The 70411-nt window shown below is 43.9% G+C and overlaps 7 protein-coding genes, 1 long non-coding RNA gene and 2 pseudogenes across 9 annotated transcripts in view; 7 read left to right on the top strand and 3 right to left on the bottom strand.

Moving 5' to 3' along the window:
- LOC116915580 overlaps nt 1-2319 on the bottom strand; it is a 6006-nt gene extending 3687 nt beyond the window's left edge. The window contains exon 1 of the mRNA XM_045176258.1: nt 1996-2319. Within this exon, the coding sequence (XP_045032193.1) occupies nt 1996-2319 (324 nt within the window). The remainder of the gene's footprint in view (nt 1-1995) is intronic.
- Nucleotides 2320-20013: 17694 nt separating this feature from the next.
- LOC123474193 lies at nt 20014-21045 on the top strand (annotated as a pseudogene).
- A 4-nt stretch (nt 21046-21049) lies between these two features.
- On the top strand, nt 21050-24458 carry LOC123474155. The gene is made up of 4 exons (XM_045176089.1): nt 21050-21718; nt 21788-21913; nt 21971-23062; nt 23121-24458. The coding sequence occupies exons 1-4, from the start codon at nt 21050-21052 to the stop codon at nt 24456-24458; spliced, it is 3225 nt and encodes a 1074-aa protein (XP_045032024.1).
- Nucleotides 24459-24896: 438 nt separating this feature from the next.
- LOC116926330 (ATP-dependent DNA helicase pif1-like) lies at nt 24897-27340 on the top strand. Its single transcript, XM_045176032.1, has 2 exons — nt 24897-25384; nt 25951-27340. The coding sequence occupies exons 1-2, from the start codon at nt 24897-24899 to the stop codon at nt 27338-27340; spliced, it is 1878 nt and encodes a 625-aa protein (XP_045031967.1).
- A 2689-nt stretch (nt 27341-30029) lies between these two features.
- LOC123474100 lies at nt 30030-31526 on the top strand. Its single transcript, XM_045175973.1, has one exon. The coding sequence runs from the start codon at nt 30030-30032 to the stop codon at nt 31524-31526; it is 1497 nt and encodes a 498-aa protein (XP_045031908.1).
- Nucleotides 31527-31641: 115 nt separating this feature from the next.
- On the top strand, nt 31642-34179 carry LOC116918548. Its single transcript, XM_045175925.1, has 2 exons — nt 31642-32561; nt 32733-34179. Exons 1-2 carry the CDS (start codon nt 31642-31644, stop codon nt 34177-34179), a joined length of 2367 nt encoding a protein of 788 aa, XP_045031860.1.
- Nucleotides 34180-38064: 3885 nt separating this feature from the next.
- On the bottom strand, nt 38065-38542 carry LOC116934170. Its single transcript, XR_004400524.2, has 2 exons — nt 38269-38542; nt 38065-38211 (listed from the first exon to the last, which is right to left on the bottom strand). It is a non-coding gene; the product is annotated as an uncharacterized LOC116934170 (long non-coding RNA).
- A 669-nt stretch (nt 38543-39211) lies between these two features.
- On the top strand, nt 39212-41187 carry LOC116934159. Its single transcript, XM_032941757.2, has 4 exons — nt 39212-39360; nt 39420-39556; nt 39618-40564; nt 40642-41187. Exons 1-4 carry the CDS (start codon nt 39334-39336, stop codon nt 41133-41135), a joined length of 1605 nt encoding a protein of 534 aa, XP_032797648.1. The 5' UTR covers nt 39212-39333; the 3' UTR covers nt 41136-41187.
- Nucleotides 41121-44108, bottom strand: LOC116934150 (integrator complex subunit 10). 2 transcript variants are annotated; one of them, XM_032941747.2, is made up of 11 exons: nt 43869-44108; nt 43705-43772; nt 43515-43642; nt 43329-43444; nt 43045-43257; nt 42878-42990; nt 42624-42799; nt 42119-42552; nt 41908-42015; nt 41502-41839; nt 41121-41345 (listed from the first exon to the last, which is right to left on the bottom strand). In XM_032941747.2, exons 1-11 carry the CDS (start codon nt 44025-44027, stop codon nt 41183-41185), a joined length of 2016 nt encoding a protein of 671 aa, XP_032797638.1. In that variant the 5' UTR covers nt 44028-44108; the 3' UTR covers nt 41121-41182. The 2 variants fall into 2 exon arrangements, with proteins under 2 accessions (XP_032797638.1, XP_045024920.1); XM_045168985.1 differs by lacking the exons at nt 43705-43772; nt 43869-44108 and having other exon boundaries at nt 43329-43463; nt 43515-43648.
- A 1750-nt stretch (nt 44109-45858) lies between these two features.
- LOC116936665 lies at nt 45859-50105 on the top strand (annotated as a pseudogene).
- Nucleotides 50106-70411: the final 20306 nt, after the last annotated feature.

The following is a 70411-nucleotide window of genomic DNA, read 5'->3' as shown; positions in this document are numbered from 1 at the left end:
TTTGTTTTTAATATTTTATTTTGTAGCGCCAATGTACTACTACCAATGTACTATACTTGTCACTTAGCGACGGATGCTAAGAGATGCAAATGCGCGATGTCAATGGATTTTACTAGTCTGGCCGGATGTCAGAGGACTCAAAAGCCCGTCTATGGCCGGCCAGAGAGACAGTCCAATGTAGTGATTCAGACTAGTTGTTAGTGCTGTTATTGCTGTCACTGTGTAATGCTGTGTGTGTGTGTCGTGTAAGCTGTCTATGACTGAATATATCCCTTGACCCAGTGAATCTGTTACATGGTGGGGATGCTCCTGCGTTGTTCAATGATCAGATACACTTTTTAACTCGGGTAGGCGTTCGCTGTGAGGGTTGTCTGGAAAACGAACTCGGCAATTTATTGCCAGACACGAGGCCACAGCAACGGTCTGGGAGAGCGTGTATTTCACAGTGGGATCGCAGCGGATCCTCGTGTGAATGTCACACGGGAGAGGTGTGATAATAGACGCTGGGGAAAGGAGCCGTAGACGAGCAGCAGAGGAGGCCGCCAAGGAGATTCAGACCCATTACTTGGGTTTGAGGGTGGCGACACCTCTAGCACGTTCTTCAACAAGGATTGCAGGCAGCAAACGCTGCTTGAGCTCGGTCAAAGGGCCGTTCAAGAGGCCCTCCTGGAGAAGTGAGCAACCTCACTTTGGGACAGAAAGGTACGTGGTTGGCCAGGGAAGTGTCCCTACTCGACGACCGCAAGTCGCTTATCCTGTGTCAGTCTCAAGGGTCCAGAAAAAGATTGACGCACAGGACGTCTCAGTGGAAGCTAAGACGGTCGGAGGCGACCGGGTATCGCACTCGCAGCGGAGGAAGTCGTACGACCCAAATTCGCTCGGAATGCATGGGTTGGTGACCGGAAACCGAGAGGTGCGGAAGGGGTCGGCGCAGGCGAAAGGGGCTGCCGACAGAAGACGCACAGTTAGCATGGAAGCCGATACCACTGGGGTCATCAACCGATCGTCGGGTACCGACAGCGGACAGCTGTCGGATGCGAGGGGCGACAAGGAGTGAGGGCTTGGAAAGAAGACCCCCCGCGCGAAGGCCTACGGCCTAGAGCGTTTTGTACTCCGCAGGAAGTAGCAACGGTGAAACAGGGACGCGGTGGATTCAGCGTCGGAGGATCGCCAAGCCGACAGTCTCTGGAGGATTCTAAACCCGAGTGGGACCCGTTTTTGGAAGAGGAGGAAGACATGGCAGAACGCCAAATGTTCCATTAGAAGGAGCCGGAAAAGTTCCGAGGTACAGTATCCTGGACAAAAATCCGAACACCGATTTAATTTTTTAAAGCCACCTGTTGGCGGGGTAAAGGGTTTTTGTTTGTTTTTCTTTAAGAGGGAGGGTAGACGAGGTGATGTACACATAGTGCAGGGTTGGGTAAGTCTAGAATTTTTTTTTGTATGCCTTAAGGTATTACGCTTTAAGGCAAGTAACAAGTCGGGACATTTTTGCAACCCCCAGGGTGATGTGTTTTTTTAAAACGACAGTCGGAAATGTTGGATTTAGGCTGTGTAATATTCCTTACCCAAAATAAATTAGAGAGCTGCCTTTGCACAATTATGTCGATACCGATGGCATATGTGTAGAGCATCTGGATGCGACGCCGTAAATCAGTGATCGATTCCCGATAATGAATAGCGAAATATTTCGTATCTTTATAATATATTCTTCATTCGAATGTGCTGGGAATTAATTATTTTAGAACGAAGTGAATTATTATTTTTTAAGTTATTTAATAAACAAAAAAAGCACATATTGCTCCATGAAAGCTTGTTTTATATATGAAGGGGAATTTCTCGTAAGGTCACCACAATAATTCATCGCCTCATCTTGATTCGAACACCGACCTCCAGCATCACATTCAGAAAGGATACACCTACGCCACTGACAACGACGTAAACATTCACAGGCAGCTGGAACATAAGCTAAATTGTTTCGGTAAGCAACATTACCAAGCCCACCGTTTCGAAAGGATTGGTCGCCATAATCGTTGGTCCAATAACGATCTTGCAAGGGCTATTGATGTGTCTCTCGAGGATGCTGTCTACAAATGGATTGTAGGCCTTGATGCGAGAAACACCCGCCCGGAACACCGGTAAGACCAGACGGTCAAAGTAGCCGAAACGGACGACGATGCAACGCACTACAGAGAGGTGCGTGGGCTCAAGACGCTGTTCCTGAAGCGGTTCGTGGCGGTAAGCCTGAAGCGGCAGACGGAAAGGAAGCTGCGCATGCGGGTCCAAGTGAAGGAGGAAGACATCATGGAATACTACCATGATGTTATGGATATGTGTCGCATTCTTTAGCCAGACATGGCTGAAGAGGTGCGCATACATCAACTTTTCAGGGGACTGAGCCCGGCCCTCTACCAGAGGCTTTACGTGTTAGGCATTAAATCGTGTGAGGAATTCCTGGAGGAGGCGAGACTTCACGTGGATGCCGTAAAAATAGCCTATAAGAGAGGGTACGAGGATGCGCGAAGATAGCGCAAGAAGCCTGCGGTCGGGGCCGTAGGCCTTGACAAGGTGCAAGACCTACAGTGCCAGATTCAATAACTGAGGGACGAGCTAGCCCGGGCAGGAGATCCTTCGAAAAGGAAGGAGAAGGACGGGGGAAAAGCGAAAGGAAAAAGAAGCAGAAAAAGAAAAATCTGATTCGCTGTTTTAATTGCAATGAAGAAGGACACATTGCGAGAAGGTACCAGAAAGAAAAGAAGGAAAGGGCGACGAAATCTAAGAAACCCGAGGCGGAGACCAGACTACGGGAATGACCAATGGTGATCGTCAGCCGACCGAAGAAATTTTTATTGGTACACGACCAATCGACGCTTTTGTGGACACAATAGCAATAATTTCAGTTATTTCGCCATCATTGGCGAGTAAATTGAAGTTGAAAATAGTCCCGTGGGAAGGACCGATGGTCGAGACGGTTGATCGACAACCGATGAACCCGAGGGGAAAGGTTTCCTTAACGGTCACGAATATAAACGCGTCCGTGGAAGGGGAAGCCTTGGTCCTAAAGACGTTTGGACCAGAATTTATCATGGGGAGAAATCTACTGAAGCTGTTTCGAGAGCTAAAAATCTGTTTTAGCCATCCGCCAATAGTGGAACTCGGCGCCATCCACATGGAAGTGAGCAGTGGGAACCAAACAGTGAGGAAAGTGACAGTGATAGTGCGGGTGACGGTGCCGAAAAGAAGTGCGGTGCCAGTGAAAGTTACAATATCTGAATCGGGAGGAAATGACACGATTATGTTACTCAGACCATCTAAGAAACTGCTGCAGAATAGTGGACTGTTGGCGGGTCACGCACTGATCGACTGCTCGAAGACGGATGCAGTGGTTCACGTGATGAACGTCGATCATGCGGATCATGTGATCGTAGAGGGAACATGCATCGGTCACCTAGTGCCCATCGACCAGACCAGTAATCTCTCTCTGGAACTTGGTGAGGGGAGGGATGGAGCTAGGGAAGTAAGGAACCGGTCGAGAAAATCGCGGGAGCCAGCTGCATTCGATGAATGTATGGCGTCGATCTTAGCGGCGCAAGATCGAAACTACCTAATTGAGCTGCTGATAGAGTTCCAGGATGTGTTTGCTGACAGCGATGATTGTTTGGGCCAGTGCACTGTGCTTGAACCTGCTATCCCAACCGGAGGGGCGGTATCGATTAACAACTGCCAAGGAGACGTGCATGGAGGGAGCGAGAATTGATTAAGGATGAGGTCAACAAGATGCTTAAGCAGGGGGTTATAGAGCCTGCTCAAAGCCCGTGGTCATCGTTCATGGTCCTGGTGATAAAAAAGGACGGGAATCGGCGATTCTGCATTGACTACAGGCGGCTGAATGAAGTGACAACGAAAGATGTTTACCCACTCCCGCGCATAGACGATGCACTGTCCAAATTGGAGGGAGCAGCTCTGTTTGGTGTTGTAGACCTTCAGAGCGGGTACTGGCAGGTGCCAGTCGCGGAAGCTGATAAGCCGAAGACAGCTTTCGTTACACCGGATGGCCTGTACCAGTTCCGGGTAATGCCGTTTGGGCTATGCTCAGCTCCGAGCACATTCCAACGGCTAATGGATATGGTGTTGGGAGGATTGAAATGGACCGATTGCCTGGTCTACATGAATTACGTGGTCATCTTTGGCAAATGCCAAACAGCATTTGAAGATACTAGGAAAAGTCTAGTCGTGCTTCCGAAAGGTTAATTTAAAGCTGCAGATGGAAAAATGTGCCTTCGGGAACGAGCGTGTGCGGATGCTGGGTCACATGGTAAGCAAGGCCGGAATCGAACCTGATCCGGAGTACTGTAAGGCTATAGAAATGTTCCCGGGGCCTCACCAGTGCAGCTTACTCATCCGGATTATTCCAAGAATTTCGAAGTGCATCCTGATGCCTGTGATTACGGCATAGGGACGGCGCTGATGCAAGAAAGAAACGGGCACCCCATGCCAATTTGTTTCATCAGCAGAGTGTTGAACAAGTAGGAGAGAAATTACACGATAACGGAAAAAGAGTGCCTTGCTATTGTATGGGCTGTAAAGAAGTTTCGGCCATACATTTGGGGTACGAAAATTGTGGTAAAAACCGAACATCATGCCCCTTGTTGGCTGATGACCAAGCAGGAGCTAAGCGGACGGCTTGAGCGATAGAGTTTGTCGTTGCAAGAGTACATTTCCATCCACTAAAAGAAAGGAAGCTTGCACGAGGACGCAGATGCCCTATCGCGTTACCCTATACAAGAAAGGGGTGAGGAAGAGCAGGCGGTTGCCACCCCAGTCGCGGCCATAGGCTTGGACACGCGGTCTTGGGCGGATGGTCAAGACCGGGTGAAGCAGTGGCGATTGATCAGGCAAGTAATGATCAAGAATGGCTCCACCCAGTACGGAAACTTCATGCTGAAGGAATGCTTGCTATACCTGAGAACAATCAGGTTCGGGAAAGAATTTGATCGGCTTTGTGTGCCACCGGAACGTCGGAAGAAGGCATTTTCGTGGGTTCGTGATGAACCCCCGGCTGGGCACCTGGGGCAAACAAAGACTCTGGAGAGAGCTAGGCAGAGATTTTATTGGCCTAAAATGGACAAGGCGGTTACCCGTAATGTCCAAAACTGCAAGAGTTGCCAGACCCGGAAGCCGGATCAAGGGAAGAAGAAGGGGTTGATGGAGATAACGCAGATGGTGGGACCCTTCGAGCGTATCGGCACTCATGTCCTTGGCCCGTTCCCGCGATTATGAAACGGGTACACAAACATCTTTGTGGCGGTTGACTACCTTACGAAATGGGTAGAAGCCAGGGCCTACCCGGATGCCACAGACCGACAAATCGCTAAATTCTTCGTCGAGGACGTAGTGGTACGACATGGATTTCCACGGGAGTTGACCTCGGACCAGGGGAAGGGTTTTACGGCTGACGTCACCCTTGAAGTTTTGGCCCTGTTGTGACTGTCACATCGCATGAAAGTGCCTTGCGATCAACAAGCGAACGGCCTGGTTGAAAGACAGAACAAAACGCTAGCAACAATGATAGCGATGTACGTGGATGAAGGCACGAAGACTGGGATGAATTCCTCGGATTTTTGACATTTGTCTACAACACCGCGCGGCAAAAGAGTACCAACTACACACCTTTCTTGATGATGTATGGAAGGGAAGCATGATTTCAGCGGATCTGCTGGCGGCGACGGGGCCAAGCCAGCCGAAGATCGTCGGCACAGAAGACCTAATGAAGGCGATCATGAAGCTTAGAGAAGACGTAAAGGACCGGCTGGCCATGGTAAAGCAACGTCAGAAAACGCAGAACGATGCCAGAGTCAGTGCAGCACCAGTATACAAACCCAGAGACCTAGTGTTAATCTTTCGCCCGCAGCGGAAGAAGGGGCTTGCGGAAAAGTTCCTGCATCAATAGAGGTGAGCGGGGTCATACAGGACAAAAACTTTGTTTGGTCTGTAATTCAGTGTGTAACAATGTTATGCTAAAATAAAATAGATTAGTGTAAAGAGCGTTGTTTATATACCATTAGGGAATTTTTTCATTGCCATACGTTATATAGTTTATCAGTTATTGAATTTCAAAAAATAGGGGTAAAATTTTTGTTTAGGAAAAATGGGGGGTAAAACTGGACAGAGGGTGTCCCATACTGGACACGGTTAATTGCACTAAAAGTTTCTAGTTATTAATGTATAAAAAAATTTCCTTAAATACTTCATCAATAGAACATCTATTTTATCGTAGATTAAATTTCAAAAAAATAAATTAACATGAAAAAAATTAACGAATCTAGTTTGGGGGGGGGAGGACTGGAACCACCAGATGGAGAAGTGGGAGGGGCATCTTAGATAGTACGTGATCGATTCTTGATCGATTGTTAGTGAATCAAATTTTTTTTCAAGCATACAACACTTTTGGACCATGATTGGACCAACTTAGGCTCCTCCCATAAAAAATCGATTTCGTCCAATTGTACCCCCAAAACCGTGTTCAGTATCACCCCCAATGAGAGTCTATTTTTAATTAATTAACAACTCCTTAACCCTAATCCGTAAAAAAAATTTTATGCCGGCTCTGTATAAGTAAATGAATTAACTAGGTTCTTTAACTATTATATTATTTTTTGACGAATCATAGCGTGGGCAATATTGTAGCGTTCACGCATCATTCGTAAGAGAAGTCTCGCCATCCGTTATAGCTGTAACGGATAGATAAACGACCGACGGAAATGTCATTCGAGCGTCATCCGATTTCTGATACATCAGATTTGCCGACTGACCCTTTCCCACGCCTGGAAGACTATAAATAGGACTGTAGTGTAGACTTTCGAGGCCAGTAGTTTAATAGAACAGTTATGTTTACTTTGTGTAGTGCTTGAGTGTTGAAGAGATTGAGAAATACACCGAACCCATCGGCGATAACTCGTTACATGGTGGAGATGCAGGGTACACCTTCCTGGTAAAATAAGGAAAGATCATTGGGCTTGATTCTGAGTTGTGAGGGGACGAAGTGAGAGAGTAAGAAACTAGGAGGTAGGTTCTGTTGAGAGGTCCTTGGAAGATGTGACCAGCGGGTATTGGTACCTTAAATTGCTTGGGTATAGAACCACAGGCCTGACCGAGCTTCTTGTTCGTTTGAACGGCCACAACTCAAGTAAGAGAGCGGATCTTTTCTTGTTTTATGCGGGTTAAAATAGGTCTACCGCGGGGTTCGTCCATCCTGAATGGTCGGGTGTAGATGAATACTTGTCCACTTCGCGAAAGTAAACGGTTAAGAGGGATTGAAGCGTCGCCCGAGGGCGAAGTAAGGGAACGTAGGGGGACAAACGTAACGGAGGCTCAACCGGAAGTTGCGACCAAAGTTTGTGTTAGTACTTGGACGCAAACCTCTCTAGCGATTAGTCACCCCGTCCGGAGCCTCGGAGCTGAACCAGGGAATCTGGTCGGGAGTTTGGGAGAGAGGGCGAATCTGGGTGCAAATATCGGAAGTTGTTGCTACAGCGGAGGCCGAAGGATAGCGGTCTAGGGGAACGGACGGTTGTGGATCCAGACGACTCGGGAGAAGAGACGGGCGCAAGAGAGCGATCCGCTACCTATCCGCCCCTTCGAAGTAGTAGGGCCGAGAGTAGGCTTAACTTGGTGGAAGCGAGGATAGAAGGGGACTACTACACGGAGTCATTTCAGTGGGATTCCGGCGACCTACGAGAGGACGCGGAAGGGGCTCTGGGCGATTCCTGAGGCGGAAGAGGGCACCGGACGGGAAGCCTATCTGTCATAATTGTGCCAAAGCGGGCACATCGCTCGTTTCTGTGGGGCGGAGAAGGGCCCAGACCAGAAAAGTGCGGCCCCGAAAGAAGATGGGAAGGGCGGTCAGCGGAGTGATCGTCGAGACGAGGGAGAGAACAGATGGAGAAACGATAGGCGTAAGGAAGATGGAAAGGCCTGGCAGGCTAGGCGACGGGACTCCGAAGAAGATGACCGGAACACCGTTGGCATGATGTCGGCCGACGAAGACGACTCAGGACAGGCGGCCGTACTGCTTTCTGACTCTTCCCGCCTGATAACCAAAGAGGTAGAGTGCCTAGGAATAAGGATCAAGGCCGTGATTGACACCGGAGCGGTGGTGTCGGTGGCGTCTCCGAGATTGCAAGAGAAACTGGGAGCTCGTCGTATGGGATGGGACGGACCGTCTTTAGTCATGGTAAACGGCCAGAGAGCTCCCCCGCTAGGGGCCCTTGAGCTAGAAATCGAGCATAGAGGAATGAAGGCCAGTGGGAAAGTAATTCTAACGTCCCGAATGGTGCTGAATTATTGCTGGGGGAGTTACCCGTTAACGTAATCGAAGAACAAGAGGCCGTGAAAGCACCTAGATTGGTCACGAAGACGGGTAGAATGCTTCCGCCCAGAGCCATTGTTCCTGTGGAGATAGAGGCCACGACTCTCAAGGAGGCAACGTGGATGATTGAACCCTCGGAACATCTGGCTCGAGCCAAGGAGGTGACGGCGGGTAAAGTGCTGGTGTCTTCGGATTAGCCGTTAGGACAGGTGTTGATGGTTAACTTAACCAATCGGCGCGCCGATCTAAGGGAGGGGACCGTTTTGGGGCAGATGGAGGCTGTGGAACCCTCTATTGTCGCCGTGGATTAAGGGGGAACGCCAGATTTGCTAGGCGACAATGTTGGGGAGGACTCAGATGAGTCAATGAGCGGCTCGGATTCTACGCCGAGAGTGACCTCTATTCCTCATCAAGCTTTTCGGGCTCAAGTAGCATCGACGCTTCCCCCTGCTGATGTGGAGAAGATCGTTGAGCTATTCGAGGAATTTGACACTAGTTTTGCTTTGAAAGAGGGAGAGCTGGGGGTGTGCAAGATTGCAGAGCATCGTATAAATACTGGTACAGCCACGCCGGTACATCAGTCTCCCTACAAGAGTGCTTGGAAAGAGAGGGCTATTGGGCAGAAACAAGTGGACGAAATGCTGAGCCTAAGTTAGATTGAACGTTCAACGAACCCGTAGGCATCACCTGTGGTCTAAGTGAAGAAAAAGGATGGAAGTTGGCGTTTTTGTGTCGACTATCGCCGCCTCAACGCCATATCAATAAAGGATGTTTACCCGTTGCCGAGGATCGAAGAGACGTTGTCTCGGATGGGAACGCTAGCATCTTCTCGACGCTGGATCTAGACAGTGGGTACTGGCAAGTACCACTAAACGAAGAGGATAAGGTCAAGACGGCGTTTGTCGACCCCCGACGGCCTTTATCAATTTCTGGTTATGCCCTTCGGGTTGGCCTCCGCACCGGGGACGTTCCAACGCATGATGGATTTGGTTTTAACCGGTCTGAGATGGACGATTTGCCTCGTTTACCTGGACAACATCATCATTTACGCGTCTGATGCGGAGGAACACTTGGTGCGCGTACGACAAGTGTTGACCGCCCTGCGGAAGGCCGGGTTGAAAAATAAGCTGGTGAAGGGTCAGTTTGGGGCCAGCGAAGTCAAGGCCTTGGGTAACGTCATTAGTGGGGATGGGGTTAGGCCTGACCCAGAAAAGATTAATGCGGTCGCAAATTTTCCTTCTCCGTCGACCCTCTGTAAGACGAGTGAACAGTTGAAGTGCGTACGTAGTTTGTGGGGCTTTGCTCCTATGATCGCCGGTTCATTCCTCAGTTTGCACACACAGCCAAACCCCTGACGGACATGTTTAAAAAAGGTGGTTGCTTCGTGTGGGAAGAGTCGCAAGAAGTCAGCTTTGGGCTGATGAAGCAGGCTCTAGTGAGTGCGGCCACTTTGGCCTGTCCTGATTTTACAAGGCCTTTCGAGATACACCCTGACGCCTGCGATTACGGTTTAGAAGCAGTGTTACTACAACACGTAAACAACATCGAGAGGCCCCTGGCCGACGCCAGTCGCCTCTTGTCTCCAAGTGAGTCGAATTACTCGATCACGGAGAAAGATTGTCTCGCTCTAGTCTGGTCCGTCAAGAAATTTCGGAGTTACATATGGGGAATGGATACTTTGGTGGTGACCGATCACCACGCTCTCTGTTGGCTTCTAACCAAGAAGTATCTAGCCGGACGTCTAGCTTGCTGGAGCCTACAGATTCAGGAATTTCTGCTACGGATCATACACCGTAATGGAAGGCTACATACGGATGCAGATGCTATCAGCAGATGCTATCAACGCAGGTTTTCCCGTTATCCGGTCGACGCACCGGAGGAGTTCGACGAATAGCTGCATTGTACTCCAGCTGCCTTCAGTGTTGACACTGAAAGTAAGAGTGAGTTCAGCAAACGCAGCAAGTGGAGTGGGACCAGGTCTTCGCGGGGCTGGAGAAAGGAAGGAAATACAGCCAGTATCGCCTTAAGTACGGTCTGCTGTTCGAGGCCAAGGTCGTTGACGACGGTCTCCTGCTAACGCTATGTGTGCCTTATTCGTTTAAGAATGAGATAATGCGCTCTTGCCATCATGACATTACCACCGGACACCTATATGTCACTCGAACTCTTGATAAAGTTAGGGGTAGATACCACTGGTGGGAGTTGGCCGAGGACGTGCGTGATTTTGTTTTGGCGTGTCGGGAGTGCCAGTCCTGAAAACCAGGCTACCAGCGACCAGCGGGGTTTATGGAAATTCAAAGGAGTGAACGTCCATTTGAGAGAAGGAGGATGGATATTTTGGGACCTTTTCCGCTGTCCAAGAGTGGGAATAAAAGTATTGTTGTAGCCGTGGATTACGTCACCAAGTGGGTGGAGACTCGAGCTCTACCTTCAGCAGATGCGTCGGAAATGGCAGATTTTTTGGTGAAAGGTGTGCTGTTAAGACATGGAGTTCCACGCCAGCTGACGACCGACCAGGGGCGTTGCTTCACTGATGAGGTAACTCAAAAGGTGTTGCAGGCCCTGGAGACGAACCATCGTACGACAACGGCTTACCGTCCCCATCCAATGGTTTGGTGGAAAGGTTGAACCACACCCTAGCTGACATGCTGTCCATGTATGTCAGCTCCGACCATGAGGATTGGGACGAGTCGTTACCTTTCGTAACGTTTGCTTACAACACCAGCCGACACGAAAGCACGGTACGAACTCCATTCTATCTGGTGTACGGAAGAGAAGCTGTTCTCTCCATCGATGGCACTCTGAATGCGGATCCGAATTTGGTACCTCTACCTGACCGGGATCCGTCCGAGTGGGCGGTGGAACGCCTTCAACAGGCCCGATTGGAAGTACAGACTCGCGCTGCTGCTGTGCAGAAGAAGCAGAAAAAATTTAACGACGAGGCCCGGAGGGAGGCGACGACATATCTGCCTGGAGAAGAGGTACTCATCTACAAGCCTATGAGAAAGGTAGGAAAATCTGAGAAGCTTTTACATCGTTGGTTGAGACCGTACACGGTCATACGACAAACAACCCCTAGTAACTACGAGCTGCGGCTGGGACGAACGGTTAAAACAGAAATCGTTCATGTAGAACGTATGAAACCGTTCGTCGATTGCGTAAGTATTCTGACGCCGGAACGGGAAGCTGCCGTTGGGAGCTCATCGGGAGTCAATGGACCTGAACTAAGAGGAGTGAACCGGAACTCTCCGGCTGACACTCCCGCTGCACGTGATGGGCCGTCACATGCTACAGCCATCGCACCCGAAGGCGTCGGCATTCGACGTTCTACAAGAATACGGGCACCGAGAAAAACATTCTTATTGGCCTTTCCGTTGATGTTTTTACTTACCGTAATGTCAGGTCCGGGTCCGGTAGCTGCCAGCGAAATCCTCGCCTATCAAGGTGTGATCTTCAAGTCGGAAGGAGAATTAGCCTTCTCCGACTCGGAGTGGGTACTGGTGACGGATTTTCGTTTGATCCAGTGGACCAAGTGATACAATCGTTATACGAGCGGTTAGACATTCGAATGAAAGCCATGTCCGGTCACTACGACGGACCTAAGTCTCAGTTTAAATAGGAATTGCAACAACATGTGAAAGAACGGGCACAAGAAGAATTGTTGAAATTGCGGAAGATTTATCAACGCTGGAACGAACTAAAAACAGCCGTCGGTGTACAAGAGTCCAGAGTAAAACGTGGCCTAGTGGATGGAGGAGGTCGACTTCTTAACTGGCTTTTTGGGGTCTCTACCCAAGAAGATCTTGAACACGTGAACGGCCGGATCAACAAGCTTTCGACGGAGACAACATCCATTGTGCATGCCCTGGAAGTTCATGCCTCTCTCATTAACGAGACGCAGTGGGAAACTAAGGCAAGTGGCGACACCTTAGCCGAGCTACAGACAGCTTTTGCAAGAATCGAATGAGAGGCCTGGAAAATGGACAAAAAAATGGACGGGGTGATGAAAGAGATCGAAAGGCAATGGATTGCTACTACGAAAGTTGGAGAAGAGTTCCATCAAATTGGGTCCGCCGTGGGATGGATCGAAGAGGTGATGGATAATTTTGCCGTTGGATTGGCTGCTATGGCTATGGAACGTCTACCAGCTACCCTTTTTCCACCGCTGCAAGTTCAAGCCGCCCTGAAAGAAATTAAATCTGCCGTGCCGTCAGGATGGTCCTTGAGCCCATCCATTCAGAAGGGCGATGTCTGGAAGGTGTACACTGAAGCTAAAGTAGTCGTGGCCGCGGTTAATAATGGTTTTAGAATTCTTATTCATTTACCTGTTTTGGAGTTTCCTTTTCGTTTTACACTCTATAAAGTAATCAGTTTGCCACGTCCTATAGGCAATGCCACGCAAGAGGCACAATTTTATCCTCTTTCCTAGCGGTAGCAACTGATAGACAAGCCTTTGTAGAGTTATCAGCAGACGATGCATTTCGTTGTTTAGTGTCACCGACTTTAATTTGTCCAATAAGCAACGCCATTTATCGGAAACACAGGGAACCCGGGTGTGCAATGTCTTTGTTTGTAAAGGACGAGGCCCGTAGTCGCACCCAGTGTACGACTCATGTTTCACCTTGGCTTGGACAACAAACTGTATATCTGGGCCATAGGAGGTGGGGTTATTCAACTACTGAAGATACAACAATAACGATAACTTGCCCGCTAAGTCGTGAAAAGGTTAACACTTTAATTAGAAGAAAACGTTTTGATGTTTTTGAAGTTCCAATGTCGTGTACCGCACACACGGATAACTGGATTTTTCAAGCAAGCTTCAGGAAGAATGTCAAGCATGCACTGAACAACGCGTCACTGCCGTCGCTCACTGAACTGAAAAGGTAGGGCAAGTTTTGAAAGCGCCCGAAGCTAGTGAGACTATACTAGAAAGGGAGGGGGGCAAGAACCCAGAATAGCCAGCCGATACTGACGTGCCTTGCGATGATTCAAGGTCGCGTAGCCCTCATGGGGGAACATCTGCGTATCATTGAGGAAGAAGAGAAAGCTAGACGGGGCGCGGGGCAACCCGAAACAGTTCGGTACCCTTTCGAATTAATAGCAGTTATAGCGATTTTGTTCTTTGGTTTGGGAGCAATTCTATTCGTTCGTTTACGCCAAACCTGGGCAACCATAAAAGCCTTGACTCAACGCATAGTCGAAATGGAAGGTCGGTTGACTATTCATGAGGTGGAAGTCTTGGTGGAAGAGCATTTATAACTGTTACCCGACCCGTTGTATTTGTTTAGTTTTTTTTCTCTCTCTCTCTCTTCTATTCTGCTCGCTAAAATTATTTTGGTGTTTCATGTGTGCCTTGTCTCTCTCTTCTCAATAGGTATTTGTAGCAGTTATTTTTGTTTCATGCTTGTTTTATTTGTAATTTGGTTTTTTTTTGCAAGGGAAGGGTAACTGGTCAAGTCACCCTTCTAGAATTCTGTTGTGAAATTTGTTTACATTGAATTTTGCAAAAATTTTTTTTCATTTACTTTTGGCTGAAAATTGTTTCGTTGCATTTATTTTTGGCCGAAAATGGCTCGTGTCCTTCTGTTTTTGGGTTTTTCTTTTCTCCTTGTTCTTCGTCGTCATAGGGTGATCGGGACGAGTCGCTGGCTGAAGGGGGGGATGTAGTGTTCACGCATCATTCGTAAGAGAACTCTCGCAATCCGTTATAGCTGTAACGGATAGGCAAACGACCGACGGAAGTGTCATTCGAGCGCCATCCGATTTCTGATACATCGGATTTTCCGACTGACTCTTTCCCACGCCTGGAAGACTATAAATGGGACTGTAGTGTAGACCTTCGAGGCCAGTAGTTTAATAGAACAGTTATGTTTACTTTGTGTAGTGCTTGAGTGTTGGACAGTTTGAGAAATACACTGAACCCATCGGCGATATCTCGTTACAATATTTAAAAATGTGCTGTAAATAAATAAATAAAAATGCACTCTTTTTTTGTTTCCTCTATAACTCATGTATTTTTTAATATTTCATGATGATTTGTTTGTCTCCCCCCAGTTCATCATCACCAAGACCCGTAACTGCTTCTGTCTTGTTTGGTACGTGTCCTGTATGACCCCGCTCTCCCCTACGCTACCTACAAAGTGATCAGGCAGGTCACTAAGTTGAACTACGAACTTCGAAAACCAAGTGGGAAAAAAAACTCTTGTGGTGCATGTGTCGCAACTGAAGAAGTTTGTTGTAGCATCGGACGAGGAGTTCGATAGCGACGAAGAAGATGAGAAGATAGAGCATGCTGACACTGACTTGGATGTCGAGCGTGCCGACACCGGCTCGGAAGATGCACGGGCCGAAATTGAAAAGGGTATGGCGTGTACCGAAAACGACACTGTGAGACGCCTGAAGCCGACACTGGGGTGACACCCGACACCAGCACTGCTGCTGCAGCTGTGGAGCCGCCAGCCATGAGAGAAAAGAGGAGAATGACGCGCCGGCCCTTGGAGCCAATTGCCGAAATGGACGAAGGCCTACAAGACGGAAAGGATTCCGCGGTCCCAGCAGCAACGGAATCACCGGCGGCTCGTCCGACCAGGAAAAAACGGGCACCCGGTTGGATGAAGAATATGCTGTTCTTCACATTAGTCTGTGTCGTAGGCCAAATGGTTCAAGCAAATGAAATGAGGGGGAAGTACGTCGCAAGCAAAGGAGCGGTGTTTCATCCCGAAGGTACTTTGGCCCTGGGTGACTCGAAATGGGTAGTTATCTATGACGTGCCCACTAAGCGAGCGGAACAAGTAATTAAACTTGTCACCGCTTGGGTAGACAATATGGCGCGGGCGTTTGACAAAGCAATCACGGGGAATTTCCCTATGGAAGTCACCCCATTTTTGGAAGGTCCGGCACGTGACCTGGCGGAAATCAAGGCAAGAGTGGTGCGTTTGAGGCAGGAATTTCGGGAGTTGGAACGAGCTAGGAAAGGCGACGGAACCAGGCGGAAGCGCGGGCTGTTCGACGGAGGTGGCCAGCTGCTTAACTGGCTCTTCGGGACCGCTACGACAAAGGACCTGGAATCAGTGCACTCGAGGCTCGAATCATTTGACAAGAAAGGTCTGGAGGTGGTACACCTTCTCCAGGATCAGGCGACTCTGTTAAATATGACCATGGGGCAACTGGCAGAGCATGAATCCGAAATCAGTGCTCTCATGGCGGCGGCGGGTCAGATGCGGCGAGAGCAGGCGCAGCTGAGGAAGGCCTTCAATGACAGCTGGACCCAACTTGCCAGAGAATTACTCTTTCTACAGAAGATTTACAGTGTGTTTCCTATGCTGGTAGCCACCGCAAAGAGCAGTCGGTATCCCATTCGTACGCGGGATTGGCTCCATACCTGGGGGTATCGCCAGATCTGTGGCTGTTCGTCGAGTTCAACGTGGACGAAGTCCGGAAATACGCTCCATACATGGGCAGTGTGTGCCCCTTCTTGAAGCTGAGTGACCGAAAAAGAAGAATGAAGAGCTGCGCGGCGGCTGTCTTTCTGCGGGAGCCGGAAGGAATCTAGAGGAACTGACACCTAGACGGTAAGAAGTGGACTGGCATTGACCTGTTCTACATCGGAGGAAGGAAGTGGGGTTACGCTGGTAAAGACAACGTAACCACAGTGCTCCAGTGCCCTGGGAAAAAGATCGGTGGAATTGGCATACCACAAGTGCTGCAAGCAGCGGGGGTCATAAAAATCCCACGGTTGTGTTCGGCAACCTCGGACGAATGGGTTCTGCAAGCGAGCTTCTGACAGATGATGCCAGTGAATGTAACGAGCGTCATCGACGAGAAAGCTGCAGGGATGCTGAGCAAGCCAATGGCACCGGTGGTCGAGCAATCGCAACCGGTGACAAAGAGCCCAATCATGGAGGAAGCACCAGCCACCATAAGAACGCCTACGCGTATAGACCTAGCGGGGACGAGTTTACACCTGAGAGTGGTCGAACGACTACGACGCCAATGGGAAGAAGAGGGGAATGCCAAGAGTAAGCCTTTTGAATGGTTGATCGGATGCCTGTTCCCGTTGCCACTATTGGTATATCTGTGGATCGAGTATCGGAGGCTGAGTAGTCACGTGGACACCCTACTGTTGGCTAATTTTGTGGAGGTGCGAGAGTCAGGAAAAGAGGATCAAGGCCAGCCCGGCCCGAATGCAAGTCGCGTGAATATCGTCGTTTGACCCGGATTAGTTTTACCAAATGTTAAAGTAGAAAACATGGGGGACTCTGTTTGTTATGCCTTCTGGGGTTTGTTATCCAGTTTAAACTAAAAACGGCTCCATTGACTGCGTTCCAACACCCTTGAGAGACCTTTCCTTTTTTGCGTCCCACAAACAACCTGTTGCGGCGAAGAGTTAGATTTATTAGTTTATTATTTGTAGAAGCGGCCACTAGAGGCCTATTTACGTGTTCGCTTTATGAACCTCTTTTGTTTTACCTCCCCCCCTCTGTTCTGTGTCTTTGTTCCCTAACCCGCGTAAGAAGACGCTAGAATGTTCAGTAGACCCTAAGTTTAAGACACAGCCGGTCTCTTGCATTGTTGTAGCCTACCCCGACGGACGTGCCGTCAGTATTCTCTACACACATAAGGTGTGCCCCAACTCTATTCCGCAGTACGTACAACACTGCCGTTTTCGTTCCACACATAAGGTGTGACGCTATAGTCCTTACAACACTATAGCCAACTGTATCCTTAGCATCAATACACGTTTAAGGATATCCTATCTCGAATCCGCTCAACCTTTTACTACTAAACTGAAGAGCTCCCGAACACAACCACCATTGCATTTTTTTGTTGACAGCTCCTTTGACTGCGTTCCAACACCCTTCAGAGACCTTTCCCTTTTGCACCCCTCAAACAACCACCATTGCTTTATGTTCTCAACAGCTCCATTGACTTCGTTCCAACACCCTTCAGAGACTGTTCCCTTTTGCACCCTTCAAACAACCACCACTGCATTTTGTTCTCAGCAGCTCCTTTGACTGCGTTCCAACACCCTTAAGAGACCGTTCCCTTTAGCATCCCTCAAACAACCACCAATTCCTTGGCTTCTTAACAGCTCCATTGACTGCGTTCCAACAGCCTTCAGAGATTCTTCCCTTTTGCATCCCTCAAACAATCACTACTGCATTTTTTTCTCTACAGCTCCATTAACTGCGTTCCAACATCCATATGAGACTGTTCCCTTTTGCATCAATCAAACAACTAAATTTTTCCCTGATTTGAAACGGTCACACAGAAGTAGAAACTGTTCCAAATAAGGAATAAATGTTTGATACTATTACTTTGCAGCAGCAATATATACAGTAGGTGCCAAAAGTATCCGAACACTTTGCGTTTTCGGACCATTTTAGCATGGGTTCAAATGACGGAGCGCGCTTAGCGCGATTGAGAAAAAGAGGGTTAAAAAATCCACCTAAGTCAATGAAAATAATTTTGTGGCCTAATAATACATAAAGGTATCTATTAAGAAGACACGTAGTGCCATAAGGAAGCACGGCGAAAAACTCGCGTTCGGATACTTGTGCACTGATATGCCGGCCAGTGGCTACAAGTCATAAAAATAAAAAAAAATTTTTTTAGATACCTTTATCTATTATTAGGCCACAAAATTATTTTAATTGACTTAGGTGGATTTTTTAACAATAAATTCTGTTGCACTAATGTTAATTTATACACTACGAAGTATGTTGTTTGTTGATGAAATTGGTAATTGAATGATTTAGAATGTTCCAACAGTTTCCATAATTTTCCTTATTGTCACTGATTTTGCCAGCAGGAAAATTGTGTTCTATGACTTTGGGGGAACGTTCCATGTTTCACCTTCCAAACAATTCATTCAGGTTTTCAGAAGGGAACTATTCATTAAAGTGTATGAACACAGACTATATTTGGAGGACTTTGGCAACTGACTGCATAGAATATTTCTTAAAATATAAAATTTTTGATTGAAATTCTGACTGCGTTCCAAGATTTTGAGGAAAGTTTATAATATCCAAATTTTGAACACATGAATTGCTGTGCACGAATTAGGGCAGGCTTTTTCAAAATTTTTAAGTGCCTTAAAATTGTGGTTTATAATTCTAAAAAATTTATTAACTGCATTCCGAGGTTTTATGAGGCTTCTTGCTCTCATAAGAATCCGTTTTCGTTTGCCAATAGGAATATTTGGTGAAATATCGGCATTTAGACGAATTGTGAGTGAGATTCGTAACAGATAGTATGCATACAAGACTGCTTAAAATGGTTTGTTTCCTTAAAACGTTGAAGCGCAGCCATTTCGAAACACAATTTTTATTATGAGCATGGTTTGATGTTGAATTTTTAAAATAGAAAACTGACTGCTGTGCTAATTAAAAAATGTTAGAAAAGATAGTGATGTCCAACAAATCGAGTGTACTGCTATTTCGCATAATTTAATTTTCTTTACAAATTTCCCTTTTTTTCCCCAGAAATACAACGAGATCATCTGACTGCTACAGCGAGATTCCCACTCTGCCGCTTCAACTGCCGCACCCCTGCAGGGAACTCCATCCGCACTTCCATATTCAAGTAAAGTATTCCCGACCTTATCCTTCCCCTACCAAAGGGTTGTTGGATCAAACCCGGCACCGAAAAATTAACTTCCTTCGAGGGACCTTCTCAAGTTACTGTGGAACACAGGTTCCTGTGCGCGTGATGATTCGTTGTCAGGCACGCTCCGAGGCCAAAGACTACGGTAAGGCCGGGAGAATGCAGAACTGGTGATTTGAGAACAGTCCTTCAATACCGGAGATATAGTGATAGGTGTTTGGGGCCAACAACTTTATAAGGTTTAAGCACTCGGAAATCACATCGAGCAACTGCCTGGGAAGGTGTCGTGTGGTGGAACAGTTATACATATTAATCATTATTGATTTTGTTTGAGCCATTGTTTGTATTGCCCTCCTATCATATCACCTATCATCGGTCAACAAATAACGAATTGTTCGGTAACAGAAATGCCGCCATATCGTCAACTGACTGATGCCGAAATGGAGGAGAAAAATAGGAAGCAAAGAGAGAAAGAAGCGCAAGAAGCTTCAGATGCTAGAGAAAAACGTTTACAAGACAATAGAGCCAGGGCACAATATGTGCGCGATGAGAAAAAACAGCGTCTTGATCAAGAAGTTCAACGTCAAACCCAAGATGAAGTAGACAGGCAAGTGTGTCTAGACGTAGAAGCGCAAAGACGTAAAGAAAACCGAGCTCAAGAGCCAGACGAAATACAACAAGCTAGGCTACAAGAGCAAGCATTGCGGCAACAAGCTCTGCGTGAAGAGGAAAGTGAGGAAGAAAGACGTGCAAGGCTAAGAGACCAAGCAACACGGCAGCAAGCTGTACGCGACGCAGAAATCGCTGATGAGAGAAGAGTAAGGATTATCGAGGATGACTTGCGCCATCAAGTCCTACGCGCCCAAGAGACGGTAGAAGAGAGGATGTCACGCGCCATGGCTGACAGATTGCATCATCAGACCCCCGTCGGTCCGAATACAACCAATCCCAAGTACGCCAAACTCTATTTCATGGATGCAGCACAGGCCGGCGAGTTGAGAGCCGATTTCGAGTCGAAAGGAAGATGCTGTAGAAACTTGATGGCAGAGTTAAACGCAATGCTCCACGAAAAAAATCCTTACGCAGCCATTTACAAAATGATTCGTCAAGTGCTAGAGGAAGAGTACCGTCGAGCCGAAGCTGAAAATTTGCCGCACCAAATAGTGGGTCTGATCATCAGCAGTGATTGTTGAAATCTGGACCAAAGGCGTTACAACAGTCCAACGACAAATCAGATTGCTGTTTTATTCAAAAGCCCAAACGGAGAACCACCAGTCAAGAGGGACATCCAAGACCATCTCTTCATATCAGTCAAGGGAAGAACATTGATCCAAATCAGCACACAACAACCAATGTGCGACCCCATGACTTATCCATTGCTCTTTCCAAACGGTGACGATGGATGGCATGTAAATATGCCTTACACAACTACTACACGGCGAGAGAGAGAGGAAGCTGCTGCAAAAGCAATGGATGTGGATGAAGAGGAAGAGATTCAGTTTCGAAGGCTCAACGAGAGACTTCTAATGCAAATTCCAGCAGCAGAAGCAGCGGCCAATGACTTGTTTCCGGCAGAAGAACCGGAACCAGAAGAGCAAGTAGACGATAATGAGAATGATCCTCAGCGATTCAATCGAGGTTTGGGAAGACGCAAGAGAGTGACGCAGTGCGAATTTTACAGCTCTCTCATGTCGATATGGGACTATTTCAGCAACTTCTTGGCCGGAGGACCACTCACTCAGCAATGAATGGTATATTCCTATGTAAAGATTGAAGCAATCCGCGTTAAGTACATCCGAGAACATCAGGTGGAGCTTCACGTTGCTCAGTACAATGGTCTCTTGGACTACATCAACAATCAGGCGGAAAGAGAAAATATGACGGTCGGATCGTATAATGTTCTCCCTTCGAGTTTTATTGGAAGTCCAAGAGCCATGAAGCAAGCGTACCAAGACGCGATGGCAATTTTGCAGCAAATTCGGCAAACCGAATTTAAAAGTGTATCGGATGTCTCCAACACGAGCTACTCTCAAGGATCTAGCAAATTGGATAGACGAGATGGTGATGGGTGAACTGATGACCAGGCCGTCTACTCATAGATCACCAGCTCCACAGAAGGAAAAGAAAGCGGGAAGTGCTAAGCCTTCCACCAAACCAACTCCTCTCTTTGGCAAAGGTCCTGTTGTTTTTCACACCTCTACATCTCCACCAGTCAAGAAACCGCAGCAAAGTCCTCCCTCTGAGAGTAATTCGTCATCGCTGAAGAAAGGCGTTATTAAGAAGTGCATTTATTATGATAACGCCCATTCGATAAAAACCTGTTCCACATTCAAAGATCTAGATGTTACAGCTAGAGTGGAGTGGGTAAAAGAAAAACGATTGTGTTTTAGGTGTCTGATTGGAACACATCGGGGAACTGAGTGTCCCACCGAAATCATCTGTAACATTGGGAAATGTGGTCAGCGGCACCACCTTCTATTGCACGGAGCGCCTCGAGTTTATCCCGCGAATGCTTCAAAAACTAAAAATGCAGGTCAGCCATCAGCAAAATCGTCTGATGGTCGCGCAATGACCATTAAATACAGGGATATGGCTATCAACACTTCCCTAGCTATCGTTCCTGTGTTACTTCAAGCTAACGGGGTGGAAATAGAAACTTTCGCTTTTCTAGATCCAGGAGCGACCGTTAACTTAATTCGAGATGATGTAGCTAAACAGCTCAAGTGCAAAGGGAATGCAAAGAATGTATCCTTTGGGTCGTTTCATGGCCAAGACCCACAGTTTCAATGAACTACGGTTAGTCTGACTGTTAAGGCTCGTGATAGATCTTTCGAAGCGGATTTAAAGCAGGTCTCTACTGTGCCGACTCAGTACCTAAAGTTACCATGCCCTCCGAAGGAGTTAATGGAGATCCGAAGTCGTTACCCTCATCTCAAAGACGTAAAACTGGTTGATGTTGGAGAACCAACCATCCTTATTGGAGCGGGAAACCAATAGCTGCACTTACGTCTCGATGAAAGACTACCTCCTGTTGGAACCGACGCTCCCTTTGGTTTATTGACGCCATTTGGTTGGACTTGCGTTGGCGATCTAACATTAGGGACGCAGCAGCATGATTCAACGGTTTGTCGTTCAAACAAACCCTTGCTGACGGTGCAAAAACTCTGCTACCATGTACAAGAATCACCGACGGAAGCATTACTTTTGCGCCAAGTTGAGAAATTGTGGGGAACGGAAAGCTTTCCTATTGTAACTCCAGCTCAACCGCTAGAATCAACCGAGGATAAACTAGCGAGGAAGAAATTCGATGCAACTATTCAATTCGACGGAACCAGGTATGAAGTAGGTCTACCATGGGTTTCAGATGATATCGCACTACCCGATAATTACAATAGTGCATTGCGTCGACTTTTTTCTATCGAAAATAAATTCACGCACAATTCTAATTTTGCTGAGAAATACAAAGCCGTAATCGATGACTATGTGGCAAAGGGATTCGCACGGCCTCTCAAAGAAAGTGAATTGAAGGGCAGCTTTGGGAGAAATTGGTACCTTCCCCATCATGGAGTCGTAAATCCTCGGAAACCTGAAAAGGTTAGAGTGGTCTTCGATGCTTCGGCGAAGTATCAAGGAGTTGCGCTCAACGAAGTGCTCTTAAAGGCTCCCAATCTTATCAATGACATAGGTGCTACTCTTCTACTCTTTAGAGAAAAGCCGGTGTCCCTATCTGGGGATATTCAACAAATTTTTCTTCAAGTTGGCGTGAAGAATGAAGATTGCTCTGCTCTACGATTTCTATGGCGTCCACCTGGCTCTCGAAAAAGACCCACCGTATATGAAATGCAGCGACAAATCTTTGGATCAGTTTCATCCCCTTTCATCTGCTCCCAAGTCCTACAACATTTTGCTGACCTACATCGTGAAGAATTTTTTGAAGCCGCTGAACGAGTCTACAAGAACTGCTATGTAGATAACCTTCTGGATTCTTTTTACACCGAAGAGAAGGCTAGTCGAGCGGTCAAAGATTCTACAGCATTGATAAAAAAGGGAGGATTCCATCTGAACCAATGGCTCTCTTCATCTCGACGGGTATTGTCACGTGTACCAGAAGGTGATCGTAATCAGCCTCACCTGAATTTGGATCTAGAGGATTTGCCCACGGAGAGAACCTTGTTTAGGTGTTTTATATGACAGCGAAAGTGACAGCTTCATCTTTGATGTTAAAACTGACGTCGAAGCGAGTACTAAGCGTCGGATCTTGAGTGCTGTGTCTACCTTGTATGACCCACTGGGGTTTTTATCACCAGTGATCCTTAGCGCCAAAAGAATTCTACAAGAATTGTGGCTTGTCGGTGTTGACTGGGATGACCAAGTTCCAGAAGTAATTCAACACCAGTGGAACAAGTGGACTACTAACCTTAGCCAGCTCGAAGCGTTCAAGATCCCACGAGCTTTAACTTCGTCTAGTGACATCCAAGACATTCAGCTGCATGCCTTTTGCGATGCATCCACCGTTGGGTTTGGCTCTGTGGTATATTTACGAGTAACCTATCGCAATAATGTCGTCGCCGTAAATTTCGTTACGTCAAAGTCCCGCGTGGCACCCCTTCGTCCGCTGACCGTTCCGAAATTAGAACTCCAAGGAGCAGTTGTGGCACTACGCCTTGTAAAGTTCGTCCAATCGACCCTTCGTATTCCAGTCAGTCAAATCATCTATTGGTCTGACTCTAAAACTGTTTTTCAGTGGATAGACTCAAAGGCATGTCGCTTTCAGACGTTCGTCGCTAATCGAATATCCGAAATCTTAGAGCATTCTCAACCAACTGAATGGAGACATGTCCCAGGTATCGAAAATCCGGCTAATGAGTGCAGCAGAGGACTTTTTCCTGATGAGATGATGGAGAATTACCGTTGGGTTATTGGCTCAGACTTCTTGCAGCAAGAAGAAAACGCCTGTCCGATAACCATTAAACTTCCCGAACCTTCTGTCGAAGATCCAGAGGTATCAGCCACCAACTGGATTGGGCTCGTTTACGGCCCCACTGAAGAAAATAGGCTCCACTCACTTCTGGAACGAAATTCCAACTATGACGTAGTGATGCAAATTGTTGCATGGATTCTTCGTTTTATTTCCAACTCAAAATTGAAATTGCTGGATCGTGACAAATCACGCATTGGTGTCAAATGCATTCAGCACGCTGCTAATCATTACATCAAATCTGCGCAATTCGAGATATATTACGAAGAAATAGAGGCTTTAAAGGATAAAAAGCCTTTAAAATTGAGTTCGACGCTGATTACTTTATCACCATTTCTGGATGAAGAAGGAATACTGCGAGTAGGAGGTCGCTTGAATTACGCCCCCCTTTCGTTCGACATCAAGCATCCCAAAATCCTGCCTCACGATCATCCACTCACGCGTTTAATCGTCATGAGAGAGCATTATCTCCTGTTTCATCCATCTCCAGAAAGACTACTCAGCTGAATCAGGTCTCAATATTGGATGATTAAAGGACGAGTGCCTATAAAAAGGTATCTGCACAAGTGCTTTACTTGCAAACGCCATAGAGCTACTCCCTGCATTCCTTTAATGGCCCCGCTTCCACGTCATCGTCTTATTCCGTTCCAACGTCTTTTCACTCATGTGGGTTTGGACTATTTTGGCCCGTGCAACATCACCATTTATCTCCGCAAAATAAAACGATATGTTTTGCTGATAACCTGTCTCAACACTAGAGCGTTACACTTGGAAGTTGCAGCCTCACTCCACTTATCGTCTTTTTTGATCGCCTTTGCTTCCTTCACCACCCGAAGAGTTCGTCCGTCAGTCGTGTATAGCGATAATGGAACTCAAATTGTTGCTGGAGACCAGACAATCCAAAAAGGCATCGAGCGTCTCAAAGAACAAAACATCGTTGGTTAAATGGTGAAACAAGAAATCGATTGGCATTTTTCACCACCATTAGCGCCACATTTGGGAGGCGTTTGGGAAAGTCTCGTAAAATCAGCAAAGGTGGCTCTGGAAGCCATTGTGGAATCACGTCCGCTTACCGAAGAGCTTTTACGTGGTTTCGTGATTCAGTCCGAATCGTTGCTGAATGGACGTCCACTGACCTATGTCAGTGTGGACCCTCGAGATCCCGAACCACTTACCCCTAATCATTTTTTGTTAGTACAGAGCTCGCCTAACACCGAAGACGACGTCATCGAGGACAAGAAATTGTATTCTCAAAAACATTGGGAAGCTATGCAAGTCATGACGACACATTTTTGGCGCCGATGGTTTCAAGAATATCTTCCCACACTCACTGACCGTCGAAAATGGCTTTTCGATAAGGAGAATTTGGCTGTGGACGGTACCGTGCTGGTGGTGGCCCGAATTATCCTAGAGGACATTGGCCTATTGGTCGAGTAACTCGGATCATCCCCAGTCCAGATGGAATCGTCAGGTCAGTGTTCGTCAAGACCTCTACTGGAGAATACCACCCCCCAGTGTCCAAATTATGCCTATTAGAATCTGATGTTACTGATGTATAATTGTGTCTCTATGTAATCAGTAACAGGCCCCGCTGTTAACGACAGAAGTCGTGAGGTATAAATGTAATTTAATTTTTTGTTTTTATGTCTGTATGTACGTGTGTGTGTGTGTGTGTGTTCGTGTCATTGCCGAGGGTAAGACAAGTCTGAACTTGTCTGACCTTGGCTAAACTTATACCCTTTGGTTTTGCTATTGGTTGCTATTGGTTGCTATTGGTTATCCTCCCTTACACTTCCGCCACCCCATTTACACCTGAAGCTAATTGTTCGTGTTAGCGCCCTTCTTTTATTTCCCCCTTTTTCTGCATTTGCACCGTAGTCGAAGACGGAGAGAGACGCGGCAACGAGGTCATTCTGATTCGTTTTCGTCGTGGCTGCAGTCGCAACCTGTCGTCCCCTCTTTTGTATTTGTAACCTCGTTCGGGTTTAATACATCGCAGCGTGGCCCTTTTGGCCACTGAGTTAACCACATTTTCGTTTCGCTTATTTCGGTGGTTAACACTCATCAATGTACTCCAGAGCCAAGGAAAACAAGTCATCACAGTGGCTTCGACGGGGATCGTGTCGACTTTGTTGCTGGATGGTGCGACTTACCATTCGCAGTTCAAGATCTACCCTCCAATTACAGAGACAAAACGATCAAAAATCGAAGAAGGCACCTATAATGCGCAAATGATTAGGAACGCGAGTCTCATCAACTCAGATGAAGCCTCAATGAAGACCAACCACGCTCTCGACACAATCAATCATCTGTTGCAAACGGTGATGAAAAATCGTGTCGATCCCTACGGCGGTAAAGTCCTCTTGCTCGGCGGCGATTTCAGACAGTGCCTGCCCGTTGTCCGACATGGAAACAGAGTCCAAGTCGCTGAAGCCACCATCATCAATAACGCGACTTGGCCACATTTCCATGAACTTCGATTGGTGCAGAACATGCGCACCACAGCTGGCAGTCAAGATTACGCAGATTGGCTCATCGAGCTCGGAAATGGAATCCGCCCTCAAATACTGAGGCTCAACAACCAGATGTCATCGAAATTCCACAATACTTTCTCAACATTCAACGTAATTTGGTCGAACACGTCTTTGGAGACCCATCGGATTTCTTACAAGATGGAGTGGTCGATTCAATTTCGAACCGGGCAATTTTATGCGCCCAAGAATGAAGATTGTCAACGGATAAACAACCAAATCATCACAGAGATGCCTGGCGCATTGAAAATTTATAGGAGCATCGACACCATGGATTCAGAGAATCCGGAGGATCCGGATCACGAAATTGCCAACTACCGTGCGGAAATATTAAACACCTTTAACGTTTCTGGACTTCCTCCGCACGAATTGAAACTGAAAACTGGAGCCATCATCATTCTTCTCAAGAACATTACCTCGCGAAAAGGACTGTGCAACGGTACGAGGTTGATCATCAGGACACTCGCGCTCAATTTAACAGTAGCAGACATCGCGGCTGGAAAAAACAAAGGACACACTGTTTTTCTACCACCCATGGCCATGACACCAACTAACTCTGACTTGCCGTTTAAACTCAAGCGATTGCAGTTCCCCGTGCTTGTGGCTTTCGCCATGACCATCAACAAGTCGCAGGGACAGACTTTCGATCGAGTCGGTATCTACCTTCCGGAACCTGTTTTCAGCCACGGCCAACTGTATGTCGCATTTTCGCGAGCCACATCAAGAGAAAGTGTCAAGATCGAGTGCGGTGAGTCCGAGAAACAAGGAAAGCTTCTCAAAAGTATTCCAGATTCATCGGAACAAGATAAGCAACGAGTTTTCACGAAGAACGTCGTCTACAAAGAAGTACTCATCTGAAAACACTTCGTAGCAAAAGATAAAGAAATCACCAGCCCAGTGATAATGACTTTAAAAAAAAAATAATAAGAGGAACTAACTTCCGCCTCGGTCTATGGACCAAGTAAGGAGCACGGGCATGGCCTTGGGGGCAGAGTCCAAGTGCGCTCAACCGTGGTTTGTTTTTCCTCCATTGTTTGATACGTGTATGAGAGGTACGACTTGACAATGCGTGGATTAAGGGGCTTTAAGTGGATTAATAAGTTGTAAGTAGACTAAGGTGCTTTACGTGGATTCAGAGGCTTAACATGAATTAAGAGGCTTAAAGTTGATTAAGGGGTAATAAGTATAAGGGTTATAAAAGTAAAAGTAGACTAACGTGCAACAGATAATAAAAGTAAATGTTACCGAGTTGTCATGGCAACTCGGCCGGGCTTCGCGCGCGCCTTTAATTACCCCCCCTTTTTTTTCATCTATTGTTTCTCTAATTCGCGCATCTCGATTCCTTTGTTTTTGCGTAAGCGATCGGATGACGTGTATTTAACGAGGCAGTCTCGTTTTTGCAACGGTAGCGTCTCGTCGCCATTTTTTGTCACCTCATTTTTTTATCTTCGCCTGCGTCTTAAAGTTTAATACAAGTTCTTGCGCCCTGCCCGTTCGGTTTTGATCGTTTTTTCGCATCGCCTTTCGAACGATCGTTATCTTACGGTTAGTTTACAACATTTTTGGTGCCGAAACCCGGGAAGATTCGATCCTGGTAACTTTAACGCAACATTCGTTTTTCGACATTCATTCTCGTCATTCGTTTTTCGCCCTTTATTTTCGCCATTCGTTCTCGTCATTGGGTTTTCGTCGTTCATTTTCGTCACTGGATATTTCTTTTGTGCCTTTGTCTCTTTACATCCCAACGCTGAATCAACCGCCAGCCCAGGAGGGGTAACGGTCAGAGTTCCCGGATTTTGAGCAAAAGCTTTCTTTACGTTCCAGTGTTTAAGTGGTTTTCCAAGCCTTTCTTTTTTTATTCCGAGCATCGCGTCCACTCTCTTGAATTCATCATGGCTACTCAAGATGAGCTTCGTGATGCTGATTTGATTGTTGCCGCTCCTGATGCTGTTATTCGAGGCCTTTCGCCGACTCGTTCGTTCGCCTCGGATTCGACAAGTCGTCTTGATCCTGCAACCTTGATCAGCAAACGTTCCCATCATCGAAGAAATTTCACCCGCAACGTGAATAAAGTCAAGATGGTGATTCACGAGACAGGTCCTTCCATCTACTCAAACGATCTCATCACGAAGGCCAACGATCATTATGAGCAATGTATGTATTACCATCATCGTTATTGTGCAAAATTGGGTGTAACCGACGACACTTGGTTGGAGAATTTGCGTCAAGATTATAATACGGCTCATGAAGAATTTGCCACAGCCCGTCGCCCCGGCCATGATACCGAACAACCAGCGCCTAGAGCAACGACCCGCACGAGAGCTCAAGTTCGCCCCGGTTCTGTTGAGTCAACCCGTCAACCCGAGTTCGCCCCGGTGGATGTGCCCGTCAGCACATCTCGCCCTGGTGTGGTTGAGTCGACCCGTCAACCCGAATCTGCCTCGCGGGGTGTGCCTACCAGTACATCCCACCATTCCCGTGTGGAAGATGCCTCTCGCACCGAAGTGGTTGTCGATCCCGTTAGTGGCAGTCGTCATCAGGCTGAGGGTAGCCGCCCGTCTTCTTTGGCCAGCTCAAGGTCTTCGGTTGCCGCCAGCATTTCGTCTTCTCATCGTTCGCGGAGCTCTTCCCTTTCGGCTCTGACTAGAGAACGCCTTGCTGCCGAACTCGACCTTGAACTGGCCCGCAAGCGGCGAGAAGAAGAAAAGAATGAAAATGACCTTCTGAACAAGCTAGCCCGTAAGTTACGTGAGGAGAAGATTCGTATCGGGGCCAAACGAAAGGAACGGAAAATCGAGGAAGAAATCGCACGTCTTCGTATGAACGAGAAGTTGTCAAAGAGGTCTGTTCGTTCGCCTTCGCCGACCTCCTTGAGTTCTTTCAGTGAACCAGATGACGATATCCATACTCCGTTGCCGAAGAGTAAGCCTCGCGACAAAATGCTGCTTCCCACCAGGCCGTCCGACAAGAGCGTAGATAGCTGGATCGACGATCTGGGACAGAAACCGACGGCCTTACCCGCTGCAGCGCCCATGCCTTGGATGTTTGGAGGTTCGGCCCCGTTCGCGTGTAGTACACCGTTTGATGGCGACCATTGAGATTGGCTTCTCTTTGCCTCAAGATTTCGAGCCCTCGTCCACGACGTCATTCCGAACGATGCCCAGCGTTTGGCCATTCTTACCGAGTGGGTTGGCCCTAGCGTTTTTCGCCGCATCTCCCCATTGTTAAAGGCTCCTCGTGGGTACACTGCAATTCTTGCCTATCTTAAGAAGCACTACGATTCGAGCGAGCAGATCACTCGCTGTCAAATACACGATCTTCTTAGTCTTCCCTTCGTCAAGCCGGGCGATCGCCAGGCGCTTGAAAGTTTTTCTGATCAGCTGCATGGAGCTGTTGTGGTGTTGGAACAAGGGGGATTGGAGCACGATCTTAAGAGTGCTGCTAATCTTGATCAGGCAGTACAGAAGCTGCCACCTGTCTTTCGCCATCGCTGGGCACGTTACGCACGTAAGCGAAAGGTGTCGACCTTAGCGACTTGGACCGGTTCATGGAAGAGGTCGTGGAAGAGGAGCGGATGGCTCGTTCGGCATTCGAGTTGGCGCCTAAGATTGATCTTCGTGAAAAGCGTGTTACGTTTCCCAAGCCAGCCGTTGAAAAGCACCCTTCAAGCAGACCTGCAATTCTGAAACCGCCACCCGTTCGGCCACCCCCTACCATCTTAGCCACCCAAGTAGCGAAAGACGTAGATGTCGAGTGTCCAGGCTGCGGCGGCGCTCATCGACTTGTTTCTTGCCCCGAATTACAGAGGAAGTCACCGAGTGAACGAGCGCTGGTGGCGAAGGAGAAAGGCGTATGTTTCAACTGTCTTGGAGGAAAGCACCGCAGTGCGGATTGTCGTTCAAAACCCGCTTGTGAATCCACCGGATGCCGTGCATGTCATCATTCGCTGTTGCATTGTGCGGAGAGAGTTTTTCCTGAGAAAAGCACACCTCGTCAGTTCCCGTCATCCGTCGGAGGCCAAGAATGTTTTCAAGGACCTCAAACACTCGCCATTGCTCCCCGCCTGACATCTGATGTTCTCTTGGCCGTGGTTCCCGTCCGACTTCGTGCGGGTTGCCGGACTCTTGACGTTTTCGCCCTGCTCGACACCGGGAGCCAAGCTACCCTTCTGCGTGAAGACGCGGCTAATGCGCTTGGTCTTACGCGCCGGCCACGCAAAATTCGTTTTGGAACCTTCCATGGGAAAGATCCGGTCATCGAGACTCGTCTAGTGGGCTTCTCCGTTTCGTCGCTAGAGGGAGACCAAAGCTACAAGGTTTCCGACGCCTTTGTTGTGCCTCGTCTAAATGTTGGCCAACGCAAGATAAAAGATGTTCTCGCTTCGTTCGATTATCTTCGTGACCTCAACTTTCCTGCTCGAGACGCTGGTGAAGTCCAGATTTTGATCGGGATGGACGTTCAAGACGCCCATCTAAACATCGAGGTTCGTCGCCCTCCAACTGGAGTTCGGGGACCTAATGCTGTGCTCACCCCATTTGGCTGGTGCGTTGTTGGAAAGGCCTATCCATTACCGGCAGTGGAAGATCCAAGCATAAATTTCGTTAAGCTGGGAACGATCGAGCAGCTGGAAGAATGCGTCGAAAGGTTTTGGAAAACCCAATCTCTCCCAGTTCGTGAGGCCCCCAGTACATTTATGTCGTCGTCAGACAGTGCCGCAATGGACCAACTCGAATCGACCATTCGGCACACTGGAACGCGTTACGAAGTAGGCTTGCCTGTTCGCCCGCATTGCCCGAAGTTGCCGGACAAAAAAAGAGTTTGCACGTCGCAAGTTCTTCGCACTGGAGAGGAGACTTCTTTTACACAACGACCTTCGCCAAGCAGTTATGGCGCAGATGAAGGAGGTGTTTTGCAGCGGCCACGCAGTGAAAGTCACTTCTACAGCTCCCGGTTCCAAGGTGTGGTTCCTACCTTATCATCCGGTTCGACATCCAACGAAGCCCAGCAAGATTCGTCTCGTTTACGACGCTGCTGCCCGGTTTAAAGGAACCGCGATCAACGACATCCTGCTGAAAGGTCCGGATCTCACCACGCAGTTATTGGCCGTGCTGCTTCGGTTCCGTGAAAGGAGAATTGGCGTTACTGCGGACATTGCGAAAATGTTTTATCAAGTGCTGGTTCGTGAGTCAGATTGCACAATGTTTCGTTTTTTGTGGCGCGAGCCTGGAACCGAAGATCCTATTCAGGAATTCCAGATGACGATGGTGCACATTTTCGGTGCTGTCTCATCGCCAACGGTTTGCCGCTTTGCCCTTCAGCACCTTGGAAAGGATGCTCCCGAACACCTGAAGGAAGTCGCGAGGCGTATTCGTTCCAGCTTTTATGTGGACAACCTGTTGTCGTCGTTCGACGAAGTGGATGAAGGCGTTTCCATCAGTCAGAAGCTGGTTGAACTACTCAAGCTCGGTGGTTTCGACCTCGTCCAGTTTCTGAGCTCTTCGCGTTCGTTGTTGGACCAACTTCCGTCTTCCTCTCGTCTGGTTCCCGAGCTCGATCTAGATTTCGACGGTTTGCCCACCGAGCGCACGTTGGGGTATCTGTGGAGTTGTGAGCGAGACGAGTTCGTTTTTCGTTTTAAGAAGACAGAAGAGGCCTTTTCAAAACGCTCGATTCTTTCTGCAATTTCGAGCATCTATGATCCCCTTGGTCTCCTAGCACCCGTCGTTTTGGTGGCGAAAATCATCCTTCAGGACATCTGGCGACTCAAAGGTGGCTGGGATGAGATTCTGCCCGCCGATATTCTGAATCGTTGGGGGCGCTTTGTGGAACATCTGCCGATGCTCGAACTGCTGAACATTCCGAGAAGTTTCTTGACTAGTCCCCAGTCGGCGTATCGTTCTTTTCAGTTGCACGCTTTTTCGGACGCATCGAAAGACGGTTTCGGCGTTGTAATTTATCTTCGAGCTGAAACCTCTGGCGAGGTCGAAGTCTCTTTCGTAATGGCCAAAGTGAGAGTTGCTCCCATCCATCAGCTATCGATTCCGAAGATGGAGCTTCAAGGTGCTTTGCTAGCAGTCAGGTTAGCAAACTATCTGTTGAAGGAGCTGACTCTGCCCATATCGAATGTGTTTTTCTGGGTTGATGCGATGACTGTTGTTCGGTGGATCCACGCCAGCCATCGTCGTTACAACGTGTTCGTCGCAAACAGAATAGCTGAGATCCTGGATTGAACGACCCCTTCGCAATGGAGACATGTTCCTGGTGTACTTAACCCAGCAGACGAATGCAGTCGTGGTCTCTGTCCGTCCGAGCTCGATCCAAATCATCGCTGGTACCGTGGACCTGAGTTTCTAGTTTTGCCACCCGAGCAATGGCCGGCCCAGATTCCAGCTACTGAATTGATCGATCACGAAGACGAGTCTATTGGCTGTTTCCTAATCGCCAATCCTAGCGGGCCAGTAGATGACGTTGTGGCACGAGCCGATAATCTACATCGCCTAATTCGCATCGCCGCTTGGATTGAAAGATTCGTTCGCAACATCCAGATCCTCGTTCATCGGAGACGTGCCAGAGAAAGGTCTATTCTGGATAGCAATCATGAAGAAGCAGCGACCGGACAAAGTGAGCAGTTGAAAACGGGCCGGCAGCAGAGTGCGGACGAGCTGAAGTCAGCCCGTCTCCTTTTAATTCGTGTTTCGCAGCGCGACTCCTTCCCTGACGATTTAAGCAGTTTGCGGAAGGCGAAGTCCGTTCGCCCGGAGTCTCGGTTGCTGAAACTGGCCGTTTATCTAGATGACGCCGGAATCATTCGTGTTGGTGGCCGCCTCGAAAATGCCCCCATCAGCGCTGAAGCCCGTCATCCTGCCGTTCTGGAACCCAAGCATCCGCTCACCCGATTGTTCATACGCTGGGCGCATATTTCCGTGGCTCATGGACGAGCTGATCGTACTCTTGCGGAAGTTCGTGCTCGCTACTGGGTTTTGAAAGGACGCGAAGCGACAAAGTCGGTCATCACGACTTGCATCTACTGTTCCCGCATGAGAGCCAAGCCGTTTCAGCCGATGATGGCCCCGCTTCCAGCGGAGAGGGTCCAACCGTTCAGCCCTCCATTTACCCGTATTGAAGTGGACTACCTCGGTCCCTTCCCTATTTCAATTGGCCGGCGAACAGAAAATCGTTGGATTGCACTTTTTACCTGCCTCTCCACCCGTGCTATCCACCTCGAAATTACCCCGTCCATGGATGTGGATTCCTTTTTAATAGCTTTTACCCGTTTCGTCAGTCGTCGGGGTGCCCCGACCGATGTTTTTAGCGACAACGGTACCAATCTGACCGCAGGAGAGCGTGAGCTGCGTGAGGCGGTTACCCGCCTTAACGATGTGAAAATCGCTGGCCAACTTGCTCGGAAAGAAATTCGTTGGCACTTCTCCCCGCCTGCTGTCCCGCACTTCGGAGGTGTTTGGGAGCGTCTGGTTCGCTCGTGCAAGGAGGCCCTGCGCGCTATCCTGGGTCAGCAGACGGTGAAGGAGGAAACCTTTGCAACGGTCGTCATCGAAGTTGAGGGCTTGCTCAACAATCGACCGTTGACGGATCTAGGTGCGGACCCGCAAGAATTCGAGCCGTTAACCCCGAATCATTTTTTGTTGGGGCGCCCCAATCCCCACTTGCCCGCTGACGTCATCGACCCGGAAATCTAATGTTTTCGCCGAAGATGGTTTCACGCACAGCAGATCGTGGATCAGGTGTGGAGCCGATGGTTACGGGAATACCTGCCGACCCTCACGACCCGCAACAAATGGACCCGATCGCAAAACAACTTGGAGGTGAACGACATGGTGCTTATGGTGGATCCAAAGTCGCCGCGCGGACACTGGCCAATTTGTCGTGTTGCCAGAGTTTTACCTGGCTCTGATGGTGTAGTACGCGCGGCCGAAATCATTACGAAGTCCGGCAAGACCTACACCCGCCTGGTTGTGCGATTATGTCGCTTGGAAGCCTTTAGTGCTGCTTAATGTTTACCACAGCAGGGCCGGCTGTGTTACCGAGTTGCCATGGCAACTCGGCCGGGCTTTGCGCGCGCCTTTAATTACCCCCCCTTTTTTTCATCTATTGTTTCTCTAATTCGCGCATCTCGATTCCTTTGTTTTTGCGTAAGCGATCGGACGACGTGTATTTAACGAGGCAGTCTCGTTTTTGCAACGGTAGCGTCTCGTCGCCATTTTTTTTCACCTCATTTTTTTATCTTCGCCTGCGTCTTAAAGTTTAATACAAGTTCTTGCGCCCTGCCCGTTCGGTTTTGATCGTTTTTTCGCATCGCCTTTCGAACGATCGTTATCTTACGGTTAGTTTACAACATTAAAAGTAGACTAATGTGCAGCAGACAATAAAAGTATAAGTAGACTCACGTGCAGCAGACAATAAAAGTATAATTAGACTAACGTAAAAGCAGACACTGAATACTAGACTTCACCTATTACCGTCCTGGGACGGGCCGCCGTATACTAGTCTCTACTCTATAAAACAACATGGAAAAAAGGAGGAGCCTAATGTCCGTGCTTTTGCTATGATTGGCTGGTGGGGTACGCTCGGGTGAATCGTTGGGATGGGCTTTGGAAGACTAAAACATGAAAATTTGAAATTTTCAGTCGTTGCTTAGAACGGTGGCATGTGAGCCGTCGGGCAGATACTATGGGTCAACTACATTTTTACTGCAGGGGAAAGGACGGGCAAGGGCAACGATAAGGTAGCAACTACAATAGGTAGTTTGGCGGGCAGTGAGTAGGTCAACCGGCAGAGACTGTGAGGAGGTAGACAGACAGAGGCAACGACTGGGTCGACGAGCAGAGACTGTGAGGGGGAGGGCAGGCATTGACAAGGAAAGGGTTGATGGACTGCTACAACGGGCATTTTGGTGGACAGAGATTGGGCCGAGGGGCAGAGTGGGGGTCAACGGGCAGAGACTGTAAGGGATAAGACGGCCAGAGACCCAGACTCGATCGACAGGCAATTACAGAGAGCGTAATGGCGGGCAGGTTGAAGTTCGACGGGCAGAGACTGTGAGGGGGAAGACGGGCACCTACAGCGGGCATTTAAGCAAGCAAAGAATGGGAGGGTTTTGATTTTAAAAATGGCTAGAGATTCGAACAATATTTGCTGCAAATATGTAACAAATATTTGTTGCGACAAACATCGCACGGAAATGGTTCCATTTTTAATGTTTGAATACATAGAAATCCGATATCACATGGAAGCGAAACGGTAAAAAAATGAGGTTAGCCAGAAATTAAAAGAAGAGCAGCATAAGCGGCGCAAACTGTCTAAGATGGTTAATTAATGTGTATTAATGTATATTAAGGTTTATAATACAAAGAGGAATTGATTCAGGTTTCCTTTATTTGTATAGTAATTTTTTTTTTATTTTTAATACAGAAGAAAACAGCGCGAAAAACAGTCACAAGCGACTACTTTTCCCATTGTTTACACCGTTATGGAGGGAATGTTATGACTGATCCGGGTAGTCAGCGCCCCTAGCGAGTGCCCAAAAATGTGTCCGAGGAAATAGCAGACGAAACACCTAGCAGACGACAGTTCTGGGACACTAATGTTAGACCATGATGCTAGTAAGGTACACTATCGCCTATCCTAAAACAGGTGGGCGTTTACTAAGCGGTTCCAGGATTCTCCGCTAGGTTCGCTAGTCTAGGAGGCCGGTCGTCTACAGGGGTGATAAGGTAAAACACCTTTTTTTATTGTTAGAATTTTTTATTATCAGTTCGTGTGCTAGAAAAGTAAATCCACTAGGGCTCCTTTTCACTCCCGATTTTTTGGGACCAAAATCAAAATTGCAGTAAAATTTGGGAATTTTATTATTTATGTTTTAAATTTACCCTTTTTTGAAAAATTGCGCCGTTTGCTGCCCACTGCCCTACTCAGAAATAGGGCTCGGCCCCGGTTCTCGAAAACCCGGTTTACCCGCGGTTTACCCGCGGTTCGTCGCCAAAAAAAGTCACCCATGAGCGATCCGGGTAGGCTATTTGCTAAAATGGGTAGTTTGGGTAGGATTTGGTGGGTAAACCGGGTCTACCCACCGCCATCTTGGAAAATGGCGGTTCCGACAGCGCCAAGCTGGAAAAGGTTGACGCCATCGTGTGGCTGGGAGATGAATGAAGAGCACTGTTCTAGTTCTTTTTTTTTTTCTAATAGGTGGATCTAAGTATAAAGTAGATCCTCATCCTTGACAGGTCAACGGTCAAGCAGGTTCAAATTGACTTGTGATAGTTGTGAACAAGATGGTTTATGAAGACGCTATATCTTCTGTTTGCGTGGCGTCATGTATACATTGTTAGAGCAGACTGTAGTCACATTCCCAGTATTCCATCTAGGCATCCTCAGAATTCTCTATCTTACTTTTAACTTAAACTTTCATAATAAAACTAGAGCAGTTATTTTAACTTGTTTTGTTTGAACTAACAAGCAAGAATGTCAAAGTGGTCATTAAATAATTCAGTGGGGCAAAAAAGAGAAATTTCGGCATTGTCCAATTTGTCTAATACTAGTTCTACTAGTATGATCAGCATAGAATTGGAAGATAGTGATCAAGAATGTGATGAATTACAATCAAAAAGTGGAAAAAGCATCCCGGAAGGTAAATTGATATGATATCAGCTACGTAGACTTAATTAACAATGAAACTTAACATTTCTGAGATTGGAGGCAAGCAAAGCAAATACAATTACTGTAAAAGTACCTTTGTTGTTAATGGCACTGGTACGATGTCCAAACACATATATACTAAACATCCCAACAAGATAGATAATACTAATCAAAGTACGTTGGACATTAAGGGCACAGTTGCTTCTAGCGAGAGGGCTTTCAGCAAGACAAAGATGTCTTCGGCATCACCAGAATGAGTCTCAATCCAGAGACAGTTGAGGCGCTCGTTTGTCTAAGATCGTGGTATAGAGCCGGCTTTTTTATAACATGAGCTATATAAACCAGTTTAATGCAATGCATTAATGCAAGAAAATAAAAAATCGGAGTTAAAACAAAACAGTTGTGGCTGTTTCAATGTGTGCATCAACGCCAACGCTGTTCTGTCAGCTGAAAACTATAAAGGCCGTACCTATACGAAGACGAAATAGGAGCCATCTAGCGGAGAAATAGGACCCTAAAAAGAAAGTCAGAAAAAGGGGTCCTATAGACCTTATTAGTATCTCTAAGTATGGGTCAAGCCGACCCCCTAGCGGGGCGTTGCGCAGTGTGAAGGGGTGCCGTGAACAGTCGCTTTTTATTTGACTCGCCCGATGTGGTTGTTCCCTAGGTTTTTCAACGGTAGCAGACGACTACCACATTTTTTCAAAAGTTTTCTGTCATATGTTGGATTATACGATTATGCTGTATTATGACTAGTGATACAAGTATCTGTAGTTTAAAGCTCTCTAAATTGCTCAGGGTTTAATCCCAGAGGAGAAGTTGTACTGCAAAAAATTAAAAGAATTGGGGCGTGTTGACCCTCTTACAATTCCCCTATCAGTGTATAAAAGTGGAAAAAAAGTGAAAGAAGTGCTTCCTCCTATAACAAGTCAATATTTAGTTCTATATTTAGTTATTGAACGGAATGGCAGTAATGGTGAGAAGTTTGAGGCATACAAAAATCTAAAAGGTTCTCCCCAATATGTAGATAACACTTTTGCCGAGAAACTTCTTGCCTGAAAAGTGAGCTGGTTTACCTAGAATACATTATGTTAAATAAAAGTTCTCAGTGTTTTTATACAACTGAAGTTTACCTGATTGGAAGTGGTCAGAACAAACACAAGTCAGTCCAATAGGGACATTATCATAGTTAGTTCCAACAACTTCTTTCCATGCAACAAGCCTCTTTTCCAACAGATCCTTATCAAATGGCACTAACTTTTTGATATTCGGGTTTGGAAAATTAAAAAAACTACGGGAATTTCTATCCTTCTTAAAATAACCTGAAGAAATACCACAAATACAACACACTCTTAACTTTGGCATTTCTTGTATGTTGTTCGAAACCGTGTAATCCAACATATGACAAAACTTTTGAAAAAATTTGGTAGTCGTCTGCTACCGTTGAAAAACCTAGGGAACAACCACATCGGGCGAGCCAAATAAAAATCGGCTGTTCACGGCACCCCTTCACACTGCAACGCGCTGCTAGGGGGTCGGCTTGACCCATACTTACGTCCCGTACTTACGTCTATTTCACCGGGTCCTATTTCTCCATGGCCTTTATTTGGGTCCTATTTCTCCGGGTCCTATTTGTCTGGGTCCTATTTCTCCGGCTACCAGCCGGATTGGTGGGGGAACTAAATTTCCATGAACATTTTGGTAACTAGCTTCCAAATAACAATGATAAAACTGTGTTTTGTATTTGGTAAGCAAATGTTCATCCTGTTACACTTGTTAAGGCTTTCGCCGTATAACTCGTTCAAGAAATACAATTTTGAAACGAAAAAAAAAAAATAAAGGAAAAATACAAATCTGGGGCAATCGGGGTAAAAACCCGATTGGAACCGGGTTTAGAACCGGGTAGCAGACCCGGTTTCCCTTTTCGATTACCCACGTAAAACCCGGGTAGGTAGTGGGCATGAACTTTAAAGAACCGTTACCCAACGGATCTCATTTTTTTTCCGGGAATACCTACCCATTTGCCCATATACCTACCCATTGGACACGGGGTCGAGCCCTACTCAGAAATCTTGTTTTTCACAGCCGGGCAACACTGCTCAGTTTGAAAACTTTTTTGTAGCATATTTTCGTATTAGTACTGTTTTCATCACTTGTGAGTTGTTACCTGTCAACCATTTCTTTATAGAAGAATCACAATGGATAAAGAAAACAGAAGAAATTCAGTAAATAACTTTACAAATGAGTTCCTTTTTAAGTAACCTTGTATACAATTTGCATTTAGATTTTAAAATCAGCCACGATTCCATCTAATCAACCACCAGTTTTTGAGTATGACGAAGATCAAACGGAAAATTTTACGTCTTCACGGCGGAAATCTTTTAAGAAGCGGGTTAGCTTTGCCGGAAGGGATGAGATAAAGTATGCTTTTTTCTTTACACTTTCTACAGCTCATCAGGCAGTAAAATTATTTACTACTCAGGGAATTTCAAAAGCATGAAGTATTGACGGTTCAAAAGCTGGAAAAAGTATTAAGTCAACTTCAGGATGAAACTGAATTTTCTAAAATGGGTGAAATAGCTGGTTGGCATTCTGAAAAAGAAAACATAGGTCAACAAACATTGGTACTGAGAGAAATATCCATTGTACATGATAACATGGAAATTACAAGTTTAGCAAGTATTGAATGTGACACAATTAAAAGCATTGCACAAGAAATCGAACCTAGAAAAATATCAAGGGAGTATGACTGTATGGACATCACAAGTATAGCAAGTGATGAATGCAACAAAAGTGAAAGCAGTGTTCAAGAAGTTGAAATGGAAGTGTGTTCTGACTCTGTTGTCCAAATTTCTGGTGTAGCAGCTGACGAAGAACATGCAACAATAGAAGAATTAACATTGCTGTGCCCCCAGCCCATTCTTGTTGAAAATAACTTTTGTTTTGGTAAAAATCCAATGGAAATATCTGTTCAACAAGTTGAAATACCAATAGTTCAAGAAGATACAATTCCTTCCTGTATGTCCAAAAATGTGACAGTTAAGCAGTCAAGAGAAGAATGCCATGAAACCTACGAAAAGATGGTGGAAGATATTAACACCAATTGTTCGTCAGGGCTTTTAAAAACAATTTTAAATGAAACTGAATTTATAAGCACTGAACTGGTCCAGTCAGACAGTTGCATGCTACAGAAATGTAATGGTATTCAAGAACCTGTTCAAGAAATGAAATGTTTTTATTTCGATGAATCAAATGAATGTTCATTGCTTGCTAAGCAGTTCAACTGGGAAGTTGCATTCTTTGACAGTCTGTTAGTCTTTACAAAAATTCACAGCTATCTCACCTTGAAACTTAAACTTGATGCTGAATATACCTATCAAAATGTCAAGCATTATGTCGTGGAAGATATTGAAATTGACACCAGAAAAGGTAGATTTGAATATCTATTTTGCCTTTCATCATTTTCTTTTTAATTAATTTTTTTTTTTATTGCTGTTTGCGATAAGACGTTGATAAAAAATGGACTAGGTTCGGCTTGATGATTCTTGAAAACTCTTTGGAAAACATTAACCTTAGAGAGGCATGCAGTAATACGCAAGATTTGCCGAAATTATTGTATATTGTTGAGGAGCACACTCGCATGTTCGTTGACTTTGCTACTGAGGATTCGCAAAAATTTGAGCTGTTGGCCAACCCTCGATCTATCAGATTTGATGCAGGTTACTCGGATTTTAACGTAACATTCGAATCATCAAATTTGGAGAACCTTTCCTGGGTACGAATTTCATTGAATCTAATTCCTCGTTTTCCCTTGTCAGCCAAAGACATATCTGTTGAAAGTATATTGGGGATAGTTAACAAAACTGAGCTAACAAACATGATTTCCAACATACGACCGAGTACCCTTTACTTGACTCGCATTGCGGAATGTGTCGAGGATTTCCTGAAATTCCAATCTGTGGGCAACGAAAGAAAAATGCTTAACTGTGCAAAACATTGAAGTGTATAAATTTACGTTTTATTTTATGCATACACGATTCGGTATATTTAAATTTTCATTGCTTGTAATATGGCTTCTCTTTCACGGATCATGAATTGTACGATGAGATTATGGATATTTTCTTGACTTCGACTCATCTGCCGTTTCATAGCCGCGCGGAAGTCCTCTCTGGCGCCTAAATCTCCTCTTCGAGTCGTCATTCTCCTTTGCCTAGAAAAGTAATTCCAAGATGAAAAGTTGGTAAAATAAAATAAAAACTATTGTTGCAATAATTTGAGATGAAATTTATGAAATAAGGTTAAAATCCTGCGACTTCCTGAAATGCAAACCAAGTGGAATTCCTCGGGGCCAGAAAGGTTAACTTACGTGGCTAGCTGTGTAGCAGAAGGAGGAAATATATCCATATTAATGGCTCCACCTTGATCCGTAACCAGAAATGCTATCTCTTCCAGAATGTCAACTTGAATTACGTAGGAAGAAAAAAGCTTATAGGCAAACTGTCCTTGTCGCCGAATTTTTTCTAAACTTTCCTCTAGTAGGCTTGCATTATTCGGCCAATCATACTGAAGTAAAACGATAAGATGGCCAATAGCGAAATCGCAGTTGCCATTCCTGAAAGCTTGATCCCGAAAGCATGCCACCAGAATGCTGACAGAATATTGGACGATTTCTGTGTGGTTCAGCGCCATAAAATGTAATGGTGGCTTTAAAATGAATGAAAGATATGGGGATAGTTAAAACGCTGAACATCTTTTTGACAAATAATGAACACCTTTCCGTGAGGACTTGAAGAACAAGGAATAATAGTCAGATGACCTGATGGATCACTGCTTTCTGCTGACAAATCTGCAATAACATGCAGAATTTTTTCCGTGGCAGCCTATAAAGAAGAATTAAAAATTGTCGTGTTGCATCTTTTGTTTTTCTCACTTTTTCCGATTTCTAAAATAAAAAACTTAAAACTAACACGCAAAGAGACTTACAAAATGATTTCTTAGGCAAAAAGAAATGCCTGCAGATTTCAAAAGCAACGATTGTGGATTAAGTAGGGTTGAACTCAAAGACTGCAATTTTGTCAAGGCTTCCGAATACAGCCCTTGATATAGAAGAACATCTGCAACAAAACTGGGCAACCAAAGCCACGTCTCTGTGCGCAGGTGACTGCAAATTTTTGCAAACTCGCTGCGAAGTTCTTCCGTCTGTTGAAGAAGTTCCCAGCAACTAACTGCGGTTAAGAAGCTTGATAACAAAGTAGTTGCCGTTGGAACATGGCATCCTTTTGTCACAGTCACGTTCAATGTTGAATATGAGCTGGAACTATCATCCTTCCGACGTTTCAATACTGGTTCTTGGTCATTATCCCTACTAGGGAGAATTGCAGGTACAAGTAATAAAGGTGTATAATCTACCTTGTTTCCTAGAATACATGGGTAAAGTATTTTTGCATACATTTTATGTTGTGCTAAATAGAAGTTAAGTAAATTTTACCTTGATTTGGAATTTGAAAGCTCAGGGGATTTATTTTCCTTACATATTCATATAGCGATTCCACTAGCACCACTGTAGTACAGTATATTAACTGGCGAAAGTTTGGACTGTCTTCCCCCCCAAGAGGTGTGGAATGGTAGAAAGACCAAAGATTTTGACACATCAGTTCCCGGTTGCTAAAAGTGTCGCGCAAAAAAAAGTGTGGGTACTAATTGTCAAACAACAAAAGTTATGTGACATGACACAAAAAATACTTGATACTAAACATAGAACTGAGTTCCCAGCCCAGTTTCCGGCCCATGGCAAACATTATTTTAAAGAGATTTGTCCAAGCTTCCTCTGCTTTTAATTCAGATTCTTCCACTCCCTATTGACAAAACTTTAACATAAAAGTAAAACAGATCTCAAACCAATGGTTTACCTGAATTAATGTTGACCCACTGGCAAACCAGCTGACATAGAAATCAACTGATTTCAAGATAAGTCTATACAATTGTTTTTGAGGGACATCAATTGTCCTTGAGCTAAGCAGTGTTGGTAGCAAGTCCACTACCAACAGTTTCCTAAAGCAATTAACAGGAGTTTGGTAGGTACTATGCTTTTCACTTGTCAGCAAAGTATCTGCTAGTTTTTTCTGCATTATCAAACACGAATATTTTTTTGAAGTTCTTAAATTAACAGAATGTATGTAAGATCACAACTTACTCCATGAGTGTCAACAAATTGTGGAAGCATGGACAACAAAACAAGCATTAGTCGACAATGTTCCAACGTATCTTCTGCCCTTTCTGCCATAGCAAGTAATAGCTGATGTTGCACTTCTGTGAATAAAAGATTTGGCTTCTTTTAAAATCAAAGAAAGTCAGCAACTGAAAATATGAAACTAGTTACCTGTAAGCATGTGTGAAAACATGTCACAATGAAACTGTGATATTATGTTGCCATTGGCTTTCTGTAGTGCACATGTGATTTGCTGCACCTCTTCCCATAATTCAGCTTCATTTGGAAAATCAAAGAATCTGCAGTTGTGATATATAAGATTGCTGAAGAAGATTGAAAAGTAATTAAGCTATATACTTACAAGCTGGAAAAGTATCTGGCAGCTTCTTTGGGATTGTTGGCAGATTTTTGAGTAGTATATGCCTCAAGCTGAGCAAACAGAGCAGTTCGAAAGAACAACGAATCCGAAATTATCTTCACTGTTAGCACAGAAAGAAAGTTTAAACAACAAAGAGACACACATACCTGAACAGCAAAATTCCGTGGAAACAAAGTTTTGGCAGTTATCATCCAAGCTTTAGCTGTAGCAAGATCATGTTTATGACTATTTTTTGTGCGATAAATCACATATTCTTCGTCAGAAAGTTGATTTTCCTGCATTTCATCAATGATTCCCGTTCGCATTTCTGAAAATAAATTATTAGCAGAAATGGGCCAGTGTAGATCGTGTACGCATCGTCGTGTACGTGTACTGGGTACAGTATCCTGCACAAAAATCCGAACACCGATTTAATTTTTTAAAGCCACCTATTGGCGGGGTAAAGGGTTTTTTGTTTGTTTTTCTTTAAGAGGGAGGGTAGACGGGGTGATGGACACATAGGGCAGGGTTGGGTAAGTCTAGACATTTTTTTAATGCCTTAAGGTATTACGCTTTAAGGCAAGTAACAGGTCGGGACATTTTTGCAACCCCCAGGGTGGTGTGTTTTTTTTAAACGACAGTTGTAAATGTTGGACTTAGGCTGTGTAATACTCCTTACCCAAATAAATTATAAAGCTGCCTGTGCACAATTACTTCGATACCGATGGCATATGTGTAGAGCCTCTGATTGCGACGCCGTAGATCAGTGTTCGACTCCCAAGAAGGATTTGCAAAATATAGGTATCATTATAATATTCTTTATTCGAATTTGCTGGGAATATTAATTTCTCTAGAACGAAGGAGATTATTATTTTTAAAATTATTTAATAAACAAAAAAAGCATATATTGCTCGATGAAAATTTATTTTATATGTGAACGAGAACTTCTCGTAAGTTAACAACATTAACTCATCACCTCATCTGGAATCGAACACCGATCTCCAGCACCACATTCAGAAACGCTACACCTACGCCATTGACAACGACGTAAACATTTACAGGCAGCTGGAACATAAGCTTAATTGTTTCGGTAAGCAACATTACCATGCCCAAGCCCTAAATTTCCAACTGTCGTTTTAAAAAACACACCACCCTGGGGGTTGCAAAAATGTCCCGACCTGTAACTTGCCTTAAAGCGTAATACCTTAAGGCATACCCTACCCTACCCTGTCGTGTCCATCACCCCGTCTACCCTCCCCCTTAAAGAAAAACAAACAAAAAACCCATTACCCCGCCAATAGGTGGCTTTAAAAAATTAAATCGGTGTTCGGATTTTTGTGCAGGATACTGTACATCGTGTATTATACCGTGTATTTGCTAAACTCCGCCCCCTAGTAGGAGGGGCTTAGCACCGCTTGTACACGGTTTATCACTAGCAGACGACGGCGGAAATTGGGTAAATCGTGTACGGAGCCTTTCGTGTACGTGTATTGGTTTGGTTTGGTTGTCAATTTGAAATAAATACGACACGATAGTTTAAAATAGAAAAATCAGTAAATCCAGTCTTTTTTTATTAATAATTAAAAAATCAACGATGGCTTACTAGTTGCGTGGTATAATTTACATAATTTACGTAATAAGTATGTGGTTACAGATATTCGCAATGGAAGGACGGCGAAATCGAAAGGATTGCCATCCGAATAAGCAAATATATATCTAAGATATTGTTTCAACGAAAAATTGTTGAAAAAAATTTCTTGCATATTGCAACAGCGCATTTTCAAAAACGAAATGATAAACGCCCTTGAGGCTTGACTAGCGATCGGCCCCGATTAGCCATAATCGGGTTAACCGCCCCGCCCCGGGAAAAGGCAATCGGAGCTGAATCGGGTGTCACTTCGTCAGCCAGAGCGGGGCGGAGCAAAAATGTGAAGTGAATGTCAATGTGTACCTCACTAATTATAATAATTTTTCCATTCATTCAATTAAGATAATACATGTGGGACTAAATTTCGAATAACTCATTTATATCGTCACATTCATACAAAATGGTATTCAAGACGAATACACGATTTACCCGGCAATCGTGTACTGTACACGGCGCTAAGCCCCTCCTACTAGGGGGCGGAGTTTAGCAAATACACGGTATAATACACGATGTACCCAGTACACGTACACGACGATGCGTACACGATCTACACTGGCCCAGCAGAAATTAGTTCAAAAAAGTCAACACAGGGTCGTATCTCGTATGAAGTAGCGGAGACCTCAGCTTGTCTCGGGCACCACTAAAACTCGGGGTTCGGGGGTCGGGGGTCGGGGAACTAAAACTCGGGGAATGGACTCGGGGGTCGTCATTTTCCCCGAGTTTTAGTGCCCTCAAATGGGGAACGGGGTAAACAAAAAAAGACTAAAACTCGGGGAATGAATTCGGGGGTTGGGGTAAACAAAAAAGATTAAAACTCGGGGAATGGACTCGGGGTTGATATTTTTTAAAACTTACTACTAACAAACCAAAAAACTTTTGCCTTCTCGAGTGTACTTCTTCGGTATAAATCTTTTCTTGAATCAGCTATCGAAATAAATATTTAAATGTTATAAAAGTACAATAAAAATAAACGCATATCATTTGAATGGACCCCCGAGTCCATTCCCCGAGTTTTAGTTCCCCGACCCCCGAACCCCGAGTTTTAGTGGTGCCCGCTTGTCTCAGCTGGTCTCGGTGAAAATTTCGACTAGATGGTTTGGACAACACAGTCTTCATCTGTCCACGGAAACAGATCCGTTTAGATTGTCGGTCAAAAACGGATCCTCCAAGTGGTGGGGAACGGAATTGTTTCCGATCACTCTGCGTACGGCTTATTCCGATTCGTTTCCGTTCAACATAGTCTCCGTGGCGGGCGTTCCAATTTTGTTTGATTGTTTAGCTATGTTGTCATTATTTACGTTTATTGTTTTTATTTTTTTTCTTTTGATTTGGTTTTAAAGTTAGTTGTATTTGTGTTTGTATTTTTTAAATCTATATATACAGTAACCGTCATTCACTTTGAACGCTTGTGCGTTTTACCATAAGCGCCCGTGTTAAACGCGCACGACTCCGACCCGCTTATTCTGGTTAAACGTATAAGCTATTTCTTATACATTTACATCGCTTAATAGCTAAGAAAATTTTCTATTTAGCGGTGAAATTGAAAAATTTTTCTGATTGCTGGTTTTTCCGTCAAAGTAAAACCCAGCTATCTTTGAACATGGTGTTTCTTACATGTTAGCTTATGGAGAAAGGGTGTTTTTATTTCTTTAATTGTACAGAATTAATTGTTTCTAAGTAGATATCCTTCTCTATCTGCACAAGTCCATTGGCGTAGTCGGACAGTTTAAATAGATTTATTGTTTGAGGTATTAGATTGCTAACATTTGAATCACCAATGTTTACATATTTTCTTGACACTAGAAACGCCAAAAATACTAAACAGCATCCCTAGCCTTTTACTTGAATTAATTTTCATGGATAAACTAGGGATGATTAATTATTTAAAATGACTGAAGAAGACGCAGAATGTCTTAAAGTGTAGTATTCTAGAACATTTCCTGAATTGGAAAAGTATTACTAGGGTAAATAAATCAAAAACCCTCTTTTTTCCTATTTCCCCCTGCAATCGAAACCCCCCTGGATTTTTTTAAATTTTGCAACGCAGCATCCGAAACTGGTCTATTATAATATAGAATTATATAGAATAATCACATACAGTACTTGTATATTGTTATTTTTTATATAGTGTAGTATATAGTGCTTGTATAATGTATATCTATATAACATTATACATGCTCCTGTTCAGACTTATTGTACTATAGACAGTATCCGACGTTGCAGTCTTTCACTAAGAGAGACAATATAGCTCGGTTTAAGTTTAATAATGACGCAGATGCCAAAAAGGCTAAACAGTTAATGGAAGCGGATGGAAAAATAAAGGCGTCAGTAAAATCTGTTTCAGAGCGCAAAATAGAGTACCCGATAGCAGTTTTCGGGACTGGGGTAGAGAATTTAGAGGTTCTTAAAAAAGAGATGGAATTTAGAAATGAAGTATTAGGAGGAAAGATTAGTCAAATTAAACCGCTCTCAAAGCAGAAAGGATACGTAAAGATTTATGTAACATCTAAAAAATGTGAAGAAGCAGTAATACATGCTAGGAGAATCTCAGTTAAAAATGCCGCAGGGGGATTTAAAGAACATAGAGTAGAAAAAGCTAAACTGGATTTTGAGGTGACATATTGTTACAAATGTAAAAAACTGGGCCATGTCGCATTTAACTGCCGAGACAAAACGGCAGCAGAAACTTGTGGCCGGTGCGCAGAGTCGCACAAAACACAAGACTGCATTCATCCAGACAGCAAGATGAAATGCGTGAACTGCAAAGGTGCTCACAAGTCGGGGGATTTTCAATGTCCAGTGCACATTAAGGCGGTGGACAGACTGAGACAACTCTTAGCCTAAGGTATGAATAACAATAACAATAATAAATCACTTTTATGTTTACAAATAAATTTGCAGCACTGTAAAATCGCATCTTTAAACTTAAGTCAAGTTTTAGTAGAGCTAGATGTTGACATAGCGTTAATACAAGAACCATACGCCATAACTAATAAGTTTAATAACGAGTTACATATACCAAATATTCCTAGTAATTATACGGTTCATCATAACTTAAATAAAGAAAATCATGCAATTGGTGCAATAATTCTAGCTAAAAAATTTCTTAAGGTTGTAAATATAGCAGTGCCAAACACAAATAATTGTGTAGGAGTCCAATTAAACAAATACCCTGGTCTAAAATTTTTCTCTGTGTATTGCCGACCGTCTCTGAGTTTGGATTATTTTTTTAATCTATTGGAAACTATTTCGAACTTAGAGCGGTCTATAATGGGCATGGATTCAAATGCAAAGAATAAGTTATGGAATAGTAAATCTACGGATAAAAGAGGTGAGTGTCTGGAATCATTTGTTAACCAGAACAAGTTAAATATAGCAAACGTCCCTGTTTCCAAGTTAGAATACATTCCCCAGAAAACAGCGATGGTGGACGTCACTCTCGGAGGTGATGATATCAGTATTTTAAACTGGCATTTTCCCATCGAGGACAGTCACTCTGATCACCCGATCATATTGTTTCAAGTGGCAGTGGCACAACCCAAGCGCAGTACAGTAAATAAAATAGTGCCAAAATAAAAAAACATAGATAAAATGAAGTTTCTTGCTAAGTTGGAAAGTAAAGTTCAGAAAATAGAAGATCAATTACCACTAAATATTTCTAAAAGTAATCTAGACAGTATAATAGAAGAGCTTACAAATGACATACGAATAGTGCTAGGTTAAGTAAACTAACGAGTAAGAAAATAAGTAAATCAAGACTAGATTTTTGGACAGAGGAGCTTTTACAATTAAAATTTAAATTAAGAAACGCAAAAGAAGAAACATTTAAAACTAAAAACAAGTCCGGAAAAAATAATCACAAACAACTCAAAGCAGAGTATCAAAGATTGCTAAGGAGAAGCAAGAAGGAGGCCTTTGAGAAGCAGTGCATAGTTGACATGAACTTAAACCCATACAAAGGTCTTAAAAAACTGGCAGCCTTACAATGCAGAAATGATTTACCAGGTGAGCTAATTATAAATGATCAAAGTGTAACGGAAAAAGAGGTAATAGTAGAAGAATTGTGCAAAAGTTTTTTCCCAAGGGCCAAAAACAAAAACATGGGGCCAGCTCAACAAAATATTATCCGTAATTATAAAATGTATTTAAAAGAACCTTTTGAGTTGCCATCTCCCCCAGTTACATTATCTGAACTTAAAAACTGTGTTTACTGAATCAATAATAAAGCTGCACCTGGTACTGATGGCATTGGCGTAGATGTTATCCAGGCTGCATATTCCATCTTATCAAATATTCTTTAAAATTGTACAATAAATGCTTTGAGTTAAAACACTACCCTAAAGTATGGAAAATTGCAAAAGTAACTGTACTTAAAAAACCTAATAAGCCATCATATAAGGATGTAAAAAGTTTAGACCTATAAGTGTGTTAAATATTCTTGGTAAAATCTTTGAAAAAATCATCCACGACCGATTAACCTGGATAGCTGAAAAGCAAGAGTGGTTTGGAAATAACCAGCACGGTTTTTGTGAAGGGAAATCAACAGAAACAGCAATGCATACGTTGGCTAATATAGTGGAAGAAAATTTTAATAATTAGGTGTTTACAACTGTAGCTTTTTTAGATGTGAGCGGTGCGTTTGACTGCACATGGCCGCCGGCTATTTTAGCTGCGCTAGCTAAATATAATTGCCCGAAATATCTTATAGGAATTATTGAAAGTCTTTTTGAAAACAGAGAAGCGAGTATTAATGTAAATGATTTCATATTCAAGTATATAGTCTCTATTGGTTGTCTACAAGGAGGAATTTTACCGCCATTTCTTTGGAAAATTTTAGCAGAGCAACTTATTAATTCTATTTTTCCTTTTAAGTTTAAGATAATCGGATATGCAGATGATATTGCGCTAGTCGTAATGCATAAAATTGTACAAATATCCATAGCAAATTTACAAATAATGTGAAACGAAGTTTTTAAAAACTGTGAGAATGTATTACTTGACATAAATCCCTTAAAATCAGTTCTCATGATATTTTGTAAACGAATGATAACAGATGCAGTACAAATTAAAATCAATAATGTAAATATTTTTCCGTCAAGCAACACAAAATTTGTCGGATTTGAAGTTGATACAAAGCTTAGCTGGAAGATTCACGTTGAAGGAAAATGTATTGCAACTCAAATAGTAATTCATAATCTGAAATACTGTCTGAGACGGACGTGGGGACTGAATACTAACACCTTACTAACATTGTTTAAATCAATTATTGTTCCAAAGTTGCTTTATGGTGTATCAGTCTGGAGTCACTGCCTCAAAAAGAAATGGTGCATCAACAAGCTCAGAAACACACAGTACTATACGTTAAAATGTATCACCCGATCACACAAGACAGCCCACAGAGAATCCCTCCTAATGATTTCTAATTTACTGCCAATTGACCTAATTGCTTTTGAATTTGCTGCCTTTTGTTTTTTTTCTATACAAAAATCGTCCATTTTCTGTTTTTTCTGCTAAAGCCATTGGGATAACTTTTTCCGACAATGAACTGGATAATATGTCAATTGAAGTCTGCAGAAATTTCCGTTCGTCCACGAAGCAACCATGGGAGACTCCGCACCTCACACACAGCAACGCTACAGCAGCAGGAATACGGATGCTATCGGATAAACCAAACAGCGTAGCAATCCTTGTAACAACTGCACCACACGAAAAGGGAATCCTAGCCCGGAGTGTGTTCTGTTTACCAATTGGGATAGAAACCCAAGAAGTCCTACTTCCGGCGTTCATCTCAAAAACCCAAGCATAGATAAGAGCAATACACCTCGCGATCCGGAATGCGGCAGCGAACAAATCGCAATATGCCACTTGCAATATAATCAGTAGTTCCAAACCAGCACTGAATAGAACACTGATGTTCAAGAAAATTTCTCCAATAGCATATATATGAGAGTAGAGAAATGATCCTTGCAAATTGTGATTTTTTCTCATTTCACTGGCTTTCGAGCAATGACTTCCGAGAACTGGCCGACTTAAATAGCGCTAAGTCCAACACTACCAGTCTAGAGAAAAACACATAAGTGTCGCTGTCCACTCTCAGAAATAAAATCAGCAGCAAGATTTAAAAGCTGTTGAAAAAGGAATGGTCCGAAAATACTACTAAAGGTGCCATCACAAGGAGTTTCTTCCCCTCTCCAGCCGATGCATGTCTGCTGAAGGGTGTATACATCAGCCACCAAATTACTCAGCTGTTGACAGGCCACTGTCAATTAAACCGCCATTTCTTCAAAATTAAGAAAATTCAGTCACCAGTGTGTGACTGTGGCAGCGAAGAAGAGTCCATCGAGCATTTCCTTTTCACGTGCTGCCTGTTCACGGCGCAAAGGAAACCATTCAAAGAAGCTTGTCTGAAAAAAGAAAGGGACTATCCACCCCCACTAGCAACAGTAGCAACGTCATCAGCCATCTGGAAAGCACTTCTGAAGTTCATCAAGGAATCTCGGCGACTAGATCACAAAAGAGCAGAGTGAAACCCATAGTAATAGCGCACATCTTTTAATCTAAACTCGTCTTCTAAAAACTAAAATCCACCATGCTATCATTTCGTACTTATCCGCCTTGAAGTTCAATAATACCCTCCAACTATCGTTTCAATCCGATTTCGTAAAATTTAAAACAAAGAAAATCCAAAGCAAAACCCCTGCTCCTATACATATCAAAATTTATTATATTTACTAAAGCTATGTCTCCAATGTTATCTTAGGCGTGATAACATGCATGTATAGTTTATGAGCACAGGCAACACTCAAGTATGAGTAGGCCTAGTAATATTTAAAAAAAAAATAGACAGTGCTATATGGAGCATTGTACGTATCATTATATAATAATTAATATATTTTAAATCTGTACATGATATATAGTGTATATAGTTAATGGTATATACAATACTATACATAGCACGGTATATAGTATAATATAGTACTTGTATATAGTATTTATATAATATTACTTTACTAATCTTTATTTATTCACTGTATAGTACTACTGTATAGTACTACTGTATAATACTACTGTATGGTGCTGCTATATAGCACTACAATATAGAACTACAATATAGAACTACAATATCTACGCCATCTACGCAGGCCCACGCACAGGCCGAAGAGCTTGCGGCCTCCTTCTCTCAATCATCCACGGCATTCGTTGTACCATCCAACTCTCCTCCAATCTCCCAGGAGGAGCTTTCTAATGCTATCACCTCTCTGAATCTCAAATCTGCTCCTGGAGCCGATGGCCTTTCCACTGCTATCATTTGTGCAATCTCTAATCAGATAATTGGTCAGCTTCTATTCATCATGAATGCATGTTTCTCTCTTTCTCACTTTCCTAGCTGTTGGAAGGTTGCCAAGGTGACCATTATCGGTAAACCTAACAAACCCGCTTACGACACTCTGAATAGCTTTCGACCAATTAGCCTAGTCAACACATTTGCTAAGATCCTTGAAAAGCTCATTTTAAATAGACTCCTTTGGCATGCGTCGATCTCTCAATGGTTGAGCCCGAACCAACATGGATTCACTCAAGGCAGATCAACTGAAACGGCTGCTCACTCCTTGATTTCTTTTTGTGACGAAGGCAGAGACGCTAAATGTGTCACAGCATGTGCATTTCTTGATATTAAAAGCGCATTCGACGCTGCTTGGCACCCTGCTATTATCTCTGCACTTGCTGTCCGCAACTGCCCAAGATATTTGGTCCAGCTAGTCTTTGACTATCTCTCCAACCGCACGGCCATCCTCTCGCTTGAAGGCTCGACCTCCTCCTTTCACGTTGATCTTGGCTGTCCTCAAGGTGGAGTCCTCTCTCCATTTCTGTGGTCGGTTCTTGTTGATGATGTCCTGCGCCTCAAATTTTCATTTCCGTACCGGATTGGTGGATACGCTGACGATCTGAATGTGGCCACATATCATAAAGACCCTAGCATTGCCACCCGAAATTTACAGACCATGTGTGACGAGGTGTCGAACTGGTGTCTAACCAGCAAACTCTCCCTCAATGCGACAAAAACGGTGTTTATGATTATGTGCAAAAGATTTTTTGACTGGTCTCATCTCAGCATCTCTATAAATGGCATGCTCATCCCCCCATCTGTAGAGACACTCTTTCTGGGTCTAACAATTGACTGCCGCCTCAAATGGAACTCCCACATTGCCAATAAAATTGCTGCAGCTAAACGTGCATTCTTTACACTGAGATCCTGTCTGAAATCCACCTGGGGATATGACAAAAAGCGTCTAAAATTTCTGTATCACTCTGCGGTTGAGCCTATCTTGCTGTACGGCTGCTCCGTCTGGGCCCCTTTTCTTAACACTAGAAAAGGCGTTAAGCAGCTACGCACCTTCCAGCGCTCTATTGCGCTTTCATTGGCCAGCTCTTTCAAAACTGTCTCCGCGGAGGCATGTTTTATTCTAACAAATATCCTTCCGATTGATTTTCGTATACAAGAGATCACCCATCTCCGATTCAGCTCCGGACGTACAGGATGCTTTTCTGCTCTTTCACTGAAGTGGCTTACGAGCAAACTTCCACCCTTTTCTCCGCTGCTCAAAGGTGATTCTAACCACCGCCACTTTAATCCCTACTGGCCTCCATGGGCCCCTCCTTTATATCCGACACTGACAAGCGAGGTCTGCAGATTACTCCCAACTAAGGATTCTGTTCTTAGAATTTTTGTTGCTACCTCTCGGTGCGGCGACTCTTTCAACTGTTGCATTATCTCCACATGTCATAATAACGTAATGAAAGTGACCAACGGCCCACTTTCGGCTGATAGCTTACACCATGCCAGTCAACTCACTGTCCTTCACGCTTTGATCCAGGCCAGCCATGTTGTTGAGAGCGGATGGCAGGTAGAAATCTTTGCCCAGCACATTTCTTCTTTTGCGTTTACTCGCTACGGTGCTCACCTCTCTGAAGTTGAGCGGCTTTGTGTCGACGCCACTTCCCCCTACCGAGATAATTTACGCCTCTTCGTCTGCCAGCCCTCCTCTGCTGAGGGCATCCAACTTGCATTAGCCGGCTGCGACATTCCTAGCTCTGGCCTGAATGTCCTCCCACAACTTCTTATCTCCAAAACTTCTTATCGTTACTCAATCGTTAAGTTAGTGCGCGATGCATGGCAGACAGAATGGCAGGCTTGCCACAACGGTGCAGTAACTAGAGAATTTTTCCCCACGATCCAATCAGCAACTGTGCTTCACCCAAACCAACTCTGTCGCCAGATCGCTCAAATTCTCTCAGGCCACTCTTTCCTCAAAGAACATCAATTTCGCTTCAATTTAACCACTTCTCCAAAGTGTGATTGTGGGGGCGGCTCAGAGTCAGTCTCTCATTTCTTATTTCACTGTCCTCTCTTCTCTACACAACGCCTTGTATTTCTTACGTCTTGTTCCTCTGAGGATGGCCACTGGCCTAGACCTCTCGCCTCTATTCCAACTCATCCCAACATCTGGAAAGCTTTCATTGCTTTCATCCGCTCAACCAAACGTCTGCGATAGTATAGCTCATAGGCTTCCCTATCTATCGGGGCTAACTAGGCTTTGTTTGTTTTTATAATAATCCTTTTCATCAATTTATCGATTAGGCATGTTTTCATTTCTCGATGCCTCCATAATTGTTCTAGGCCCTTTGAGCTTCATAGGCCGCCTCTGAGCAAATGTGCTGCCCATTATGTCTTGGGTTGCATCTCTCCTCTCTCTTGCTGGCCAAGGGAGAGTGAGTCAGTTTTACCACCCTCCTTCGCTCCCTAGCTCCATCTCTATCCTCAGCATGCCACAGATCTTCCCACTGCAACTGCGCGCGATACCCTCTCTGTCTTGGTGGAGGCTGTATCGGTGGCCGTCGGCTGGCGGCCTCGAAGGTCCAACCAAACCGAGTAGGCTCCAGCAAGCCAAACAGAGATCGTGTACGTTCCGCCCTCTCAGTGTGGTGCAGATAGGCCCAGTTTCCCCCCTGTACATATATATATATCTGGTATCCACTCGTGTATGTCACAGTCACATGTATTCTAGTCGTTGACTACGGAAAATAAACTCCGGACAATACTCCAACCTCGGAGTGCGTCCAGCTATTTAAAAAATAAAAAAAAAAAAAAAAACTACAATATAGAAGTACTATATATAACTGCTATATAGATCTGCTATATAGGACTGCTATATAGCATTACTATATATATATATTTCTTACAAATATATATATATAGTAGTACTATATAGTAGTAGTATGTAGTACTATAGTATATATATAGTACTATAACTACTATAAATATTGTTTAAGAGTTGTATTTTAATCATATTTATCTGCTTAGATGCCATTTGCTCTATGCTAAAGGTGAAATTGAAAAAAAAAAATCGTTTGCCACCGAAACTGGAATTATCTATCTAATCATCTGCTATCTCACAGAAATTCAACCAGGTGCGTCCGACTGCAGCCGACAAACGTAAGTTGCGCCAATATTGAAAAAGGCAAAAGACACAAAATCCACGAAAAACATGGCATTTTTATTATGTAAGGGTCTGCATAATATAAAGAAATTTTGTTCCCCAATGGTTTCGTTTTCATTTCATATTGTATACATAAATATAATATACAATAATTATAATATATATATATATAAAGGTTATAGATAAATATTACATATAATTGTTATATATACGTGCTATATATAAATGTACATAAATATTATACAGTCATACGTGGAAGTTTCTTTAGCAGGCAAATGGGTCTATATATAGTTGGCTAACGTCCGAAGTTGCCAGTTCGATGAAATTGTGAAAAAAAATTGGACACGAACTAGTAACAGTTCTTGCATGGCGGCTTACGCAGTTTCACCCGTTGTAGTTTTAGTTTAAATTTAAAAAAATAAATAAATTAAAATAGATTGCCCATTATAATTAATTAATTAATTATTATACCAAAGGACACAGTTTTTCGATAACAACGGCTTCCACTACCCACATTTGTTGTGGAATAAAAAATGGGCAATCTATTTCACATTTAACTAGTTTTTCTACATACTGTCGTTTGTCTTTTTCATCAAGTCCCTGTGCATAGTCACTTAATTCACAGATTGTTATTATGGGCTCCCTTATCAGCCCGCCAGTTTCCTCTACAACATCCATTTGTCTGCTACAGAAAGTAAACACGTCTACAAAAAAATTAATAATAAATAAAGTACAGTCTATATCGAGGTCAAATAACAATTACAAGATTACCTGATAACGAAGAAATTTCGTAATCCAATTATGAATGGAACGGAAGATAAATTCAATGGAAAAAATTTAAACCAAAACTACAACGAGCGAAATTCCGTAAGCCGCCATGCAAGAACTGTTACTAGTTCGTGTCCAATTTTTTTTCACAATTTCATCCAACTGGCAACTTCGGACGTTAGCCAACTCTATCCTTCTATTTCTTTTTGATGGAGAGAATAGTTTGGTGCCTACCGTACCCCTTTATGCTATTCCTATTTCTCTTTCTTTGCAATCCGCGAAAAAGGTGCAACATTAAAAGTAGGAAAATTGACTGAAACGTAGAGGAAGAGAAGAATGGAAAGAAAACAAGGGAATGGTAAGCACCACAGTATCCCTTCCGTCCAAACAAAATGAAAAGATATAGACCGATTTGCCTGCTGAAGAAACTTGCACGCATGACTGTATATAAAAATAATATATATAAATTTTATATATAAAAATTATATATATAAATATTATATATGGATACTATATATAAATATTTTATATGCATATAATATGTAAATATTATATGTGACCTAGTAATTTCCACCATGACGAGGAAGATCTTCCGCATTCTCCGTCGGTATTATTCAGATATATTATTTAAAATTTTGTAATCCTTTATATGTTATCTATTATAGGTTATAGGATAAAATTTATATATAATAACAATGTACAATAAAAGCATATTAAAATATTACTATATACAAATACTATATATAAGTACACGCTGCCAGTAAACGATATACCATCCAACGACAGTCGTCTGCTAGGCGTACTTCGTGGAAAACGTTGGTTAGGCTCCTCCCCTTTGGGGATGGAGCAAGCCATTCCACGATCGTTTTCCACGATATACCAGTACACGGTACACGGTACGCGTACACGATATACCGCGGCCCCACAGGTAGGGCATGGACTACTCGACGGGACTCTTTCCCTATCTCGCTTCTCGCCTTAATAAAGAGTGTCGGGTGGGCTATTTTCATTAAAAAAATAAAAAAAACATCGTTAAATGCAGCTTTAAAAAGCAATTGTAACCATCCATTTGTTTCTTTATAAAACGAATCATTTAAGAAGATATTGCGATTTAAATTTTGGTAGGAGGGGGAATTGGGCGGGCCGCCGGTGCCATGTATCAACCAAAAATCGCAAGTTCTTGCTGATTGACAACTGAACTCGAAATTGTCAGGTGCCATCTATCAACTAAAATCGCACGATCTTGCTGATTGACAACTGAACTTGAAATTGTAGAAAGAAAACAAGCAATGAGTTAGGATTTTTTGCTCCCAGATGGCACCTGCGGCCCGCCCAATTTCCCTATTTTCTGATACAAAATAATTAATATCTCGTTAAGGGTTGATTTTCAATATAGGGTCATTTGGTAAGTCAATAATTATTTTTTAAAATTGAATTTAATTAAAAATAAATAAAAATTACATGGCCGACATAGAAAATGTCGAAGAGTCCCGTCCTTAACAATAGAGTAGTCCATGGGTAGGGACCATGTAGAACCAATGGCTACTGAATGCTTAAGTCCTGTAAATTCAAATACCTCTGTGGCGGGTAGGCGTTCCCTAGTAAGAGCCAATCAGACAAAAAAACAAGAGTTACGACGATACCATCTGGCGCTCGCAATTATAGCTTCGTTGAAAAACACCCCCAAAAAACTTTTAACAATTGTTATAGTGATCGGAGTTGCACCTTGGATGCGGAACCATACACTCGTGTCGAAAAGTGCGCGCTAATTAGCCCGAAGCAGTGAAAACTTACCTGTGTCCCTTTCCCCCACTCCCCCTAACACCCCATAACTACGCTATGGCCCGACAAGCCCCCGGAGACTTAAAAACTGTATCCAGGGCCATCGACCAACTTATGTAAGTAGAGGAGTGTAATAACACAAGAAAACAAATCACGGATACCCACAACGCACGACGAAGCCACCCCGATTCACGGACCTTTTTGATCAACCCATCAGCCGAGCACCATCATCCACCTAGCAAGCGAGCCCAAAGCATTCACTATATTAAGCCTAGCAGAGAAAAAACACTTTATAAATGCCCTGATAAACATCGTGGGACCATTAAGAGAAGGAAACAAATGGACACATCGGGGTGACCTCAATATCTACCCGATGTCCAAACAACTACTAGAACTCAAATCAGTGCAAGAATTCCAAATCTATTGCACATTAGCCATGTCCGAATCCAACATCAGGGGATTCATACAAAATGTACCGATCAACAACTCAAACGAAGAGCTTGCGGAACTTCTGGCAGACCAGGGAGACACCAAAACACAAAGATTCTCAGCCATAACAGATGATGGGACCAAAGTACTAACCAAAACGGTCACACTCTTATTCAGCACACCATCTCTCCCGCGGACAGTAGTATTAGCCCACGAAATATTCCCCGTTAAACAATTTATCCCACGACCAGCACTCTTCAGAAGATGCTGGAACTTTGGCCATCCTGAAGAATCCTGCAAAACAAAACATGTAGATATTGCTAACTTCACCACCCACTCGACCCCCCCCTGCCCTAACTCATCTAAACGCCCCTCATGCGGAAAACCTGGACATGCAGCTGGAACAACAGAATGCCCCATATTTCAGAACAAACAACAAATAATTAAGTTCACCTATGAAAACAAAATTCCCATAGGGAAAGCCAGCCAGCTTCTAAGCAAACCGCAAGGCATGAAACCGATCCCCATACCGAACATGACCCCAACTGACAAAAATGATATCGACCTGGACAACATCAAACAAGAAATCAACTACCTAAGATCCCAAATCACTCTCCTTAAATACCACCAACCACCTGAACAGACAGAAGCCAGATTTCCAGCCCTCGAAACTACAATCGAAAATATGAAGAAACAAATTGCCCCACTAGTTAACCTCCCAGAAAAAGTCAATAACCTACAAAAAAACTTCGATTCCGGCTTGGAAGCCACACATAACCAACTAGAAACACTTATGAATTTGGTAAAGGAAAGCCTCACACTGAACAATAGTGAACGCCCACCACCAAAACCACCAAATATGATAGACCGCCGAGCAACAACAATAAACAAGAAATTACTGGACCGTTAAAAATAACACAATGGAACGCAAGAAGCCTCTATAAATCTAAATTGCAAGAATTCAAATATAACATTAAAATCATCTGCTCACACATTATTCTACTAAGTGAAACTTTCTGGTACGATAACTTCATACTGAAATTCTCAGCATACCACACTCATTACCTGAACCGCCAAAATCAAGGTGGAGGTGTCACCATTCTAATTAAAAAGAACATATAGGCCACTCCTCTGACCCTACCAGCCCCCAGAGACATGGAAGCCATCGGGATAACTGTAAAATTAAAAAAACTACGAATTCATTGACGTCATCTCCTTATACTACCCAGATGGAAACCAGTGCACACACCAAGAAATGGAAGATATTATCCCTGAGAGATTTACCTTGGTAAAACTAGAAGGCTATGCTGTGGTTATGGCCCCAAACTGTCTATTGTTTCCCCAGGGGTTCCAGCCGGGTGGTGATTGGCTGTGATTTTTGCGTGTAGAAACGGGAACTTTTTTGTTTTGATTTTTTTTTATGTTATTCACATTCTAAAACTACGTGCCCTAGGCTTGTTTCCAAATCTGTAGGTTTCTTTGTTAATTTTATATATTATTTTGTTTGATCGAAATTCAAATTTTGGTCGTGAAAGTTGGGTTCTGATTGGTTGGTGGCAGGTTGGTGGATTTAGGGACCCTCCTATGTCGCGAGTTTTCGTTTTTTTGGGTGAAATTTTCCTATAGTTGGATTCTCCATGTAAAACTGTATTGTTTAAGGTATTTTTCGTGATGGAAGGTTGGTTAGTTAATTTTTAATTTGTGTTTGTTTAGAAATGGCGAGGGCGGCTGTCGTTTGTTATTTGTTTTATTAGCATTTTAAGAACAAGAAAGTAAGCCATGAAAACTGCCTTGTACAATCAGCCTTTCATGTGGTGCCATCTAGTTGCAAAGACAACGACGGAAATATGCGATCCCAACCTAACCTAACCCACCGTTTTGGCAGTACAACTATTTTACTTATTTTAGCCATCGCGGGCCTTTTATTATTTTTATATTATATTTTTATTATTGATCAACCTAACCGGTACTTGGTTTCAAACTACGCTATCCCATTGCTGTTTTTTTATTGAATAATTGCGCAATAGCTCGCAGACAATGACCTGCAGCAGCATTTATTCAGTAGTTCACTAATCAAACTATAACCTATATTTGACGGATTTAATTTACAATTGTCCACTATTTCGAATTGGAATAATACTTTGTATTTAACTACATGATGACATGATAAAGTCGAATTGAAGAAAGGAAAAATAATAGAAAAAATTTTGTTATTGGAAAAAGGTGAAAATTACAAAAAAAGTAGATAATTTGTAGCTACAGTAGCTACCTAAAGTTTCCGCAAAGCTGAGAGCGGCTGAGAGAAGCTTATGGGAAAACGGTTTTTTTATTGCAAAAAATCAAGTTTTCGTCCGACGAAAACGATTTTTGGACTGGGGATTCTTAGATCTAACCGAAAGATCTTTTTGTGTACGGGAAGGGCTCTTTTAAATTGGGATGAAAAGTTTCCGCACAGTACAGAGAGTTAGTAGTAAATGGGACAACTTTGACTCTCTTGTACGTGACGGAAAATAAGGCTAGGTGGGTTCAAAAGGGCTTTAAAAAAAGAACATCGTTAGCTCTATAAGCGCATTCATAGTTTAGTATACCATGCTATTTGAAAAATCATTTAAATTTCGATTTGAAAATGATAATTTTTCTATTCCTATAAAAGTTTCACCCTTTCCCCCCGCGCGTAGTTGCCAGTTTTCTCCAAATGCGCAGCTGTTACATTCACAAGGAAAACAAAAGAAGAACGGGAGCCAAATCTACTCATCAACAACGAACGCATCAAAGTAACCAAACAATAAAAGTTCCTAGGTATCCTGTTTGACTCAAGGCTATCAAGGGACCAACACATCAACCATATCAAGACTAGCATACAAAAAAGAGCCACCTTATTGAAAATGCTTACCTATGGCAAACAGCCGCTACAAATTACCCTCATTCTTCGTATCTATGCCGCCGTCATCCGCGGCAAAACAAATTATGGAGCCGTAGTCATCTCATCGGCCCCGAAAAAAAAAATCCTAAAACTAGAAACAACACAAAACTGTATATTAAGATCTATCCTCGGAGGCATAAAATCAACACCCATAGCACTAATGCAGGCAGAAACGGGAATAACTTGTATGCAAGAAAGATGGGATCTTCTAGGAAAAAGATATCTAACGAAGCTATGCAGCAAACCATGGAATCCAACGTATCAGACAATCTACGATTTGTAAAAAAACCACCAAGGAAGGGAAAACTAGAAGCACCCCATCAACTATCCGACACTAAATAGAGCTAAAGTCATCAAACAGAATATGCCCAAAAACTAGACAAAATGATCAGCCACACATGGACCCCCTAGCACCATGGCAACTATTCTCAATCTCCGTCGAAATGTTACCTATGAGTAAAAAACAGCTAAACAAGACCCTCACCTCACGTCAGCAACCTTCCTAGCACTCAACAAGGAGGAACCACCAGACCATCTATACATATACACAGATGGATCCACATGCATGACAAGCAGGAAGTCCACCTGTGCATTTTTCATACCAAAATTTAAAATAAAAGAATCATTCCTACTGTCTGAAACAACCAACCGCTTTAACGTAGAACTAGAAGCCATCAATCAGGCCTTAGTCCATGTATACCACCAAGACTGGAGTATGATCACCATCTACTGTGACTCCAAAGCAGCCCTAGAGGCAATCAGGAACTTCAAATGGGCAGCCAGCAACACAATACCTAAAATAATACAACAAATAGTCAACTTCAACTCAGCAGGCAAAAAAATTAAATTCTACTGGATACCCAGCCACTTAAGCATACAAGGCAATGAAACTGCAGACAATTTATCCAACGCCAGACGACACACAAACGTAGGTCACCAGGTGAAGGCCCGTTCAGACTACACTTTTTTTCCTGGATTCCGGAGTCCGGATTTTTTTTCCGGATTTTTTCTCCAAAAAGTAAGTAATCTGGGCTCAGAAATCCGTGTTTCAAAATTAGAAATGTTTCTAATTTTTTCCGGAGTCCGGTTTTTTGTTCACGGATTTCTGAGACCGGATTTTTGTCCAACCAATCAGAATTTTCTATTTTTACGCGTATTGTTCTATTTTAACCTTGTAGAGCAACAACAAATAAACTGTACAACTGTTTCAGTTTTGTTTTACAATTGTTTTTATTGTTGTTTTGAAGTGACAATTTTGATAATAATGGCCGATGCCAATGAAAACAGTAAATCTCCCAGGAAGGTGCTTAATAAAAGTGCTACAAAGAGAAATTCGTGTCCCAATAATATGCCCAAAAGGTAAGTGTTTTATTTTTAGTAATTAAAACTCATCAATAAATAACTTTTCACAAATTTTTAACTCTGTTTTAGTAAGAAGAACATTTTCCGGAATCCGAAAGCGATGGACTGCAAGCTGTCCCCAGTTGCAAAGTAATGAAGAGCCATGGCCAGGCGGGCACCTGTCAAAAGATATATTATTATTTAGGATATAGGATAGGATTACATAAAATCAATGGTATTTAAAAACTAAAAATAAATATATACCACTAACCCAGTGGAATACACTTCCTGAACGTGGTGTCTTGTTTGTGCCCAACTTGTGCAATCCGTTGAAGCAGCCCCTCAAAAATGGTAGGAGTCATTCTTGTTGCAGTAATTAAGGTGTAGTGGTCAGAGACTGCAGCCTCTTTGAGGATGGTGTTGAACCAAGAATGTTTCTCTCGATTTTCCACCGATTTTCCCGGCGTTCGTCTCCTTTATTTGGTATTATTGTCTTTGATTGGTTTTTCTTGTTGTTGTTGTTGTCGTTTGCTGCCTGCTGTTGCCTTTGCTGTTCGCGGTTGGATTGCTGCTTTGTTGCTTCGGCCGCCTTGCTGTTTTCCTCGATACCACCTCTGCCAACTCTTCCAGCCACCAACCATCCGGGATCCTTCAATCATCTACCGAATAAGAAGACCTCGTCATTAGTAATTAAAATATATTCTCTACTTCTCTTGTTCTTTTGATTATTGCTGCTGTGTCGCGGCAATAAACCGCCATCATTTTCCGTACTCTACGGCAGACCTCTTCGTGATACTGTCACCCTATAAGGTGACAGGTTGGCCAAATACACAAAGATATATATACGCTGGCACTTCGGTGCTAGGCCAGAAAAATAAACAAAAAAAAACGCTGACACTCCGGTGTTAGGCCTAGAAAAGAAAAAGATTAAAAAATATATAAATATACTTAGATTCCTGAGTCGGCAGTCTCCGACATAAAGATTGAGTAATCTTTAAATGGTCGTTCACCGAGTGGACGACGTTTCCATTGCAGAGCCTTATATTTTAGAATTCTCCCCAAACGCCAAGCTTGAATAAGGGCTATACTCATCATAGTCGAACGACTGCTGAAAATAAAAACAACCATAGTCGTCAACATGTACTAACCAGACTAAAAACAATATCTACCAACACTGGAGTGACCAACCGCCAGAGAATGGAAATGTGCCCATGGCACACCCACAAAAGAAGAAAAATCCAAACTGAAATTTTAAGGCTCAGAAGTGGCTAATGCAAACTGAACAACACAATAAGCATATGGGTAGTGTGGGCGGCTATCTAAACTTTTTAATGATATATCGATATTTTTCGATAAATGTGAGATAGTCCATATTTTTAGGTATATCGTTGTATCGATACTTCCCAAGTAGTTTTTTCGATGTTCAACAGATGGCGTTTGTTAACAAATAGTACAAAAAATAAAGATTCAAGCTTTTACCTAGGATTTTGGTGGGTTTGAACTCCAAACCTTTAAAATGCGAATGATGTCTCCATCCACAGCGCAATTGAGTCGGTATACAAATGTTTCATGCAAAGAACAATTATTTTGTAACCGAATATTGATATAAATTGCACAATACAAATCTGAACTGATCATCGTCTGCTTTACTTAAGGCTAAACAGTATGTTGCAAAGCTGGTTTTATGTATAGATCTTATTGCAATTCAAAAGTACGCGACAAGCCAAAAGTCGTGCGCAGCTTACGCGGATGCGCACCACTGTGGCCTATAGCTGAACTAAAAATTGTTTTATGCTTGACTATAACCATTCGTACGATGCTTTACCGTTAAGCAGACAGATCGCACTCATGGTCATGGAATCTGCAAGTTTGTTTTCATTTTAAAAAGTAAACTGTGATGTAGTTTCATAATGAGCGGCAGTCGAGTCACTCGAGTGTCATATAAACTATCCGAATTAGCCAAAAGTTTACCTGAGGTTGAATTTAAATCATACTGTGAAAAAATTGAAGAACTGAAATGTAATGATCCTCTTGTAATTGATCTACATTTATACAAATCTGGAAGTGACCTTAAGAAACTCATCACACAGTCATTCATTGACATGTCACTTTGTAAGCTGCAATCAGCCACATTCTCAATACCAGATTCTTCATGTTGTTGAAGGTTGGATAAATTTTTGGACGGAACCCAATCAACATCATTGTCAAGGTACAGATATGATGGTTTACCTACAAAATATTACCTTAGTTACCTAACTACTGCAACAGTAGGCTAATATTTATTATAAATGAAAAAAATACCTGAATGGAAATGGTTGGAACAAACACATTGAATACCATAGTGTCTATTTAAATACTGCCCAAGAATAGCATTCCAAGCTGAAATTCGTCTTTCCACTAACTGGATCTCATTTGCACGCAATAATCCATGTTTCTTAGGAATTGAAAAAAAAGAGAAAGAACTTTTTCTTGATTGCGTTTCGAATTCACCACAAATACAACAAACTCGTCTCATGTTATTTAATAACAAGGTTTTACGCTGCAGTGACTGAAACAACGGACGAAATGTCAACTGGAAAATAACTGGCAATCCGTCTGTGGTAAAGCATCGTACGAATGGTTATAGTCAAGCATAAAACAATTTTTAGTTCGGCTATAGGCCACAGTGGTGCGCATCGGCGTAAGCTGCGCACGACTTTTGGCTTGTCGCGTACTTTTGAATTGCAATAAGATCTATATCATTATATATTTATATTTACGTTTTATAGTTTTATTTTGTTATCAAAAATGTATGGTGTCTCATTAAATTTATGTGTTCATTATTATTGTTCATATGTTTATATGTTGTGTATTGAAGAAAATACCACTGTTGCCTTCTAGTTCTACCATCTGTGTTTTAAATTTCGATAGGAAATAGAAAATAGTAAATGTAAAACCTTGATTTTCAACGATTACGACTGTCAAATCACCATTTTCCCACATCACCATTAATTTGCAGACCAAAAACAAATTATGTTGGTTATCTGGATCGAACACAGATCCTTATTGCCATGAACATCGTCTTATACCACTATGGCCGCCAGTCTAAATTATGGCCGCCAGCCGCAATTTTTCTCTTAAAATAGTAAGGTGCGTTCGTAAAATAGTAGGGGGTACGCGTCAGTCACTTGCTCTATAAAAACGTTGGCAAAGATACTCCGATTAGGTTTGAACCTAATGCCTCAGTATAGCTAGCCTTATAATATACCATTGGGCCACTGCTCTGTATATTGTAGCAATGCGTTGTATTCACGATTAACAAAACTAAGACTGAGACCCGATACACGACTACGGGGGGACTATATACGGGGGAAACACTGACGTCACACGTCCGGTAGTATCGAATACCGACCGGATCACATAACGTGGTCATTGACCACGTGACATCCCCCTCTCTAGCTGCATTCGTCCCCGGATGCATTACCAAAAAAAAGACAAACAAAAAAAAACCCCAAACAACAAAAAAAGATATAAACTACGTTGACGTATATAAGTCCTACTAGGTTTTAAATTGATAACATACCCTCCCGAAAGAAAACCGGGAACATTGTTAGATGATACAGGGACCCCCCAAAAAAAACATCATCATTAGGCTAGATGCTCAATGGACGATTCCAGATCACGCATTGTCGTCAAACAAGTTTCCTCATGTGCTGTCATACGGTTGTATATTTCGGTGAGACAATGCATGGTACTCCACCGCCGCGCACGTCGCTTCTTAGCTTCTTCTTCTACGAACTCCTCCACCATCCGTAGGCGTTCCCGAAGGTCGGCCATATTAACGTCTCCTTTTTTCCCGCGGCAATACTGGATGCTGAACACAGCCACACTGGCCATAAACAACGCTGCTCCCACACCCCATAGCTCGAATGGGTATGTATGATGTTCCGCCGCTCGTTTTTCCCTCTCCGAGTCATCTACTTCCAAAGCACGAATAGTTTTACCAAAACTAGCTGCGTTCGTCAGACTACCGCCGATCCGTTTCAAGGACACTTCTAATGAAGCCTGCAGTGATGAGTTCGTAGATTTCCCGCTCGTCATGCTTCCTTGTTCCTGGAAGTCTGTTGCTACAGCCCAGTTTACCCCTTTTAGACGTGGCACAAAGTCGTTCCTCTTCCTAGGGGATGATAACGAGTGTTGCCTACGGGCCTGCAAAATCCATTCATCAGTTTGAATGGAGCAACCGTGAGGGATTTCGACAATGCCGACCAACGGCAGCTCCGCTCTCGAAGAATCCCTCGATTCTGTCTGCTGGGGACACTCCATTACCAGAGAGCGTGGATTATTCATTGATACTTGCCATCTCCGGTGGCCCAGGTAAATGGCTTCAGGGCCTCTCCATTCTACTACAACATGATCGCACTCCGTTTTTTTTTTGTCAGTGTCTTGCAGGAACAGCGCCATCACACAAGCCTTCTTAAAATTTTTCCGGTAGATGGCTTTACTGGGCGGGCATACCGAACTTGCCCTTCCCTGGCAAGAGCGTACCTCGGCTTTCGTCAGTTCAATAAATGTTTGCCGGTCCCGCCCTACCACCAGAAATGCGGGAATGGGTGCGTAATGAAGACCCACGCTACCTGCAGCACTAAACACTGGCAACACAAATGTTCGATATAACTCAAATGTCTTAGTAATCCCAATTATTGGCAGATGAATGAATAGCCGAAGCCCGTTTGTTGTGGCCGCTACGACGACCCGGGCTTCCTGGTATGCCCTCCATAGGTCACCATTCTGCAAAGCGGGTGTTAGTGCCCAACCCATCGCCAAAGAAGCTCGAATTTCTTTAAGAACCGACCACAGTTGAGTAGTTAGGAAAAGTTCCGGGGGTAAGTTGCCGGTTGGCAACAGGGCGAGACCAATGCCGATGTCCTCCAATGTCATGCTGGCCCAGTCTAGAACTCTCTGAGCAGCTCGAAAGGCTTCGTCCATCCTCGCCGTCATAATCACTTGACTTTCTAGGGCGTTTACGGCACTCACCACATTCTGTCTCCATTTGTTGAATTCCTTCCCCAGTGATTGGTGCGCTATGTTCAGCTGCTGCATGGCCAGTACATGTTCCCCGAGTTATCGTAATGTCTGGTTCACTAATGTTGCTTGATGAGCCACCGCACTTACTATTCCCGACGTTTCCCCTACCAAGGCCTACGGCTGTCCATTAAGTCCTTCTAGTTCTTGACTTGTCACCACCCCAAACAGCCAGTGCCGTGCGGTACCGCCGACGTCGATAATACCTTTCTTGGCCCTCCTGGGCCCTCCTGCCACCGCCTCCCGCAGCGTGTCGTACCGTTCACGTACAACTCCCAATAGCTCCAGCCCGTCCGTCGCCCTTTCCACCATCTGCGCCCGTAACCGTGCACTCCATTTTGTTTCCTCCGCCTGCGATTCTTTCTTCTTGGCCGAGTCGGTGAACCAAAAGGTGCAGTTTGTTTAGGGCGTTTTCTATGGGTCTGAACGAGACATCGGTCACTACTACCCCATTCCGAGTCACTAAAGAAGACCTCCACTTGTAATTGGAATATTACTCCATCCCTCACAAAAGCCTCTTGGGAATGTCCTTGGCTGGGTTGTACCCCCATCAGCGGTCCTAGTAGTCCTAGCAGAAGGAGAAGAGCCCCCACTGCCGCCTGCGGCATTTGTCCGTATCGTACCGGGGGCATCCGGGGTCGTGTCGATCGACGCACCTTATCGTCCATCCTTTACTATCATCTACTTCCCACAATCCTCACACCGATTGTTTCTTGCCGAACTCGGTTCACTTCTCCGCTTCTTGCCGAAAACTTCGGCTCACGGTTCACTGCCCGATTCTTGCCGAACACTTCGGCTCACGGTTCACTGCCCCGATTCTTGCCGAACACTTCGGCTTACGGTCACTTCTCCGCTTCTTGTCAAATTCTTCGGCTCACGGTTCACTGCCCCGATTCTTGCCGACCACTTCGGCTCACGGTTTCCACTACCCACGTTCCCTCAATGTACCCGTCTGCACCGCCTTAACCCTTTTCACCGTTTTGCCCCCGGCGTCTCTCCTTCGTTATGCTTCCCCCGATTGTCCTATGGTCGGAGCCGTGACCCCGTACCCCAACAATTTATGGTGCTAAGACCAGTTGGGTCGTCGACTCTCATGGGTCCCTGACAGCCACCGCCTCCGCAGCACAGAATCGAACAGAAACACAACCACAAAAGAGACTTACAGAGGTTCTGGATCTCCACCATGTAGCAATGCGTTGTATTCACGGTTAACAAGACTAAGACTGGGACCCGATACACGACTACGGGGGAACTATATACGGGGGAAACACTGACGTCACACGTCCGGTAGTATTGAATACTAACCGGATCACATAACGTCATTGACCACGTGACAATATTAAAGGCAGCATGACAAAGATTTTCCTTTGTTAGGTAGTATAGATACCAATAGCAGGCGAAAGTCTAAAACTATCGTCATCTGCAACACTAAATTTGGCTGGATAGAAATTTTTTTTACTATTGACATTAGGGTTGCCATCGCAATTACTAATCCTTTTAACGAATTTTACGAAAATAACATATCGGTATCAGAAGCCAGCAGAATCCATTCCTACCAACCACAATTACACAGGAAGCACACAGAATCGGCACACCATGACAAAGAAGATGAATCAATCAGAGGGGAAATCCACGCCTCAAAGCAAAAGTGGAGGAGCTCCAACGAGCAGCTGAAAATCCAGTTACCCCAACTACAGTTATGAAAAGACTGAAGGAAGTCGAGAAAGAGATCAGCCAGATTGAGACACTAATAGAAACGATCACTAATAGAACCGATCCTGAAACTAGAAACTCAGATGACAGCCGGGTTCACCAGCCTTGAAAATCGGATAACTATAATGTACGAAATGTAAATTCAGGATAGGAACGACAGGTTAGCCAGACAAAAAGAAAAAGACAAACAAAACGAGACCGCCCAAAATGTGACCGAAAAGAAACAGGACCGTGGAAATTCAACCATTACCACGAAATAAAGACACAACAGAACCTCCTAAGAAAACACACAAGAAATGAACAAGCCTTTAAAAATTATAGAATGGAAACCTACGCGACGCGCGCGCTACGCTACTGGACTATGGAACTCCAGCAAGAATGGAAGAATTCAAAAACCAACTACGTTACCACAACCCTCATATTGCAATACTTAGAGAAACCCATTGGAAGAATGAATACAAAGTCTCTTTCTCAGCCTACAACACTTTCTTCTTAAATCTTGTAAGACAAGGAAGGGGAGAAGTGATCCTTACAAAAAAAACA

This window comes from Daphnia magna, linkage group LG1, assembly GCF_020631705.1.
Source record: "Daphnia magna isolate NIES linkage group LG1, ASM2063170v1.1, whole genome shotgun sequence".
Taxonomy (NCBI): domain Eukaryota; kingdom Metazoa; phylum Arthropoda; class Branchiopoda; order Diplostraca; family Daphniidae; genus Daphnia; species Daphnia magna.
Note: the sequence above shows the minus strand (reverse complement) of the source record. Positions and strands in the feature narration are given on the sequence as shown.

Excerpts from the sequence above, each read along its gene's own strand:
- LOC123474155 (XM_045176089.1), top strand. The coding sequence starts at position 21,050 with ATGACCAGGCCGTCTACTCATAGATCACCAGCTCCACAGAAGGAAAAG. Across the intron at positions 21,914-21,970 it reads GTTACCCTCATCTCAAAGAC|CTGCACTTACGTCTCGATGA; the intron begins GTAAAACTGGTT and ends GGAAACCAATAG. Across the intron at positions 23,063-23,120 it reads GGCTCTCTTCATCTCGACGG|AGGATTTGCCCACGGAGAGA; the intron begins GTATTGTCACGT and ends ATTTGGATCTAG.
- LOC116934159 (XM_032941757.2), top strand. The coding sequence starts at position 39,334 with ATGGATAAAGAAAACAGAAGAAATTCA. Across the intron at positions 39,557-39,617 it reads GCCGGAAGGGATGAGATAAA|GGAATTTCAAAAGCATGAAG; the intron begins GTATGCTTTTTT and ends TTTACTACTCAG. Across the intron at positions 40,565-40,641 it reads TGAAATTGACACCAGAAAAG|ACGTTGATAAAAAATGGACT; the intron begins GTAGATTTGAAT and ends GTTTGCGATAAG.
- LOC116926330 (XM_045176032.1), top strand. The coding sequence starts at position 24,897 with ATGGTGAAACAAGAAATCGATTGGCATTTTTCACCACCATTAGCGCCA. Across the intron at positions 25,385-25,950 it reads GACATTGGCCTATTGGTCGA|CGTGGCCCTTTTGGCCACTG; the intron begins GTAACTCGGATC and ends AATACATCGCAG.
- LOC116918548 (XM_045175925.1), top strand. The coding sequence starts at position 31,642 with ATGTTTTATCAAGTGCTGGTTCGTGAGTCAGATTGCACAATGTTTCGT. Across the intron at positions 32,562-32,732 it reads GGTGCTTTGCTAGCAGTCAG|ACATGTTCCTGGTGTACTTA; the intron begins GTTAGCAAACTA and ends TTCGCAATGGAG.
- LOC123474100 (XM_045175973.1), top strand. The coding sequence starts at position 30,030 with ATGGAAGAGGTCGTGGAAGAGGAGCGGATGGCTCGTTCGGCATTCGAG.
- LOC116934150 (XM_032941747.2), bottom strand. The coding sequence starts at position 44,027 with ATGCGAACGGGAATCATTGATGAAATGCAGGAAAATCAACTTTCTGAC. Across the intron at positions 43,445-43,514 it reads GTTTTCACACATGCTTACAG|AAGTGCAACATCAGCTATTA; the intron begins GTAACTAGTTTC and ends TTTTATTCACAG. Across the intron at positions 42,991-43,044 it reads GTGGGTCAACATTAATTCAG|GGAGTGGAAGAATCTGAATT; the intron begins GTAAACCATTGG and ends TTTTGTCAATAG.